The sequence below is a fragment of the Xenopus laevis genome, chromosome 9_10L (assembly GCF_017654675.1).
Source record: "Xenopus laevis strain J_2021 chromosome 9_10L, Xenopus_laevis_v10.1, whole genome shotgun sequence".
Taxonomy (NCBI): domain Eukaryota; kingdom Metazoa; phylum Chordata; class Amphibia; order Anura; family Pipidae; genus Xenopus; species Xenopus laevis.
The window spans coordinates 11,178,998-11,251,086 of NC_054387.1; the positions used below are offsets into that span (position 1 = coordinate 11,178,998).

Sequence of the window (72,089 nt, forward strand, 5' to 3'; positions counted from 1 at the left end):
AGAAAATGATTATTTTTGAATTCCAGGCTTGGAGGCAAGTTTTGGTTACATAAAAACCAGATGCACTGCCAAACAGAACCTCCTGTAGGCTGCCAGTTTACATAGGAGGCTACCAAATTACCAATTACAGCCCTTATTTGGCACCCCAAGAACTTTTTGCATGCTTGTGTTGCTCCCCAACACTTTTTATTTTTGAATGTGGCTCACGGGTAAAAAAGGTTGGGGACCCCTGGTCTAAGGGAAACAATATGGCACCTCCTTCCCATATGTATAAATACAAATATACAGAGAAGGAATGTTCTGGGCACACAATAAGATATACCCTCATAATGTACTGTCTAAGGGAAACAATATGGCACCTCTTTCCCATATGTATAGAAAAGGAATGTTCTGGGTACACAATAAGCTATACCCTCATACTGTACTGTCTAAGGGAAACAATATGGAACCTCCTTCCCATATGTATAAATACAAATATACAGAGAAGGAATGTTCTGGGCACACAAAAAGCTATACCCTCATACTGTACTGTCTAATGGAAACAATATGGCACCTCCTTCCCATATGTATAAATACAAATATACAGAGAAGGAATGTTCTGGGCACACAATAAGCTATACCCTCATACTGTACTGTCTAAGGGAAACAATATGGCACCTCCTTCCCATATGTATAAATACAAATATACAGAGAAGGAATGTTCTGGGTACACAATAAGCTATACCCTCATACTGTATTGTCTAAGGGAAACAATATGACACCTTCCTCCCATATAAATTAATACAGTACAAATACACAGAAAATAAATGTTCTGGCATATAAAAGCTGCCTTCCATATGTATAAATATACATTTATATATTTTGTACTTTTCATACACAAATAAAATCAGGAAATAATTCTTTTCATTTTGACTGATAGTTAATTCTGAAATGACAGCAATGAAATATAAATATAGACCAGTGTTTCACAAAGAGAATTGCTTTAATTCGTATTTTATTTTTACATAAAAAGAACAACAATATTTGGGCCCATAACAATATTTAAAAAAAAATGGAAAAAACCCCACCGGTCTCTGTTCAAAAATAGTTTTTCCCCAGGGGTTTTCAATCTGGGCGATTTTAACGTGTATCTTACTTTTGGGAGGGAGGTGAATATTACTTTCACTTCCCCGGATCAGGGGATTAGGATATAAGCAGCTGCCAGCTTGGATGAATCATGTGGTTGCAAACAAAGTTAGTAATCCTTTTAAAAAGGACACAATCTCGTTGCCTCCCAGTTTGGACTCTCCATAGACTCGATCCACAAACGAGATAGGAACCTGAAATGCAGAACCAAAGGGCCGTTACTAACCTTGCTATGAGCAGAGCCCTGGCTGATTACATGTACCCAACAATACAGAAAAACTTTATTTTGGTACTGTAGGAATCATAGGGTATCTCCTACATACATATATGAGATCTACTATCCAAAGTGCTCCAAAGACTGGCAATATTCTATAATGTTATACTGTTCAAATAAACAATTATTCATCCTTTCCTAGTCGATGTGTCATTAAAAGAATAAGGAGTTGTTCACCTTTGACTTTAATTTTAGTATGATGTCGAGAGCGATATTCTGATACAATTTGCAATTGGTTTTCATTTTTTTATTACTTGTGATTTATGAGTTATTTAGCTCAATGTGCTAGGGTCCACATTACCTTAGCAACTGTGCATTGATTTGAATAAGAGATTGGAATATGAATAAGAGAGGCCTGAAAATAAAGATGAGTAAGAAAAAGTAGATAATACATTTGTAGCCTGTTGTATTAATCAAGAGCAATAACAACAAATGTTTAGCTTTACTAAGGTGGGGTCAGTGACCCCCATTTGAAAGCTGGAACAATTCAGAAGATAAAAGGAAAATAATTAAAAAAACTATAAAATAAATAAATAATGAAGATCAACTGAAAAGTTGCTTAGAATTATCCATGCTATAACATACTAAACGCTTACCACCCCTTTCAAAGGACTTTCATACTAACATTTTAAAAACATTTTCTATGGGTTTTTCTAACCTGCCTGTATGTACCTGGAGTGTGGGTGGAAAGAAACTCACGCAAGGAAAACATACAGATTCCTGAGTGGATTCAAAACCAGGACCCCTTATAAAAATCCATCAAGTCAAATGGCCATTTTTCATGTTTAGTGTTACTGGTCCTTTAAAGGAGAAGTAAACGCCTTATTAAAAATAACCCCTACCCCGCATCGACCCTCCCAGCCTAGCTGCTACCCCAGGCAAATGCCCCTAACTTTCTACTTACCCCTCGCTGCAGATTCACAGCATTGGAGTTCACGGCAGCCATCTTCTTCTCTTCGGTCTTCATCGGGAACTAAGTTCCGTATCGGCGCATGCACAGTTGGAGCAGTCTTCAGGTTTTTGTCAACTGCGCCGAAAGTCACAAAAGTGCCAAAAGAAGACCAGATGAAGACCGAAGAAGAAGATGGTGCTTGTGAACTCAGATGCCGTGAATCTGCACAGAGGGGTAAGTAAAAAAAGTTAGGGGCATTTGCTGAGGGTAGCAGCTAGGCCGGGGGGGGGGGGGAGGAGGGTCTATGTAGGGTTTTTTTTTTATTAAGGGATTTACTTCTCCTTTAAGCAGTTTTCCAAATATATCCCACCTGTCTTTGGTACCAAACATTCCAGATAATAAATCCCATCACCAATGTGTATTTGCCCTGTTATATCTGAGTGACTGCACATTTCTCACACAATATGTCATTTATGAAAACCCTTATTCCATGAAGGTGTGCAGTGTTACTGAAGCAAGAACTGGCCACAGGGGAGTGATGTTTATTCACGACAGCTCCCCCAGGCTGCACAACTGCACACGGGGAGGCTCCACTTCCTGCTTTACATAAAAACATCGCTCAAGAGTAAAATGGCTGACCCAGCAGGCTTTAGAATTTAATGTGCCCTGACTGCTGCCACCTACAGGCCAGTTGTGTGTGCTGCACTGGTGCAAACAATAGGTTGCTGGGAGTAGGAATAAATCACTCTCTATACACACAGTGTAATATAGAAACATTGACTGCCTTTTCTCAGAGACGCTGTTATAGGTTTTTATTGGTTAAGTCCTGGGAGCTGTCAAGAACAATATGAGCTGTCAATCAGTAGCTTAGTACAATAGGAGAAATAAAAGCATGTTGATGGGACAAATGAGGCAGATGCAAATGTTCAGCCTCAGGGCCAATGATCAAATCACACGGTGTCTCATGTACATAGGGTGGGCAAAGCAATTATATATGTTTATTATATATGTCCCTGCCCCTTATCCGCATGTCTTCACCCATTGTTTTTTATTTGCATGCCCCCACCCAAATTTTCTCATCTGCATTCACCCACCCATGCATCAAGCATACATTTATTAATATACTAATACTATTTTCTTTGGTTCTCATCTGCAGGCCCCCCCCACAGCTTCTCATCTGTATGCCCCCCGACAGCTTCTCATCTGTATGCCCCCACCCACAGCTTCTCATCTGCATGCCCCCCACCCACAACATCTCATCTGCATGCCCCCCACCCACAACATCTCATCTGCATGCCCCCCACCCACCCACAACATCTCATCTGCATGCCCCCCACCCACCCACAACATCTCATCTGCATGCCCCCACCCACCCACAACATCTCATCTGCATGCCCCCACCCACCCACAACATCTCATCTGCATGCCCCCCCACCCACAACATCTCATCTGCATGCCCCCCCACCCACAACATCTCATCTGCATGCCCACCACCCACCCACAACATCTCATCTGCATGCCCACCACCCACCCACAACATCTCATCTGCATGCCCCCCCCACCCACAGCTTCTTATCTGTATGCCCCCCACCCACAGCTTCTCATCTGCATGCCCCCACCCACAACTTCTCATCTGCATGCCCCCCCACCCACAACATCTCATCTGCATGCCCCCCACCCACAACATCTCATCTGCATGCCCCCCACCCACAACTTCTCATGTGCATGCCCCCCACCCACAACATCTCATCTGCATGCCCCCCCACCCACAACTTCTCATCTGCATGCCCCCCACCCACATCTCATCTGCATGCCCCCCACCCACATCTCATCTGCATGACCCCCACCCACAACTTCTCATCTGCATGCTCCCACCCACATTTTAAAATTAAGTTGGAGTGCAAATATGCAGGTTTTGGCAGTTTGGATTCCCCATCTGCACGCCCCCATTCACAATTGCTGCATGCCCCCCATCCACAATTAAGGTTGCCACCTGGCCGGTATTTTACCGGCCTAGCCAGTAAAACACCTGCCAAGGCCGGTATTACAAATTTACCGGCAATGTAGCTGCCGGTAAATTTCTAATACTCCTAACAAAACCCTCGGCCAGCCCCGAAACCGCTCAAAATGTATTTTTTTTGCTGTCTTCTGGCCAATTGTGCGTTCAGGCCCCACCCCTTTACATCATGACACGCCCCTTTCTACGTCACAGCCCGCCTCCACCGCCAGCCGGTGAGCATATAATTAAAAGGTGGCAACCCTATCCAGAATTACTGCATCCTCCCATCCACAGTTACTGCATGCCCCCCCCCTCCACAAATACTGCATGCCCCCACCCATGCTCCTGTCCACAGCACATCATCTGATTGCAGATGGGGGCATGCAGTGGTGAATGGTAGATGGATTCCCCATTTATAGCACCTCATCAGCAGGTCCCCATCCACAACTACTGCATGCCTCCACCCATAGCATCTCATCTGTATGCTTCCACAAGCAGTCCACCCATGCACTCTTCCACCCACAGCCTTTTATCTGCTTCTATTCTATTCAATGCTAAGGAGCCTACATCTCCTTGGGGCAAGTTCTAGCACTATTTTAAGTACCGCTTCTCAATGTGTCACATCTCATACACACATGTTTTTTTTTTGGTAGAATAAGCTGATCTTATATAAATATATGTAGAGCATGAAGTCCATTCTGCACATATTTCAACATTTCGAATAGTTTCTGAAGCTTAATACATTAGAACCCAGATTTAACTTGCCCAGATTTAAAATTTCCCTGGAGCAGACACAGTGGTAGTGGTCCCACAAAGGCAAGTGGCATTTTTTTCCCTGAATTCTACATTTTCCCAGATGCTGTCCCCTGGGAAATGTAAAATCCTTTTCTGTCATCTACCCTACGTGATCACTTACCTTTTCTAGATTTTCAATATACTGATCTACCTACAGGGAAATGAATAGGCTTTTGTTCTGTTGGACAAACGCTGACACAGATCCAATTGTTTTGCAGATTTTAAAACCAAAACCATTTTTTTTTTGCAAAATGAAGGAAATACTATTCTAAGAAACTTTCTTAACCATTGTCAGTATAAATGTACAGTGAAACTTCAATTCGATTTTAAGTTTCCCCTCATATTACATTGTTTTTTTAATGGTCCCACCTATATATTATGTAGAATACATTTCCCTAATTTTACATTTTCCCAGATTTTACACCATTTTTTTGCTGGCGCCTTGAAAAATGTAAAATGGGCATTCTACTGTAATTCTGTCTGTCTTTATATTCTCTGCTCAAAAGGCAGAAGACAGCAGATTCAAGGGTCGAAAACAGATAACGGAAAGTGGCCAACAATGCTGTCAATAGCAATTTTTTACAAATGAGATTAAAGGAATGCTGCTTAAAAACAAGATTTTACTTTCATTTTTATAAAATAATAAATCTCCCAGCATGCCCAGTGACCCACAGGTTGATTTAGAAAGTTAGTATAGTGGAATACCAGCAGCTGAACACCTTCAATTCAGAAGATGAAGACAATGGGTCTGTTTTTCCTCCTTGCTGACTGACCTCTCCCTGCATTTGTTAGTATAACTCCTTTGCCCCAGGCAATCATGTCAGTTCCTGTATCCTGTGCTCAGATCATGTGACCTGATTTGAAACACCCCCCTGGCGTTATTTGAGATGGCAAGGACTTTGTGGGAGGGGGAAGTTCGGGTGCAAGAGGCAGTCCTTTTCATAGAGCAAAGAAACGAAAATGTTTTTTTGTACGACAGTGCATGTGATCTTGCATCTTTAATACTGAAATAATATTTATATTTAATACTTATATAACAATAAAAATACAGGCATGGGACCTGTTATCCAGACTGCTCGGGACCTGAGGTTTTCCAGATAACGGATTTTTCCATAATTTGTCTCTTCATACTTGAAGTCTGCTAGAAAATCATGTAAACATTAAATAAACCCAATAGGCTGGTTTTGCTTCCAATAAAGATTAACTAGCTCTTTTTTTATTATTACAGAGAAAAAAGGAAATCAGTTTTAAAAATTTGGATTATTTGGATAAAATGGAGACTATGGGAGATATCCGTTCTGTAATTCAGAGCTTTCTGGATAATGGGTTTCCGGAAAATGGATCCCATACCTGTATATTAAATATAATAATACTTATAATACATATAATTACATTGGAATTAAAGTATTTGTTTTACACTTTGAAATTAAATTTTTTTGTCATCTGGGTGTGTGTGGTTTTTTTTTTTTTTAAAGAAACACGTTCCATCCTGGGCATTCCACTCATGGTATAGTAAATGGAAATTATACCATTGTTTTTTCTTTATTTTCATTTGCTTCAAGGAAATATGAATAATTATAATCTTAACCTGTATCACCAGGTTTGTGACCTGACGGTATAGTGGCCACTGGAGCCAAAAGTGACAATTAATTGAAAATGACAAACATGGCAACCCCCTAAGTTTGCTCATAGCCTGTACAGAGAGATACCATAAAAACTATGGCAGCATAGGTATTCACTGTACTAAGCACAATTCAGCAGGAACAGTCCCCTAAGTTTGCTCATAGTCTGTACAGAGAGATCTCATAAAACTATGGCAGCATAGGTATTCTCTGTACTAAGCACAATTCAGCAGGAACAGCCCCTAAGTTACTCATAGCCTGTACAGAGAGATACCATACAACTATGGCAGCAAAGGTATTTCTCTGTACTAAGCACAATTCAGCAGGAACAGTCCCCTAAGTTTGTTCATAGCCTGTACAGAGAGATATCATACAACTATGGCAGCAAAGGTATTCCTCTGTTCTAAGCAAAATTCAGCAGGAACAGCCCCCTAAGTTTGCTCATAGTCTGTACAGAGAGATACCATAAAACTATGGCAGCATAGGTATTCCCCCATACGAAGTACTATGGCCTTTTGATGTGTGTAAAATGTATCTCCCTTAGCAAACAACTATCCCACTTATTTCAGCAGAGTAGAATAGCCCAAAAGGGATTGTTCTATCTTTCGTTTTTACCTCCCCAATGGTGAAATTCAGTTGCCGAGCTCGGACGATCATCTCCATCTGGAAAACATAGCCCTTCGAGACGCACCTCTCTACCAGCTTTTGCAGCACATCTTTTCTATATAACCTGTGAAATATTTAAAGCAATATTTTACAATATACCAATATTCATCTGGATATATATATATATAGAGATATATATATATATATATATATATATATATATATATAGATATAGATATATCTATATAGATATATATATATATCCATATTACAGGTGCATAATGTCACCAGTGTTTCATGAAGTCTCATGTGTTGTAAAAAACAAATTGTTCCTGCTGTAAGCAACAATATTAGATAGTTCAGCAACCTTGCCTTTATATGGTCACAGAACCCCTCAGCGACTTCTATTATCCTTATTAAAAAAGTAAATAAAATAACATTTATTTTCCCTTATCATGTCTTCTCTGTTGAGTTATAATCCTTTTATCTAAATCTGTGCTTGCAAGTCCAAAAAAGGCTAAAACCAGGCCTGGATTGGGATTCCAAATTGGGCCTCTGTGTACTAGAAATGCCAGGGCCTAACAGCCCCCACCAGGCCAATAAATAGTGGCTGTCTATGGCATCTTACAGCAGCCCCTCTGGCATTTGCCAGAATCCACAGATTGCCAGTCCAGGCCTGGTTAATACCCTGTCCTGCATGCTAGGGCTACAGAAGTAGGAATTGATAGCACAAGATAGGTGCCTAATATATAGGGACAGGGACGAAAGTGTTGGAAGGGTTACTGTCTGCTCTGCTCTCATTTCCCTACAGAAATAGGGATTGGAAGCACTAGATAGGTACCTAATATATAAGGACAGAGACAAGAGGAAAGTGTTGGAAGGGTTACTGTCAGCTCTGCTCTCATTTCCCTACAGAAATAGGGATTGGTAGCACTAGATAGGTACCTAATATATAAGGACAGAGACAAGAGGAAAGTGTTGGAAGGGGTACTGCCTGCTCTGCTCTCATTTCCCTACAGAATAGGGATTAGTAGCACTAGATAGGTGCCTAATATATAGGGACAGAGATAATGGTAAAATGTTGGTCAAGCATCTGATAAATTGTCTCTGTGTAAAAAAACAAACAAAAAAAAAAAACACACAAACCTGAAGCTTCCGGTTAAATCCGAGGCACCTGGTCTCAGCAAAACCTGAGTTATAAAGTTAGCTCCCCGGCTGTAAAGGAAGGCACACTGATTTAGACACACACAAAGATAGTTAGAGCGCAAGCCTCTATGTATAGATCATATGTATACTGTGTGGCCTTTGAATAAGTATCTGGGATCTAGGGTCTTTACTATTGTATTACCTATATCATCTTAATTCACATTCATATTCACAGTTAAACAAATATCTGATTGCTACAATCAGTAACCTTAACAATCAGATATCACTTTAAAAGGTAAAACTAAAAAAAGCAGCAGGACAAAAAGTTAAATAAATAAATACTACAAGCTGCCATTGTCTCTAGCTGTCCTGTCCAACATGGGACAAACATGAGATGTTAATAACAGAGGGGTGGATTACATTTTTGTCAAAAGTCCTTTTAAAGCCCAATTCCAGCCTTCAGCCTTTTAATGAGCAGCTCAGGTCTAGCTCCTTTGGTTCATTTTAATGTGAACATATGCATTAAGCTTCATGTACTAATAGATCTGTCCCATCACAGGAGTATCAATAGGGTAACATTATCCAGCTGTATGCGAGCAAACATACAAAAATATATGTACAGATTGCTGTTAAGCCAAAACAGTCACAACAAAGAGGTGACAGAATATGTTGGCATTATACAATGACTGTTCTGCTTTCACACTTGCGGTTTTACCCATAGTTAGCTGTAAGTTTAACTAACACTATAACTGGAACATGTCAATGGAAAAAGCTTGCTGGAGAGGGGGTGGGGCACGGATCACCAGCTTTACCTTATTAACTTTCTTTTCAAATCCCAGCCATAAACACCACCGTTTCCACTGTATCGAGTGCCAGACACTATATCATAGCTACCTTCTTTCTGTTTTCTGTGCCAAAATAGAAAAAAAGATATGTTATTTATTGGAGAATATATCTATATCCAAGGAAGTTATGATAAACGAGCAAGGACTCTAATGCAACAGTTACGATCATAATGCCCTAGAGTATACAGATTTGCAAGATGCTAGGTGTGGTAGATATATACTACCTACCTTAGTCAGGTCGAGACAGAGATTCACAATAGGAGATCCAAACAACCCCTTACAGGCTCAATAATTAGTGACTGTCTATTGCAGTGATCCCCAACCAAAGGCTCATGAGCAACATGTTTCTCACCAACCCCTTGGATGTTGCTCCCAGTGGCCTCAAAGCTGCAGCTTAATTTTGAATTCCAGGCTTGGAGGCAAGTTTTGGTTGCATAAAAACCTGGTGTACTGCCAAACAGAGTCTCCTGTCCACATATAGGGGCTACCAAATAGCACATAATTGTCATCCCAAGGAACTATTTCCATGCTTTTGTTGCTCCCCAACACTTTTTTCATTTGAATGTGGCTCACATTTAAAAGGTGGAGGACCCCTAGTCTATGGCATCATACATTTGCCAAAATATACAGGCCGACAGTAGTCCAGGCATGTACCTATTGCCATCTAGTGGAGGCAATTCATTGCATCTGTAACTAGAGACACAGTAATAGCAGACTAGACATTTATTTATGCAATGTTTTGGTGCACAATAGAGACACCTCGTGGGCATACCATATTATAGCACTGAATAGCATTTTGCATTGTTTTTTAACAGTTACAGAACTATTAAAGAACTAAATAATGTTATATTGGCACTTAAAGGGAGGTTATTTAATGGGTGCAACTGTTACTTATGTATTATTTTTCAGTAGGTCCCTAGAGGGTGTGAATGGTACAATACAAAGCTACAAGTATATATTATATTAATCTTTATAAATATGCATAGGAGTGCTGGTACTATAATACTAATACTGGTGTCTAATAAAAGCCAAGTTTGGGAGTTTTACTTTGAAAGCAGCTAGTAAGTTGCAGGTAAAACTTAGTCCCTTTGTAAAATGTATAATGAAGCAATAGAATTCTTAATGAATCAGATGAAAATTAAGCGTAGGACTGGCCAGATATGGGATGACTTTGACATAGTTGGCCAGCTTAAATATATTGCAATATATGGACAAACAATCCCTGTTTTGTTTAAAGGGTAAGGCATTTTTCAGTGGCAGTATGCACAAAATGTCTCTGTCTTAAATATATTAATAATGGGTTGAGTGCAGAGGACTCTTGTATTTGTCTATACATGTGATGTTGATCTTGCAGCCCACTTTTGCAGAAATGTAATGGTTACATATTTATATGATATTAATAGTAGGGATGATTCGGCCTTTTTCAGTAGGATTCAGCCTAATCCAAGTGCCTGGCCAAACTAAATCCGAAAAAATCGCACAACTTCTCATCAAGGAAGGCAAACATTTTTTAACTGCATTTCTAACTATTTCTCCCTCATTTCCCTAATTTACATATGCAAATTAGGGTTCGGATTCAGTCAAAGCTTTCACAAAGGATTCGAAATTCGGCCGAATCCTTCAAAAAAAATGGATTCAGTGCATACGTATTTTTTGGAAAGTGTCTGCGATACTCACATGCTCAATGGGCTCTGAGCAGCTGTTGAGAAGCTAAGCTTAGGGCTCGTCACTAATTATCCAGCAGAAATGAGGTTTATCTATAATTTGTCTGCTGCAGGGCTGATTATTAAATTCTGATGGTTTCTGTGCTGCCATGAAGTAATTATCTGTATTATATCAGCCTTATTTTGTGACATTTCTATTCTATGTGTATATTTTGAGTTTGTCCCTCAGCTTAGTAACTGATAGCTGCACAGAGCATCAAAACATCTCTGCTGCATATCACATGCAGATCAGCCATGACTGTCCACGGTTTGTATATTTTATGATGTATGTTTTAGCTCCCCCTAACAAACATAATGAACAGTTATTGCTTTACTCACCTTATAAATTCCGGTATAAATTTAGGCTACAAAACAGGAAATTATAAACAATGTCAGGACCAAAACTGAAGCAAAAGGACGAAGGCAAGTTAGAGACAAAAGAAGACACTTACATGGTGTGAGAGATCTGCATCCATGATAATAATAAAGTTTCCTGTGGCGTGCTGCATGCCGTGCACATAGGCTGTACCTTTGGGGGGAGAAGTCAATGCAGGAAGTGAAGAGGCTGTAGTTTTTTTAGGCATGAGACATACTATGTGATCACTCACATCTATAGATATAATTATGGATGCTAGAAATCTCAAGAACAAACTTACCCAAGCCTAGTTTCTGTGCTCTTGGGCGCAGCAGCTGCAATGACACAAGACACGGGGATTAGAAGACTGGTTCACAGACTGAATTGTCATTTAGCTTGAGCTGTAAATTACAAAACTGCTGTCAATACTGTATTAAAGGAGAACTAAAGCTAAACTAAGAATTAAGCTCATTACGCAATGTCAGTTCACTAATAAATCCTTAAAGGAGAACAAACCCTTTACCAAGAAAAACCCTTCCTCCACCTAATGTAGACCCCCCTCCTCCTCCCAGCCTAGCTGCCCCCCGCAGGGAAATGCCCCTAACTTTTTACTTACCCCTTGGTGCAGATTCAGGGATCGTATTTCCCCCGCAGCCATCTTATTGGTCTTCATGTCTTCTTCCAACAATTCGTCAATTTACGTCTATTTTGGCGCATGCACAGTTGTCGAAATCCGGTAAATTGCTCCAACTGCGCATGCGCCGATTCGCTGGTCTCCGTCTCAGATTACTGAAGACCCAGAAGATGGCTGCGCTGAACTGCGAATCTCCCTGAATCTGCAACAAGGGGTAAGTAAAAAGTTAGTGGCATTTCCCTGGGAGGGGGGGCAGCTCGGCTGGGGGGGAGGAGAGGTAGGATTTTTTTTGGTAAATGGTTTATTTCTCCTTTACGTATCATTTTTCCCTCACTAATGTTTCTGATCATGTTAACAATTGACATTACATCTTACGCGCTATACCAAATATATTATTATATATCAAATTAGGACTTTCTATAGGTGCCAATAGATATTAACTTCAGTATACAACAGGAGCAAAAAAAAAAAGGGGTTAAATACTTACAATTTTATCAGATCCGTAGATTTTTTGCAGTTGCTGAGCAACCTCTAATGTGCCATCCGGGCTTCCATCATCAATGACTATAATTTCATAGTTATACCCACTAGGGAAACAAAAGTGACAGCATGTTGGTTTCTCTTGATTTCAATATATAATTCTAAAAGAACAAAGGGAAATGTGCAAATATAGTATAAAAATATAAAGCATTTTGTATTATGATGCTTTCTGAACTGCTTAAAGGAGAAACAAACCCTTTACCAAAAAAAAACCCTACCCCTCACCCCATGTAGACTGTAGAAAAAAGACTAATGAATGAGGAGAGGAGGTATAATAGGAAAGTGAGCCTAAGGTTTTCTGGTGGGCCCCTGACATCCCATAACAACCTGTAGTGTGTTATTGAATGGCCAATTCTAAGTAACCTTTTAATTAGCCTTACATTTTTTTTTATAGCTTTCAGAATAATTTGCCTTTCTCTTATATCTCTTTCCTAATGGGGGTCACTAACCCATTTAAAAAAACAAATGCTCTGTAAGGCTACACATGTATTGTTACTGCTACTTTTATTAGTCATCTTTCTATTCAGGCCTCTCCTATTCATATTCCAGTCTCTTATTCAAAGCAGTGCATGGTTGCGAGGGTCATTTGGACCATAGCAACCAGATGGCTGAAACCGCAAACTGGAGAGCTGCTGAATAAAAAGCTAAATAACTCAAAAACCACAAAGAATAAAAAATTAAAACCAATTGCAAATTTTCTCAGAATATCACTCTCTACATCCTACCCTTTAAATGTTCTGTGCTGAAGGGAAGCTGTTTTATCTAGTTGCTAGGGGCCCACTTTACCCTAGCAACCAAGCAGTGGTTTCAGTGAAAGACTGGAACAAGGAATAAGGAGCCTAAATAGGCTTTTTCAGAAAGCTGAACTGCCCTATGGTGTATATACTGGTGAATGTACGAGGGAATCATTCTGTACAAATACAGACGTGTGCCCCCTTCTTTCTGAATTAATCCAAGGCAGAAGCAGTGACCAAGACAGGCAGCAAAATGTTGTCAATAACAAGCACCCTAAGAAACTGTGCGTAGAGATAATGTTAGGGAATAAAGGCCGGCTCTGATTGGCAGGACGCTACAATCACACAGCAAAGGATTGTGGGTAGTAAAAATGGCCGGCTCTGATTGGCAGGTAAATCCCCACAAGCTCCGAGCAGAGCTCACCTGTCTCTGAAGCACCGGACCAGCAGCCAAACGATGAGCGGCAAGTTCTCCCTCTCATTATACGTCGGGAGCAGTACTGAGTATTTGTCCCCTGACTTCTTCCTGGTCACCGTCTTCTCATCACGTGACCATACCATCAGACCAGCGAGAGCTCCGCCTACATGTGGCGAACTCTGTGGGGATAACGGGAAGGGAGGTGGTGAAGAATAAGTCTCGGCTTGGGAGATGATCTCTAGTGCCGTGCTGGGATTGTGCAATGGGCTTCATGGGCAATTAGTGGCTTGTACATCGGGCTGTGGGCGCTTAAGGGGCTTAGGCAATGAGCTACAGCCTCCACCTCAATTTGGGGGGAGTGTAAAATGGCTATGAGGCAATTTGGCGCGTGTACCAGGCCCTTAAGGAGAATTCTGGGGCTGAATAACGTGCAATGTTAGTACAGTAGAAATTTGTGGTCAGTAAAATGGGCTGCATGGGTAGTAAAATGAGCTTTGTGGGCTGTAAAAAATTGACTTTGTGGGCAGTACATTGGGCTGCACAGGCACTGTGAGCACAACAATGGACATTGGGGCAGTAAAATGACCTTTGTGGGCATTAAAATGGCCTGTTGGGGCACTGTGAGCAGAAAAATGGACAATGGGGCAGTATCATGGACTTTGTGGGCTGCAGGGGCACTGTGAGCTGTAAACTGGGCATTAGGAGCAGTAAAATTGACTGGGCAGTAAAATGGGCATTCGGGGCAGTAACAATGGACATTGTGGGCAGTAAAATGAACATTGTGGGCAGTAAAATGGACATTGTGGGCAGTAAAATGGACATTGTGGGCAGTAAAATGGACTTTGTGGGCAGTACAATGGGCTGTAGAGGCACTGTGATCAGTAAAATGGGCATTAGGGACAGTACAATTGACTTTGTGGGCAGTAAAATGGATTTAGTGGACAGTACATTGGCCTGCACAGGCACCATGAGCAGAAAAATGGACATTGGGGCAGTAAAATGGGCTTTGTGGGCAGTAAAATACAGTGGCATTACAATGAGCTGCGGGGGATTGTGAGCAGTAAAATGGACTTTGTGGGCAGTAAAAAATGGACTTAGTGGGCAGTACAATGAGCTGCAGGGGCACTGTGAGCAGAAAAGTGGCATTAGGAGAAGTAAAATTAATTTACTTTGTGGGCAATAAAATGGTCATTAGGGGCAGTAAAATGTGCTGCTGGGGCACTGTGAGCAGAAAAATGGGCATTAGGGGCAGTAAAATTTACTTTGTGGGCAGTAAAATGGGCATTAGGAGCAGTAAAAATGGATATTGTGGGCAGTAAAATGGACTTTGTGGGCAGTAGAATGGACTTAGTGGACAGTACATTGGGCTGCATGGGCACTGTGAGCAGAAAAATGGACATTGGGGCAGTAAAATGGACTTTGTGGGCAGTAAAATACAGTGGCAGTACAATGGGCTGCCATTGTGATTTATACGACAAAGGATTCACTGGCACACGAATGCTGCATTAAATAAATTTAAAGCAAGGGTATCACCCTGCCAGCATTACCCGTGTGCCAGTGAATCATTTGTCGTATACATTTTATAGGTGGCCGATACCTATCTCACCGTGCACCGGGGCTTCGCATTCGGAGGACCAGGGAGTGCGTCTGTATTGAAAACTGCCATTGTGATTTCCCATATGTTGCCCTATGAGTATTGAAAAAAATCTAAGTAGAAAAGGGAATATGCACTCAAGTCTTACAGTACATTTCAGCAACTAGTAACAGGAATGGAATGCTCAAACTCCCACAAAATGACATCCAATCACTGGTGCTGAACTGGGGGATCCACGCCTGCCACGGGATCATAAATGTCTCAAGTCAGTTTTCCAGCAGCACACCAAGTCAGTTGTAGTGATTGCAAAAATTGATTTATTTAGCCCAAAAACCACATATCAAACAGGCAAAGTTTCCCCTTTATCAAGCCTCATGCTTGATAAAGGGTCCAGTGGGCCCGAAACGTTGCCTGTTTGATATGTGGTTTTTGGGCTAAATAAATAAATTTTTCAATCACTACAACTGACTTGGTGTGCTGCTGGAAAACTGACTTGTTACATTTCAGCAATTGGGACATCACAAATTCTTGTTAGTTGAAGCAAGGGAAAATATACCAAACTATAGTTGAATCTTATTAAATGAATATATCTTTTTTAATATAGTACTTTAGAATCTGATTTCCTCAACACATTCTGACACATTAAGGCGCTTTAAATGAGAAGCCTTATTACAAGAACTTCCCATGGTTAATACATGAATAATTTTACTGTGTAGAATTGAAACCATTATTTAAGTTGATTGTGTGTATAACCCAAAGATCACACTTGATTGCAACCTAGGCACAAACCTACCGCTGTAGGTACAATATAACCACAAAGACTGTAATATGTAATATTTCAGATTAAAACTTTGCACACTTTTTTTTTGCTTTGATTTGCCAACATTTTCTAAGAGCAGGAATTGTGTCGAATAAATCCTGTTATCTGGTCATGCTGTTTGATTGTGATTCATCCTTGCACTATTATTGTGCCCCAAAAAGGCTTTTTACACTGATTAGCGTTAATTCAAAACTATTCTTGTGGTGATTCCTTGGGTGCTCCGCCTCTGGCACCCCTTATACATTCGATTTATAGTAGCAGTTGGAAACACTCACAAACGCAGCATAACTGCAATTAGGCTTTTTATTCCATTACCACACTATTATTGTGCCATGATGGTTGAACATTACTTAGTGGGAAGTTAACAAATACTCATAACTAAAGGAAAACTTTCTGGTTAAGAAATTTGCAACACTTTGTTAATAAAGGCTCCTTTGCTAAATGCTATTTGCTATCTTTTTAGGAAACAGAGACCTTATCTTACCATTACTAGAAGCGAAAAGGGGGCCTGCTTTACTATAGATAAAAAAACGACCTCCTAAACCTGCAATTAATTAAATTACGCTGTTACTGAGAGCAGGGTATATGTTGTATGGGTGCCTTGACCACAAGAACTGACCCTACATCATAATAGCGAGGATTCGCAGGAATGTAAATATATTGCCTGAAAATTAGCACTGATATTCTTTCTGTGCAATCATAGGCTTATTTTTTAATGCAGAATTTTCTCATTTACACTATTTATGGACACACTAAACCTCTTCTTTTCTACCAGACGCAACACAATAAGAGCAACTTGCCTGTGAAAAAGCTATTTTACGAAACGCGCGTCGGCAACTGATTCTATACAAACGGTTCATACCATTTTAATAGAAACTTTGGGGGATTTTTAAATAATTTTTCTGGAAGTGATCCTTTCTTTATTTTTGCTCAGATATCGTATCTACATTTCTTTTAATCTGTTTTCTCTCTTAAGTACTCTGGGATTTGTGGTTTTATAGGGAAGTTAGCTCTTACACCAGGTAGATAAGGTAATTTTTGAGACCACATTCCCAAAAGTGCTGACTTCTCCACCTTGTGGGGTCCTGAAGATAGAAAAAATTAAGACAGTTACCACGGGATTTCTCCACCCTCTTACAATTCCTTTTCCTACTCATCTATGAAATCTGAGCAATAACATTAATCTACTGGATGAATTGTTTAATTTGGCACTTATTCACTTTATAAATTATTAATTGTCACTTAACTCAACCCAGTACAATTTAAAACAATACACAACAGTGGGAATTAATTACCAGTGACTGAAAAATGTACAATTAATTTCTGGTTTATTTATTCATTTAGCACTCAGTCACTTAAAACTGTGCACTTAGTAATTATAAGATACAGGAGAGTATTGTCATTAGAATTAAATTATTGCACTAGCACTTTAGAACAATATATAGATTTTATATTATTAAGCATTGCCTATGGAGGCAACCTTTTGACTGGAAATATATTACAACAATTTTTTATCTTAACATGTGGTGTAATCCTCTAGTATTTGTTTGAAGTCTTATAGATCCTCCAGTTAACTCAAAACACATTTCTGATAAAGAGGGGATATCTTTTTTCTCTAAGTACTAACCATAAGAGTATCATAACTGTATTTTGTTTTTTTACAATAAAACTTTTTTTTGATAATATAGGAAAATCTTTCTATAAAACGTAATCTAACCATTGATTTTTTTTTTTCATCCAAACTATTTTTCCACAAAGTTTATACATGTAAACTGACCAAGTAATAGTGATCTACCTTTGCATTTTAAGTTTTAAAACTATACTGTGCTACAGTTACACACCTACATTACAGAACAATCTCCCATCTGGAGAACCCCAGGTCCCAAACCTTTTACATCTTAGATTTAATACCTTTATCTAATTCTTCTTTAAATATTACAGGCTGACTTTTATCCCAATGTTTCTATATACTGTTTATGTAACATTGTTATGAGCATAGGGGGCCCAGCCTAAAGGCCAGTTAGGGGGAGATTTGGGATGAGTGCTTATTTGTGCCCTGGGTACCCCTGGAACTATAGCAGGGTGACTGTTACCCCAATGTTTCTATATATCTGTAATCTTGTTATGAGCTAAGGGGGCCCAGTCTGAAGGCCAGTTAGGGGGAGATTTGGGGTGAGTGCTTATTTGTACCCTGGGTACCCCTGGAACTATAGCAGGGTGACTGTTACCCCAATGTTTCTATATATCTGTAACCTTGTTATGAACCAAGGGGGCCCAGTCTGAAGGCCAGTTAGGGGGAGATTTGGGATGAGTGCTTATTTGTGCCCTGGGTACCCCTGGAACTATATAGCAGGGTGAATGTTACCCCAATGTTTCTATATATCTGCAATGTTATGTGCTAAGGGAGCCCAGCCTGAAGGCCAGTTAGGGGGAAATTTGGGGTGAATGCTTATTTGTGCCCCTTTAAACTATAGTAGGATGACTTTTACCCTAATGATCCATCCTGTATTATGCCATGGCACGCTGCCAGGTGGATCTCTTTACTAATTTTATATTATATAGCCCTTATAGCAGAAGACAGTAGTCAAGAATTAAATTTTAATAATTTAATTTTTAATGTAATGGATAAGCCAACTTAGTCTTTAGAATTCCTTCTTCATCTATTTACACTTTACTCTGAGCAGTAGAAATAACAGGATCTCAGATAAAGAAGGGAATGATTGAGTTGATTTTCTTGTGTTTTTCATTTTCTCAGTCATTTTGGCAACTGTATTACTGGTTTCCTGTATCTTTGACTGGTATTTGTCAATTCTTTTCTGAATTTCTGCCTTTTTTGCCACAGTGGCTAATATTCTCCTTTATTTCTGTCTTCTGAAGGTCAAGGAGCTTAATCCTCGTTTCTATTTCAACCATGCGCTGATAATGAGCACATTGTCCCCAGCAAGTTATTACAACAGCGAATATAAACAGATAGATGAACCAATAGAAAAGTTTATGGGCTGTTTCTTTTTTAATAAAGTCGTCTGAATCGGAATTATATTCAAGTTTCTTGTTCTTCACTGGTTTATCTGCATTGTCAAAATAAAGATTATTTTTTCTAAACTTCAACTAATAAGGGGTCCATTCTTAGAATTTATAACATGAATGTTCTAACTGGAATATTAAGACTTTTGTAAAATAAAGCTTCTTGCAGACAAATAGAAGGTAGTTGATTACGCTTTGACGCTTATCACAACCAGTAGGCTGGTTTTGCTTCCAATAAGGATTAATTATTGGACGCAAATTATTTGAATGAAATGGAGTCAAAAGGCCTTCCCATAATTCAGAGCTTTACAGATAATGGGTTTCTGAATGACGGATCCCATACCTGTATTCATATTCTCTATTTTATCTAGCACAGTAAATCTGTGGATTCTATTATTACCTTCAAGTAGTTTTTAGAGATTTCAAGATACTCTTAGTTGAGCCAAAAACCTACGATTAGCAGTCTGAACGACAATACCCAAACCAGCAGGCTGGTAACCACCTACCTTCTTGGATATATGTTTTATATTTTTAAGATGGCTAGGCAGACCAACTGTTGCAGATAATTAATACATTCACAGAGGGGGGGTCACAGACATCTTCCAATGTTAGGTGGCCCTATAGGAGGCCTTCTTTGTAGAATTTTCCAATGGTGAAAATGACTGCTGTCTGACAAGGCTAATTTAAACATTTCTATTTTGTCAAGAACATGAAGCACATCTTCTGTTAGTTCATTCAATTCTACTTTGAGTTCTTACAGGATTAGTAAGTAATTAATTTGAAGATTTAACTGACAATTATCTATAAGCTTAATGTAGATAATATCATCTGTTTAAAATAAAAATGTGTCCTCCCTCTTTTTTTAAATGATCTATGCCTCCTGTTTCTATTAATCAGGTTAGTTTTAATTTTTGAATTTTCAACTCCAGCATTCACGGAAAAGGTTAGTTAGTTCCAATTCATCCTCTTTCTAGAACATTCTAAAAGTGCACAGGACCCGGCGTGGTCTTAAATTTCCTTGTTGCAGCTCAAGGTAAATGTTCTGCTTTACTTACGTCTTATAACATTTCTCTTTGTAAATTGTCTAATTCCAAGGCTACTTTAAAAATAGCAAACCTAGACTGCACAAATGTATGTGCATTATTTTATCCTTTATATTCACTTGTCATTCAATATCTCTCCAACAACGTTTCCCTACAAATTGATTTATATTAACATGAAAAAAGTCAAAAACATTTCAGATTTCAGGTTAAGCTGTGCTTCAGTTAATGTCCTGTACATCTTCAATACCGTTTTCTCCTCTTCCTTTAGAGTTTGCCCTTCTTCTTTCTGGTTTCTCATGATAATTATCTTCCTTGGATTTCCACTTAATCTTGACTTTTTTAAATATTGGAGAGCTCAGCCATTTTTGGATCACTGGAGAATACTTCAGTTGTTTCTCTAGATTCACAGATATCCTAGGGAGATAAAGAGGTAGAGGAGCAGCCACCATTGTCTATTTTTATGTCACTATCATCTTGTTGAAAAACGTACTCTTTTATCAAGTTTATATCAGTTTAACTTTAAATGAAGGAGTTTTCCTGACATGAATGTGAAATGAAATTTGACAACTTATCCAATTAATAGTGATGTCTGTGGGTGACATATTGACGATTTGCATAGATTTAATGCCATCTGAACAGACTGCACAGTTGTATGGCAAACATAAAAAAAGAAAAGCTAGATGGCTGGACATGGGGAATAACTATAGGATTGCTTTTGCTGAGAAATAGTAAGTCAACCTGAAATCACCCCCCTTGTTAAATTTAACTGGCCGATTTGAAGACACTACATCGTACTACAGCTTATATCTCTATCCAAGTCTAACCAGTAGATGGCAACAAGATTCTGCTAATGAGAAGACTATAGCACATCTTTCTATTCTGGTTGTGTTCATTAAAGGTTATGGTTTAAGAATATTTTTAGTAGACTCAAAGTATTGAGCCTTTATCTGGAAAACCCCAGCTCCTAATTATTCTACATTAATTGCTCATTCATTTCTACTAAAACCCTATGAAATCTACATGAAAAATGGTGCTTCCAGACAGGACTCAATTGTTTTATGACATCTTCTGGAGTACCACTTTTTAATGCCAGAATGGTGCTTATTATACATTCCTTCCCATATCCAAAATATTTAATGGGGATGTAAACACAATTGCAAAATATTGCCTCATGATGAAAATATATTTCTTAACTACAAAATTACAAATTGTCAATTTTTTTAGTTGTTTGCAAATAGAACTGGTGGTCTAGTGGGGGTTCTGATGGGGACGCCCGCCACGTCCATCCTCTTCGGCACCGTTTCAGTAATGCACATTCTTCCGGGTTCGTACTATATCCGGAAATTGACGAACGTGACATTATCGGACGAAATTCGAATATTTAAAGTTCTTTCTGTGATAAAGTCATCGTAACCCAACGTAAAGGTCTATTTACTTAGTCCCTAGGTGTGTTTTCCAAGTGATTCCTGTACCGTTTTGAATCTGCCTGTCCCTGATTTTGCTTGTTCCTTGACTATTTTTCTGGATTCCGATTTTGTACTGCGTTTGGTGTTCGACTTGGCCTTTGCCCTCGACTCCGTTTTGCCTATTGATTCTGCACTGTCCGATTGGTATTGACCTGGCCTGAGCCTTGACCACGCTTCTAGGTCTCCATTCTAGTACCACGTTCGGTTCCTTTGCCTGCCTAGAGCTCTCTCCCTGGTCCTCTCATATTAAGACCTGGCGGCACCCGAGTAGGGGAGGGCTCCTCCCAAAGCCAAAGGTGGTTGCTAAAGGCAAAAGAGTGAGCCGTGACCTGGTCCTTGGGGTTTGCTCTAGGTTTTGGACTCCGTTCGTAATAAACTACAACTGAATGCAATACATGTCTGTCCCTTTCTGTTCTTTGTCTTACAAGAAAAAATGTAGCGCACACAAGGTGATTAACAGACCTGTGAAAAAGCATACAAGGTCGACTTCTGCTACATGGTTATTAGAGACAGAACCAGTGAAAAGATGTGACAGATAACCCTTTCAGTTACATTTACACATAACTTTGAAATCTCTAGACATGTATATTGAAGATACTGTATATTGGTAAGTTGCTTTGTATTAAAACTTGCATCCCCTGTAATGTTGAAAAATAATCTGGCAGTGGAATATTAAACCAATGGAAATAAACAACCGTGTAGCAGCTGCAGTCTGTATTGATTTTAGGACTTAACATTCTGTGGAGATGAGGATTTATTAGAGGGAACAAACTAAATGGAACAGATTTCTATTTGATTAGGTGAGTGAACAATAAGCCTGGCTGTAACGGCTAATGCTGACATTACTGCATTAAACTTAATGAACACACGGGGGAGCTAGAATTAAACAAACACACACTAATAGTAAAAATCTTTTTCTTACTAGCCAATCAGATGTCTTTACTTTGAAATGGGGGACATGAAAGCCAGCCAATACAATTCAGATAATGAGATATGTTCATGGGAAGAGGGATACATCGGAATTTCTTCTCATTCTTTGAAAAGCTTTTTATGAATGTGGCCCGTCAGCATCTTTTTTAAACTGTGCCGCCTTGTCATTATTAAAGGCTTCCAAAGAATGAACTGTACTCAAAGATCTCTGTTCCTCTTTAATGGGAAAACAGAAGCCTTTTTTTTTTAATTCTTTATAATACTGATAAAACAAACCCCCTATTGGAGATAATTGCATTATTATTGAAGTTTTGCTGTTGCCATATTCCCTGCAGCAATTGCAATTAAGCTTGACTAAAGGTTTAACCAATCACAAGCCATTAGACTTAGGGATAGCAAGGGTGCTATGATTCCAATTCAAGGGGTAGCAAACTCTCAAGAAAGAATGGGCTGCCATAGACAGTCAGTATTTATTAGGCCTCTTTGTACTGTAAATGCTAGGGCCTGTTTTGAAAATCAGTGCAGCTCTGGTTTCTATTTAAAAGGGATGTTCAACTTTAAATGAACTTTTAGTATGAATAGAGAGTAGGGTTGCCACCTTTTCTGAAAAAATACTGACCTGCCTATATATTTATCTTTTTTCCCTATTAATAAATTGGGATCAGCCATCATTTTGATTAGCCAGGCTGGTAAAATACCGACTAGGTGGCAACACTAATAGAGAGTCATATTCTGAGAAAATTTGAAATTGGTTTTCATTTTTTATTAATGTGGTGTTTGAGTCTTTGTATAGCAAGAACATCAATCTTCCTGGTAACCACTTGATCATGTGAACACCAACCAATCACCTGATGGTTCTGTATGCAGAGCAAACTTCTTTGTATCATGTGTCCCAACTCCTACCCTGAAACCCCACAACACGCAATTTCCGATGGTTATAAAGTTATGTGTGAATGAAATTGCTATTAAAAGCTTTATCTCTCGGTCTCGGTTCTTTGCTTCTGAGCAGATGGCACTTTCCCTTCAAAACACGGATATTTAGTGATGGTGTCCGTCTCTTGCTCCTTCCCTCCATTCCAAGGAACAAACATCTGTATTACCATGTAATTAATTTTCCCATTCAGGTACATGGGGAGCCCAGGTGGCGATTTATGAAAACATAAAGCATTTTTATATATCACTTTATTCCACACCGTTTGGCTGCCTGCATATCTATGTACATATATTTACAGGTCTCTATACAAATAATATCATTTATGGAAAAAAATAGGCTTTTAGCTGGAGAATAATTTAGTTCACATCATGCAAAAACAACAGCATACAACATATTAAAGCTATAGGCTTATCAAAAATGTCTAGTTTTTTTGCAGCTGGGAGTAGGAAACACATCTTATGGCATTTCCCGCAACACAACGGGTTACTCATACCCACAGCATAAGAAATACTGAGTATAACAAAACACTTCCAGCTATAATAGACTGTGATCCTATTTATCAGAACAACAAATTAGCTTTAATGGAGGCAGGAAAGGAGTTACAAACCAATGCATTTCCCAAACACATAAGAAACTCAAGGTTGTGGAGTCATGCTCCGCTTTAGGGTGCTGTCGCAAGGGGGCTTTATCACCTGGTGCAAAATCTAGTCTCCAGTGGGCGATGAAGCACCCACCCCATTGCATTAGTTGGATCCCGGGTTATTGTTTAAAAATTCCTTCCAAATTGGATCACTGTTTGTAATGCAATGTAATGATACCCATTATAAGCAGTCTAGCTATTTGATCCCGATTGTAAGCATCAGTCCTGCCCTGCTTTATGGTTAAGATTCTAGCTATCTGTATAACAGAGCATTCTGTCCCAGTGGCTGCACAGATCCTATCTGATCCCCATTGTAAGCAGCAGTCCTGTCCTGCTTTATGGCAGCTGAGATTCTAGCTATCTGTATAACAGAGCATTCTGTCCCAGTGGATGCACAGATCCCATTTGCTCCCCATTGTAAGCAGCAGTCCTGTCCTGCTTTATGGCTGAGATTCTAGCTATCTGTATAACAGAGCATTCTGTCCCAGTGGCTGCACAGATCCTATCTGATCCCCATTGTAAGCAGCAGTCCTGCCCTGCTTTATGGCTGAGAGTCTAGCTATCTGTATAACAGAGCATTCTGTCCTAGTGGCTGCACAGATCCTATCTGATCCCCATTGTACATAGCAGTCCTGCCCTACTTTATGACTGAGCTATCTTTGTAACAGAACCCATACGCTGACCCAACTCTTAGGGGCAAATTCACTAAGATTCGTAGTTGCGCCAGGCGCAACTTCGCCGCGCTTCGCCGCACTTCGCCAGGCGTAGTTTCGCCAGCGCTCCGCAAATTCACTAAAATCCAAAGTTGCGCACAGGAGTAGCGTAAGGTTGCGAAGTTGCGCTAGCGTTGATTCGCTAAGTGAAGCGAAGTTACGCTAGCGAAGGTTAATTTGCATACGGCGCCAAATTCAAATTTCAATGGAGGAATACGTATCAGCACTACAAATGCCTAGAAAACCTTCAAAACATCTAATAAAAATTTTATTTTGCCCTACACATGTGCCCACTGTATAGGTAAGTTGCCAATCAACGCCAGCGTTCGTTAGTGAATTTGCGAAGTAACGAAAATGCCCAACGCTACTGAATTGACGCTAGCGTTCGGCGCTTCTGCTCTTAGTGAATTTGCCCCTTAGTTAGTACAAGATATAGTTAAAGAGAAGGAAACACGGGGGAAGTGTAGGCACAAGTCTACTCGTCACTGTGCTATGAGTGTTAGTGAGGTTCTCCATTACAATTTTAATCAAAATGAATAAGGCAAATTTAATTATGGAGCAGGTCTATGAACTGAGAAATCCCTTCTCTCTAATATACTGCAAAATTTGTGTTGAGGGAGCTAGTATTAAAGGAAAAAATGAGAAAGCATTAAAAATGGAATAGTTTTTTCTCTGGGCCCCATTTATTGGGCTAATATTCTATATTGGGTTATACTGGCCCTAATATGCTGATTTCTATGAAACAAACAAGCAAACCTTCAAGCTGGAGAAGGGGGCAAGGGATCATTACACCGGTTACACTGAAACAACTGCAGATTTGTTCCTCCTGCGTCATTTGACCGGTCGGTATGGCAACGCTAGGTCAGTCTAGTCAACAATTACAGGTTGTTCTGCATAAACTGCCTCGAAAAATAGAGCAGCAGCCGAATAGGGATGTAGAAATTATTGAAATTGCAGTTTTTCAGACCACGTTAGGGTCACTTCATTTTCTGACACTTTTTCAATCATGTCGTTCATACATTTTTCTTTAAAGTGCTGTTTACTCTCTGTGCTGTGTTGTCCTGCTGTTTTTAAATGTTACTACCTGCATTCTCAACCCATAAACTCTGGATATTTTATTTAAATGCTCTGAATGTAGAAAATGTACAGTGCACAAAAACATTTGGTTTATATAAGAAAGATAAACTGTCAGTTGGTGTGAAACCTACTTCCAGCACATGGTTGTGTTTGGTCACACACAGGCCAATTTTTGAGTTGAGAGGCTATAGAACTATTTGGCTGCATTTCAACTGATTATGGTTGATGTAGCAAATGTCATGTTACCAACTGCTCTTAGATGGTTCACAACACTTTAGGCACAAAGATGGCTGCCTGCCCAGCCAGGTTTCCTATGTTGAGGTATCAATTGAGGTATCAATTCTATGCAGTTACACCATTGTTTCATCATTCAAACTACTCAAGCACCACATGGATGGTCTCAGTGGTTGGTGACAAAGTTAAATGATCTGTTTTCTGAGTCTATATTCAGTTTTGCTACTAAGGGTTATTGTACATGGGGCATTTGTAGCTTCTTACCATTGCCAGGATGCTGGATTTTCATGAAAAACAGCAAAGCATAGGGAGAGACAAGATCAAAACATCATAGTTCTGTGCCTGTAAGGAAAAATGTACTGCTCTAGAAATATTTTATTTCTATTTTTATTATTCACAATTAAATAGCATCATCCTCCAATGTTTGCTCATAGGCATCACAGAGATACTATGGCAGCATAGGTATTCCCCTGAACTAAGCACAATTCAGCAAGAACAACCCAATAACTTTGCTCATAGCCTGTACAGAGAGATACCATAAAACTATGACATCATACATATACCCTGTACTAAGCACAATTTAGCCAAAACAGCACAAATAGAAGTTTGCTTATAGTCTGTACAGAGAGGTACCATAAAACTATAGCAGCATAGATATTTCCTTGTACTAAGCATAATTCAGCAGGAACAGTCCCCTAAGTTTGCTCATAGTCTGTACAGAGAGATACCATAATACTATGGCAGCATAGGTATTCCCCTGTACTAAGCACAATTCAACAAGAACAACCCAATAACTTTGCTCATAGCCTGTACAGATAGATACCATAAAACTATGACATCATACATATACCCTGTACTAAGCACAATTTAGCCAAAACAGCACAAATAGAAGTTTGCTTATAGTCTGTACCGAGAGGTACCATAAAACTATAGCAGCATAGTTATTTCCTTGTACTAAGCATAATTCAGCAGGAACATTCCCCTAAGTTTGCTCATAGTCTGTACAGAGAGATACCATAATACTATGGCAGCATAGGTATTCCCCTGTACTAAGCACAATTCAGCAGGAACAGTCCCCTAAGTTTGCTCATAGTCTGTACAGAGAGATTCCATAATACTATGGCAGCATAGGTATTCCCCTGTACTAAACACAATTCAGCAGGAACAGCCCCCTAACTTTACTTACTGTATAGCCTTTACAGAAAAAGAACAGTAAAACAATGGCAGGATAATATACCATGTACTAAGCTAAATTCAGCAGAAACAGACCCCTAAGTTTGCTCATGGCCTATACAGAGAGGGATTCATAAAACCAATACAATTCAACAGAAATAAACCAACAACAGTTCTATAAAAATACATATGATTTGACTTGTTTGCAGAGCTGGGAGTGTGTAGTGATACTCAGTATTAATATAGAGTGAAAAATAGATTTCTATCCAGTAATAATCACATAGCAACTCTAGGCTTTTTCTACAGTAGAAACTTTGAACCCTTGGGCTGTACCAGTCATTCATTGTCTCTGGCCTCTGAGGATGCACACTCAGACAGTATATCACTCCCCTGGGAGATGTGTCCCATCTGGGACTTGGTCTTCATGAGTAGCTGTGCCCTCCTGCAGATCAGCCGCTCCTGTTCCTGCTTCAGCTCAATGTACGAGCGCGAGAAAGTGTGAAATATTGAAGTCACCGGAAACGCCATAAGTAAGATGCCACTCAGAATACTGCTTAAAGCGACCACCTGCCCCGGAATACTCTTGGGCACCATGTCTCCATATCCCACTGTGGTCATCGTGATGACAGCCCACCAGTAGCAGGCAGGGATACTGGTAAATTCCTGGGAGTCTGCCATCTCGTTTTCTATCAAGTAGAGGAGAGGAGCAAATAGAGCAATGGCCACACAAAGAAAGAGAAGCAGAAGGCCAAATTCCCGTGTACAGCGCCTGGCTGTGAGACCCAGTGTTTGCAACCCTAAGGAATGCCTGGCGAGGCGCATCACATAGAGAATTCTTAAGGCACGGAGTATGCGTAGCACAAGGCCGACTTTGTCCAAATAGCTGTTTCCGGAGCCAGGCTTCTTTTGTCCCACTGAGGTGTTGTCAACCACCAAAGTGATGTAGTAGGGCAAAATGGCCACAATGTCTATAAGGTTCAGGGGCCTCCTAAGAAATGCAAATTTGCTGGGAGCCTGGATAAAGCGCAGTAAGAATTCCAGGGAAAACCAACCCACGCAGACCGACTCCACAATGAAAATGTTGTAGCACATTGTGGAGCATACTCCCTAGGAGAACAGAGAAAAATTTGAGAAATATTGCATTAGCACCAATGATAGGGCTTTATATAATGAAATATTAAAGACTTAAATTATTCCAATTAAATACAAATAATGACTTACTCTCACTTTGTTATGCCCCACTTTTTTTGGAAACAACTCTAAGCATAAAGTGCCAGCTATTCCAATGCCATTGTTGGCCCAAAGAAAACCTGGATAAGTGTCATCCCGTGCACAGCAGATACATTAAACAGAACCAAGGTTTTCTGAATGATTTATGTAAGATTAGAGGATAAGTTCCCAAACTGGGATTGCAGTGGGCCCAACCTGAGCACAATTGAAGAAGATTTTTTGCCCTAGATATCTTGGTACTGTAGGCAGATGACTGATAAAACAATGTTGAACCCTTGTTATAAGCTATGGGGGTCCCTGGCTAAAAACCAAAAGATTAGAGGTGTTTTGGGGCCACTGCTTTTCAGTATGTGCAAACCTTTCTATTATAATACAGAACATGAGGCCAAACCAATAAAAGCACTAAAATGATTATGAAAACTTGCAATCAGCCACTTATTGTATTTAGCACAAAAGACCTGTAACACTTCAATAATAGCAGAGGCGTAACTAGGGGTTCAACATGAGTTGGGCCTGGTCTCTCCCTAAAAAATTAATTAGAAACACTACACATTCCCATCCCCGAACTAACTTACAGAGTCTAAACTTTCTTTGCCCTACGCAGTCCAAATCTCAAATTTAAGGGGCATTACGAAAATCCCCAGTGCTACTCAAAAGTCCACAAGTGTGGTATCAAGTGTTGCTACACTGCCAGAGGAACAGTATGTGCAACGTGAGCCTAAATGATCCAATAGGTTTAATTGATTGTGTTCAAAATCCCAAGTAGCCTATCACTTGCTTTACTTCTACAGGCCCAAAGTCCACCAGAGACTAGGAAAAAATACTGGGGAATTGCAGTTCAAATGGAGAATGAATAAAGCAAAAACAAACCTTTTCCTCCTCCTCACGCAGGTCTGGCATGGTGCTAATGGACAGATTCACAGCGGTGATGGTGACAAATAACACAGACAGACATGCAAAGATCTTCCCAGGGAGCCCGGACTGAGGCTTTTCCACCATATCGCTTAAGTGACGCATGCAACTGTCCCATTTGCTTTCATCTTCAGGTTCAGACGCATTTTCACTCTCAATCAGCTCCTCCTCCTGTAGATTCAACTCAGCAAACTCTTCCATCTTCTGAACGTATCTCCTTTTGCAGCACCATTCCAGGTTATCCTCCTCTATACCCCAATAAAGAAGCTCCTCTTGGAAGGAGAGAACGCACATCTCACGCAACAGCCGCAGCTTTCCAACCTGCAGGAAGGTCAGAATAATTCTGAAGGCTCCAGGGTTCCGGTCGAAGAAAAACTCGTTGCACGTCACGTCGTAATCATCACAAATGCTTAAGATCTCATCAAAGTTACTGCAGAGTTTTAGCTGTCCAAGGCGTGTTAAAGGAAATTCCTCCAGGGTGGTCCAAGGCAGGAGGTACCTGATGCCTCCAACATTTATGATGGCATGGTGTTTGCGGTCATCTGGGTGAGCGCTCTTAAAGAGGTTCTCGGTTGGCTGGATGAGCTTGGCCCTTTTGTAGAAGATACCCTTGAGGCTTTCAGACTCTCCAAAGAAATTGTGGTTGAATGAGGTATCGGAAGCACAACTTAAAGCACTGTAGTCATAATCAGAGTTATCTCCTCCTAGGAGAGTCATCTTGATGCTCAGTGACTCACATTTCTTGAGTCAATTACACTGCAAACAGAGAGAGAGAAAATTGGATCAGAAATAGCACTTATTTGATTACATACAGATTTTGTGAGAAATAGCATTGTCCTTTAGAAGGCATGAATACAAACTACACTTTATGGCGATTTTACCTCTCAGAGGGGGGAGCTCTATACTGAATACAGAAACATTGGCACCAGAATTGTTTCTTTGAGTCAGCTGCTTTGGGGTAAATAGTGCATTGATTGAACTGCTGTAGGATTAGCCTGGGGGTGTGTATCCTGGGAAATATAAAGGTTAGTGCTTAATATAAATAACAAATTCCTAACATGGGTTGCTACTTCGTACTGGGAACAGAAAGTAAATCAATTCCTATAATGTAAATACTTTAATAAGCACAGAGCAGCAAATCATGCCATTGACTTGTGGAGGATCATAGAAGGGATAACAATAAAGTATAAAAAAAGGCTAAAGTGAATACTTTTTTGGCTCTGCTACAAAGGGCCCATAATCCTGCAACCTATCACTCCAGATTTTGTAGCAGGAATATCATCACCCTCCAGTGTCAGAACCATTGCATCACACATGGATTATCATCCGTCAGAGAAGCACCTAAACTTGTCCTTTGCATTCATGGAACCATGAGTCTAAATGCCACCAACTTCAACCAACTGGAAGTTCTTTGTATCTCATTGAAAGCAAGACCAATACCACTGCCCTCTAACTAGTATCATTCACTGAAAGATCCACTTGCTTAGCCAGGTTTCCTTGAGTTGGCCATCCACACAGGGCCAGATTCAGTTGATTCAGTCGTTGACCCATGGGGATCCAAAGGACTTTTCACACCTGCCTAGATAGCTTTCTAATTTCATCCAGGTATTAGTAAGGCAGGAAATCCCAAGGACCCAATAAATAGTCCAATAAGCCGCTGACTCAACTGGGGGGGGGGGCTCGGTTGTCAGCTTTTATCGGCATGTGCATGGCTAACCATGAACTCCCTTCGTCCTTAACCATAGAAATGTTCTGAATTCTGAATCATAGAAATGTTCTAACTTTTTATTCTTCAGATACTATGTCACTATGTAATTGGTGATTAATTTGAAGGCACATTTGTAGTGCCTTAGAGCAGTGGGAATAAGCAGTGACAGAGCCATAGAAAGGGATAGCAATGGGAAAGAGCAGATGAGACAGTAAGTAGCAAATACAGAAGTCAGGTATGGAGGAAAGGGAATGAACTTATAAAAATATGTTTTGATTTGTGAGAGTTTGAAGGCTGAACCAGTAGGGGCGAGAAGATGGCATAGAAGGGGAGAAGTCTTACGGGACGTCATTACTGGAACACGACAGAGAGCATCTCAGATCAGAGAGTGAATGTAGAATGGAGCAGAGCTCTAGAAGGCTTTGTAGGCAATTGACAGTTCAAGCAATTTGGGAACCAAAAATAACATCTTAGATGAGGTTCTTACAGTCATATAATGAGGTTATAGGGATTACTGGAAAGATTTTACTGATCACAGACTCTAAAATAGGGATGTGGACTTTCAGATGTCGCTGGACTCTAGATGGATGCTAGTTGCAACTTATTTGGAATGCTGCAGGCTGGACACATCTGCTCCAAAATATTAATGTTTATAGACATTCCTGAGTACTAAGCACTGTGGCAATATCAGTGGGAGACTGTCACCAGCTTTTGTCGGACCTATCTTTCGTACAATTGCTGTCAGGGCAGAACGTCGTCTGATCTGTTCTTTTACTACTTTATTTGATCTGAATGGTTAGTGGCAGGTCGGGAGATGGCACCAAACCATTGTTCGTCCGATATGACGGTAAATCTGCACGTCTATGGCCAGCTTAAGTTTGCTCATACAGAGAGATCCCATAAAACTATAGCAGCATGGTTATTCATCTGTACTAAGCACAAATCTCGTATGGGAAAACATCAATGGAAAGGACAGAAGGATTCTATTTTATTTAGCCCCTTGCTGTGAAGAGATGCAGCCTTTGGCAGTCAGTGTATGCTGGGAATTGTAGTTCAGCTACAGCAGAATATCGGGGAATCCTGCTGCCTTTTTTTAGGCTGGGGAACAAGTTATTTTTAGTGGCTAAGATAGCAGGCAATTAGTAGCCATCAAACTGCCTGCTGTCAGGGTGAGAATCTCTATCACCAGTTGGCTCTGTAATGGCAGGGAAACATAATGGTCTCCGTTACTGCAGCAGATCTGTCACTCTGTCGTCTCTTTGCTTTTTGAACTTTCTTTTTTTTCTTTTTTATTCTAACTTTTTCCCCATACCGGGGCTCGCTGAATCCTAGCCTCAAGCAGCTGTGTCCCAAGTTGCTGTGCACTGTGCAACAGGTTGCTCTCCCTCTGGGGCTGATAATTGCTATTCCTTCAAGTCGTGTCCCTAAAGTTACTGCTCATTAGGGTGCATGCTGGGAATTCCATATATGTATATTTTAAGAGTTAAAGGAGAAGGAAAGCCGTTAACCACTTGCGGGTGCCAGATTTTAAGCACTCCCAAGTGAATGTATTTACTTACCTGAAACCCCAGGCCACTGCTCCTATCAGCAGAAAACTGCACCGGCCTGGGGTTCTTCCACTGAGCACCACGGAGCGATCCTCTCCCATCTTCATCTTTCTTCGTGTGGCTGCGCATGTGCAGTAGAACAAAACGCCTAACTTTAACTAAAAAGTTGGCTATATCGTTCAACTGCGCAAGCGTCTGCTCTGGGAAATTTGAAGACAGAAGAAGCTGGAAGAGGATCGCTCCGTGGTGCTCACTGGAAGAACCCTGGGCCAGTGCAGTTTTCTACTGATAAGAGCACTGGCCCGGGGTTTCAGGTAAGTAAATACATTCACTAGGGGGTGCCTAACATTTGGGACCCCCAAGTGGTAAACAACTTTCCTTCTCCTTTAAATTATTGTCTCCTGTTTGTGTTACTGTGCTTGAGCAAGCTTGCCAGCGCAGTTTTATTGCTTCCCTATTCTTGGAAACCGTATACTAAAAGAGATAATTGGGCTCATATAGGAAAAGTCAGAATTTAGCCTATTTAACCTCTAAGCTGCTGGCTTGTGTAAAATGTAACCCTGGAAACCAGGACATTCTGTGACTTGAGTGTCAGTGGTGTAGATCCTGAGCTGCTGGCAGTTAAATGATGTAGGGGAAAATGTAATAAAATACACAAAGAGAACACATTTGCAGATAAAAATGTGCATGTCACAATGTAATATTCCTCATCAGGCTTTTATTGAATTGCGAATCTTAATTGTGCATTGCGAACCTTTAACACCTGCTTGAAGGTGGCGTAAACGTTTGGAGCAAATGTAACAACTTTTTTTATTAAGGTGCCGCAAGTGATTGTAGAAGTCGGCTATTTCGTTCTACTCCGCATGCGTCTGCCCCAGGAAATTTGAAGAAAGAAGAAGGAAGACGTTTGATCCGTGGTGCTCACTAGAAGAACCCCGGGCCGGTGCAGTTTTCTCCTGATAGGAGCACTGGCCCGGGTGTGAGGTAAGTATATACAATCACTTAGGGGTGCCTAACTTTTATAAATATGCCTTTCCTTCTCCTTTAAGAAGTTTATTACATACACTGCACATATGATTTTTGTGTGAGCGATCAATATTACATTCCCCCATAAATGTCATACACAAATTGCCTATTTACCTCCTGCTTAACTCCTGGGTGCACTTGCCTCTGTCCCCGAGGAGAGCCCTGTATTTATTTAACACTTTCCTTGACCCTATAATTTTTGCACCTTTTAGGTGCTCAATGTTGAGTGAGATGAATCAGAAGGATCTGTAGGCCCTGTAGGTGTGTACTCATGTCCTACCTGTGTGGCACCCCCTTTAGTTGCAGGATGCCCAGATGCATCACTAAAAGTTGAGAACCGTTGCAGCTCTTATCAATGGCAAGTGCAATTACGGTATGCTGGAATTCAGTTTTTTCATGCTTTATTGCTCCCCGTCCCCAATTTGAACGTGGCTCACGGGTAAAAAAGGTTGAGGACCCCTGCCCTAGAGTGTGTCCTTCACTGAATTTAAATCCTGCATGTTCTAGGCACGGACTATGTTCTAAGTAAAACATACAAACAGCGTTACAATATTGGACTTATCCCTGTCATATTATGGACTATTTTCATGCTTTTTTTCATTTGTTCTGTTCCATCCAGCAGCAAACATGCCACCTTGCAATATATAAACAAGTTTATCTGAGCATCAACGCAGCCAGAGAGCCTTTTATGCCGGACAATCTGATTTCCTTTGGCATGACAATGGGAGCCATTATCACTGGGAATAATAGAAGCCTATGCAGATTTGACAGATGATAAGCATGGAAATAATAAAGCCTTTCAGAATGAATACTTCTCACATAAATAGCACAACAGAAGTTGTTTGCACTTTCATTTACATTGGACTCAATCCATGCCAGTCTGGTAGAGTGAGCCGCTATCCCCTCATCTCTTCCTTCCACTTTGTACTTGCCTTCATGGAAATATTATCATGTTAATACAGAAAATTATTTTCTTGTTTGTTTTTCCCTATGCTTGGTTACTTAGGTTTGCTCATAGCCTGTACAGAGTGATACAGTAAAACTATGGCAGCATATGTATTCCCCTGTACTAAGCACAATTCAGCAGGAACAGCCCCTAAGTTTGCTCATAGTCTGTACAGAGAGATCCCATAAAACTATGGCAGCATAGGTATTCCTCTGTACTAAGCACAATTCAGCAGGAACAGTCCCCTAAGTTTGCTCATAGTCTGTACAGAGAGTTAACATAAAACTATGGTAGCATAGGTATTCCTCTGTACTAAACACAATTCAGCAGGAACAGTCCCTAAGTTTGCTCATAGTCTGTACAGAAAGATCCCATAAAACTATGGCAGCATAGGTATTCCCCTGTACTAAGCACAATTTATCAGGAACAGACCCATAGTGTCCCTTCTTATTGTACTGCACTAGATACATTGGAACGGGGATCATAACTTAACTTTATGGATCTGACCATGTTCTTTTATGCTCCCAGTTGCTGACACTGAACTGATGGAACAATCAGAAGGAAACCCTGTTCCATGTTGTGCTTTATCAGATCACGGCGTCGTTAAAAACTTGAGATGTTTCCCATAAAGTGTCATCACGCCGCTCCTGCGCCAGCCGTAACAGTGTAATTCTGTTGAGCGGCTTTACCTTGCCGCCTATTTACGACTCCTCGAGTAGATCGTTGAAATATTCCAAACTGTTCCGCAAGAATAAAGATGAACTAGGGAGATAAAAGAAACGTGCTTCCAAGTGCCGCTTGCCAGATTAATGGCTGCCTTTAAAAGTTCTGCACTCAAAGTTAAAGGGCAAGTCACTCACTTAACCGTTTCTGGATTGTGTTAGAGGTAACGGCAGAAACCAGGCCTCTTTGCTAATGGTGGGTGTTGAGCTAGGTGCAACTTTTGGCGTCTTTTAACTAATGGTGGTAATTCCAGGCAATAGAGAACAAAATGTGTTCCCAAAGAATCACATGCTAATGCAGTTTTAACATCGGAAGTGACACCTTCTCCACAACAAGAAATTTAGTAAAAAGCGAACATTTGTGCAGATTGACATATCTGATGCAATTGTGGAGAACACGCCTGAATCGTTGGAATAAATGCAGCATTGTGGTTGAAAAGCATGGTGATTTATGTTTGAAATTGCACTTGGCTCACTGTGCATGCAATGTCCCTTTACATTTTTGCATCACACACAAGTTGTGGTGGACTTGACTTTGTGTGCACCCACAATTACCTTAGGATTCTGGGGAAATTGTGATTTGCATTTGACAGTTGCTCTTTGGACTTTAACAAATCCCAGTATGCTGCCTACTTATGCTATTGCATATACTGTATTGCCTTAGGGATAGAAAAGGCTAAATTGTCCCGTACCTGTAAGATACAGGTAGCTCATTTTGGCAGCCTATGATGTTGCAAAACATATATCCACACTATCAATGTGATAGTTCCACCGCACATTTGATATATCCACACTAAACAGATAATTACTGAGCCCTTGTCCAATCAAAATGAACCTTGTGCATTATCATTATTGGGGTTTTGGGACAACCATCCTTGCCCACCTATTCCTCCTTCAAACCACTCACATGCCAACTGCTGCAGCCATCCCTCCAGATTTACTCTAAGAAGAATACGTGCCCTGGATCCTTGTGGAATATAAAATTACACATTTAAAGATCCCTGAAATCACCATATTCTGTTCTGAAGGAGCACATGATAAAAATGCTAAAAGGGTTTTGAAATTTGAAGAAGCATTAGAAATCTCCGGAGAGGTTAATGTCAGCAAATTATATATTACGGGGAAGAAATTCAAGGCAATTTGCCAGCTGCATTCAGCAGGTGTCTAAAAAAAAGTAAAATCTGAAATTTGTTTTAGATCATCATGGCTTTAAGGGAAATCTCTCTTTATTGTCTGTGGTGCCTTATTGTAACCTGATTTGCAAGTGTTTTATATTCATCATGATAAGCCAGTATGAATAGGCAGGTAAATAAATGTACAGAGAGAACAGCGGGAAGCAGAAATGGGAAACAATAGCTGGAATTTAAACAGCAAATTTCAGTTAAAATTTTAGTGAGATTTAGAAATTCCATTTGCACCCAACAGTGTTACTTTCTGCACCCAGCACTAATATGATACAAGGTGCAGAGCTCAGCCATAGGCCCAGAAAGAAGTTCCCTGTGCATGGGGGTGATGTTGTTCCCCTTAGAGGTCTAGCATTTACTTGCTGTGGCTTTTTTATGCCTTGCACCCGTAGGAAACGAGTCAACAGAGCCGATTCTTCCCTATGTGGCCTACACACTCGGCACTGTGTTGCATTTAACCATATATATAGTAAAAGGGGCTTTAGGGGGTTACTATCCCTTTAATGAGACTCAATTATCCCTGAGAAAAGGTTGGAAATCTGAGCAAAATGTGCATTGATTAACATAATGAGTTTCCATGATTCTTATCGGCTCCAGACTAATTGCAATAATTTAGCTCCTCTGCCGTCAGGACCAGTTTCTAGGTAATTTTAATCACATCGGGTTTATTGAGCCTTATGAACAATCACTTGTTGCAGAAATGATTATGAGTTAATTACACGAAACCAGTGATCTCCAACCAGTGGCTCATGAGCAACATGTTGCTCACAATGTCCTTTTATTTTGCTCCCAGTGGCCTCAAAGCAGGTGGTTATGTTTGGATTTCTTACTGGGAGGCAAGTTTTGGAGTCATAAAGACCTTTAATATCGCCAAACAGACCCACCTGTAGCCTGTCAGTCCTCATAGGGGCTACCAAATAACCAATTACAGCCGTTATTGGACACCCAAATAGAAACTTTTTTGATGCTTGTGTTGCTCCCCAACTTTTTTTTAAATTAAATGTGTCTCACGGGTAAAAAAGGTTGGGGACCCCTGCACTAAACTGTGGCGAGAGATTTGTACCATAGGTGCCATAAGGTCTGACTCTGACCTGAAGGAGTCTATGGTAGGAGAATGCAGATAAGTGAGACCCAGCTGCTGTTTGTATAGATGAACTTTGAATCTAGAAAATCTCTTCCCCTCTCCAGCTTTTTAGCTTTGTTCTAAACATGACTTTTGTTTATGTAGGATACAAAGTTGTAATAAAAGCAATTGGGTTCCCAGACCTCTCCTCGCATTGGGGGTGCTTATACAGAATGCCAAATTACACTGTCCTACAATTGTCAGGTCATGGCTGTTTTTAAAGGAGCGATAGCTTAGATTTTTGTTTTTTGTTCTTTCCTCCTCTAAATAAGTATCCCTGTAATTGCCTGGTACATATTAACATTCATTCCAAAGTGTAAAAATCACCACTATTTATCATGGTTTTTTTTAACCACAATGCAGCATTTCTTCCCCGAATTGCAGCATAATTGCACCTGCTGCACAAGGTTTTCTGCCACAGTAGTGCATTTGTATACAAATGCACCTACGAAAGTAAGAGGGCACTTATAGTGCCTTAAGTTGCATGCAAATTGGGAAGGAAGGTGTTAGAATATATGATCACAAATAGGCACAAGCTGGTGCAAATAAATTGTGCAATGAATTTTAACAAGGGCAGTTTGGTGACCATTTAAGTACATAGCACTTTGCCTGCCAATTATAAATTAAACCTTCTAAGTTTATTTTTTTAGCTGAAGTTTCCCATAAAGGACAAGGACCCATTTACATTTCCTTCATCCACTTCACACTCCTCTGTTTGCCAATGTCCCGCTAGACATTAACCAACCCTGCTGAGCTGCTATTGTTAACAGGTAGACGTAAATGGGACAGTATGCAGTGATGCCATCTTGGATCCAGGTACATTTTGGCTCTGCCTGCCCCACCCTTTGCCAAAACCCCAGCCAAACCCCAGACGCACCAAGATGCACCAGATGATTTTGAATCTGGGTTGGCATCTCTGCACCCAGCTTCACTGCTTTTACAGATTTCGGATGAAGTTTCTATACTTTTCAATGTCACAGAAAGTTATAATTCGTTGACAAATGGTTATGGGCCTATTAATGTGGGTGACCTAGTGAGGTGGAATTATAATGGTGACTCAATATGTTGTCATAAGAAGGCAAGATATTGCACACTGGAAAAATAAAAATATAAAAATCGTTATCATAAGAAAGAACAATGCTATCAACCGCTTTTCTACATTTTCCCTTGATGAAGACCATATGGTTGAATCGAGTTGGGCTTTTTTTATGATGTGATTACGTACTAAAGATTTTTGTATTTTATTTTTCCAGTGTGCAATCCCTTGGCTCCATTTCTTCAATTGATTGGGGTTGTTTGTGGGCTGTTTCCAGTGGATTGGCACCTTATCTATTCTTTAGGCATTTCCTTTGCAGGTTACTCAATATGTTGACATGTCAAAAGTTGGCATGCCATAGTGTTTTGGCGGGTTGGGGGGGGCTCCTATACGGCTTTCCTTGTCATTACGCAAAAAGGAAATGTCAGGTGTTTTTGTTTTATTTAATAAAATATCAAAAATAAGCCGAAAAGCTTAAGAAACAGCGCTTTTCAGGGGACTCTCGTGGATGCCAGTATCGGGTACTTGTTTCCAAGTATTATGGCAGTGGTTTAATTAGGAGATACAGCCCCACAGCAAAATCATGAAACTGCCCTACTAGACATTTAATAACTCCTGGTCCCCCCCCCAGCAGCCACAGGGTCTGCTTCCTCTCTAATTACACCCCTGGCAGGACAAAACTCCAAAAAATCTACCCAGGTACCATTTCCCCAATCCTGGGAAATCATTTGTCTGGCACTTTGCTAATCATTTCACTTGTAGTCTGCTGCATTCGTAATTTAAACTATAAACACAGCTGAAGGAACTGCTACGAACTCTCGCTTTAACATATTCTCTGCCATCCAAATGCAAAATTTGTATTAAAGATTCTTTGGCACACCTAAATGGGTTTGTGCTGTTAATAACCACTTACTACCTCCGTTCAGAGGCAACTGAATGAAAGTTAATTTTAGAGCGGGTTCATAATGGAGAGTTTTGCATTAGAAATGGGAGAATTTCTCATTTATTTAGCCACGATTTAAATAAAAATCTCATTTTCCCACTGGAAATAAAAAAATGACTTTTATTTAAGTCCAATGCTTTAATTACAGAATAGATCTGCATTCAGCCGTCAGTTATGCAAATGTTCCTATTTCCATTTTCCCAATTACCTTAAAATAACACACGGCACCTGGGCTTAGTTTAGTCAAATCTTGTAAACGGCAAGTGGAAGATAAGTCTCCAATAAGCAAATGGACACAGGTAGATAAAGCTGCCCCTATCCTGCACCATTTTCAACATGTGTGCACATTGTGACATCCCTTATTTCATAAACCGGGAAACTGCAGCATGTCAAGTCTCTGGTGGAAAGAATTCAACCCAAACACTTGTACATGACCCGCATCTGAAGGGTAGGTCAAGTGAAGGAACCGCAGAATCAAGAGGGTCCCAGTCAAAATTCTAATTAAAAATTGAATTCCCAGACAAGTAAAAGGGTGAGGAGTTAAAGGTCTGGTCCTTGTATTTAATGGGGTCTCTAGGAGCAAGCCTGGTGGTCTTACAGGATCAGAGGGAGTTAAATACACTCAGAAATAGAATATCGTCAGCATGTCATATTACTTAGCAACCATCTAGGATACCAAGTGGAGCTGCTGAAGTTCCACAGCAAATAAACACATGTTGCAGATAAGAACCAGTCCTGCTGATGCTGAGGTTTAACCCACACAGGGCTTCCACAATAGCACCAAAAGTAAAGATTATGGTGCAAAACAAACATGCCCTTAGCCACTTTAGAACATCATCACTTTCATCACTGCTGCAACATATATTTTCTCTGTGATAATCAACAGTAATGTAGCTTTAAAATAATGTATGATGAAGTGTTGAGAAGGCAAAGAACATTTTCCTAAACCAAGTTGATCACAAAATGACTTTGGCATTTAAAAAGCAGTATAATAGGAATATTGTACAGCAAGAAACAATTCACATCCTTTTAAATATGGGATAGTACCTTAAATCAGTCAGGATCATGTATAAATTGGATACTTTGAGTTCCTTTCTAGAACTGAAAGCAACATGTGTTATGGAGAGATCTTGGAAAGTGATGGGTTAAAGGGATTTTAGTGGGGAACACTCACTTACTTGTTGTGGTCTGGGGTCTTATCCTTCTTGCTTGTCTATCTCCATCCCTTTTGGAGATGGTTGGATACATTGCCATGTCTCTGCAGACAGGTGGTTGGTGGGAATGCAACCTCAGTAGTGCTGGAACCGGCTCAGTGTGCTGGATAGGAAGGGAGGAGTAAGCTCTGATTGCAGGGGAGGGTAGAGATCTCTCTTTCTGTGACTGTTCCAAGCAACGGAGGGGACTTTTAGTGCAAAGAGGTGATGGATCTTCCAGGCAGTGGTGTGAAGCAGAGGTGCCCGGAGTGTCAGCTGGAATGGTTATTACCCTACAGAGCACAACTCTATCCAGAGAGCAGGACACCTTTCCTCTGAAAGTTCTCTATACAGAGTCATCTGGCAGTTTGTATCTGTTGCCTTCCCCACCCACTACATTTACTATCAGGGCTGGTAGAAATACAACAGGACAGCACCACAGCCTCTGCAGCACCTCCTGGGAGACTGGAACAGTAACCGTTTTCCTGTACTGTAATACTGCTGGGTTTCTCTTAGTGGTTAACTTTACTTTTACACTCTATGCCTTTCATACCCCCTTTATCTCCCCATTCTTTATTACTCTTGTTCTCCTGCTACTTCATATAACTTCTCTTCTCACCTCATTCTGCCATTATTTTTCCTATTTAACTGCACTTTCTTAACATTTTTTTCTATCCCTCTGTTTTTTGCTCAGCTCTTTTATTTTCAGTTTTTATTTCTTTCTCTGTATCTTTTGCTATCATCTTCTGTCTTCTTTTATAGTTCTGGTTTCTGGTGAGAGGAGGGGTGTTGTTTAAATATGTACATTATTAGCACCACTACTAAAGGCACAACCTCTCCCTGTTATCCCACAGCCACATTCCCTTCCCAGAGACTATTATCCCACTGTTACTATAGGCACCATCTCTCCCTACTATACCTGCTATCCCACAGTCACACTCCCTTCCCAGAGACTATTATCCACTGTTACTATAGGCACCATCTCTCCCCACTATACCTGCTATCCCACAGTCACACTCCCTTCCCAGAGACTATTATCCACTGTTACTATAGACACCATCTCTCCCTACTATACCTGCTATCCCACAGTCACACTCCCTTCCCAGAGACTATTATCCACTGTTTCTATAGACACCATCTCTCCCTACTATACCTGCTATCCCACAGTCACACTCCCTTCCCAGAGACTATTATCCACTGTTACTATAGACACCATCTCTCCCTACTATACCTGCTATCCCACAGTCACACTCCCTTCCCAGAGACTATTATCCCACTGTTACTATAGGCACCATCTCTCCCTACTATACCTGCTATCCCACAGTCACACTCCCTTCCCAGAGACTATTATCCACTGTTACTATAGGCACCATCTTTCCCTACTATACCTGCTATCCCACAGTCACACTCCCTTCCCAGCGACTATTATCCCACTGTTACTACAGGCACAATCTCTCCCTACTATACCTGCTATCCCACAGTCACACTCCCTTCCCAGAGACTATTATCCACTGTTACTATAGACACCATCTCTCCCTACTATACCTGCTATCCCACAGTCACAGTCCCTTCCCAGAGACTATTATCCCACTGTTACTATAGGCACCATCTCTCCCTACTATACCTGCTATCCCACAGTCACACTCCCTTCCCAGAGACTATTATCCCACTGTTACTACAGGCACAATCTCTCCCTACTATACCTGCTATCCCACAGTCACACTCCCTTCCCAGAGACTATTATCCCACTGCTACTATAGGCACCATCGTTCCCTACTATACCTAAATTGTATGTTCCCTCACTGTTCCTGCCAGAGTGACAGCTTATTGATTGAATATTGATGAATGGCTGTGCTGCTGCTGCACATGGAAGATCTGCCTAAAATCTTTGTTTAGTGAAGAAAAAATACCACTAACAAATCCCAATTGTATCTGCTTTTTAACTAAGCAGCTTAATTTATGCTCAGTTCCAAAAGAGTCTGGATTCCCTGTATGGTTTTCATCAACTGACAGCTATAGTATTCTATGTGACTATAACTTTTTTTTTCTCCCATTTATCGTACATTTATTTATGCATCTACATAGCTCTTTTGAAATTAGCAAATAAACAATATTTCCCATTGTATTTGTGCTTTGTTCCAACTAGGGAAATTGTTGTGTGTTATTCTAACAGCATTGTGCGGAAGTGACTCCTGTCCTCCTGTTGAACAAGAGGTGTCACTGCTACATCATAAAGTCCATAGAAAACTCTTTCTTCTCCACTGATTAAATCAACTGTTGGATTTAAAGTTGTACAACGGAGTGACAATATTTTTTAAGGAATGTACATGAAACACGAAAGATAAATAAAGACAATAAAAACATTAAATATGTTTCTTGCCCAGTAAAACAAAGTTTCATCTCTGAGGTCCTTAATTCAAAAAATCATTAGCTGGAAGAACTGGTGAGTCGACTTGATGCCGTTGTATAAATAGAATGATATAGTTGCTGCCAGTAATATCCCGACTCTTTCCAGTAGAGGGCATGTTATTTGATGACTTAGAGACGTATAACGTTATATGTGCAAAATGCTATTTGATCCTTAAAAAAGGAAATTGGATTGCTGTTTATACATAAGAGTTGCTGCTTCCATATAGAAAAACGTAATTTGTAGTGCCCAACTAAAAATTACTACTATCATCAGCCTACTCATCTAGGAAAGTTCCCACTAGATGTTGGAACATTGTTGCTGGGATTTACTTCGCCATGAGAACGTTAATGGGGTTAGACACTGATGTTGGGGATCAGGCCTGGCTCACAGTTGGGGTTCCAATTCATCCCACAGGGGTTCAGTTGCGTTGAGCTCAGGGGTCTGTGAAGTCAGGGTTTTCCCATCTCAGCAAAACCATTCTGGATAGACCTGACTTTTTTGCACAGGAGCATTATTGTGCTTAATTAAGAAAGAGCATTCCCCCAAATGAAGCCACTGGAAGCATGAAATTGTCAATAATGTCATTGTACCTTCTAATTTTAAGATTTCCTTTCAGTGGTACATGTACCAAGTGGACAAACCATGGAAATAGCTCCAGACCATTATCCAGAAAACATTACTTTACCTGCCTCAATGCATAACAATGAAAGTAATGTTTTCTGGATAATGGTCTGATGGAGTGTGAGTTTGGAAGTTGCCAGTAGAACTCTACCTGCCTCAATGCATAACAATGAGAGTTCTACTGGCAACTTCCAAACTCACACCCAATCAGACACTTATCCCTCCAAAGTGCACATCTCCACTGCTCTAGAGTCTAAAGGTGTTGCCTTTACACCACATTGATGTGCATATGTCAGTTTAGCAGTTTTATTATATAACTTGTGAATAAAGTTCCTGTTTTACAAAATGAATTGAGCCAGGACATGTGCAATTGCTCCTTATGTGTGTGTACAACTTTTAAATATTATCTCTCTTTGAATTAAATGGCACCCTTTAGTTGGCACGACTTTCTACCTTTGCAATTGGAGAGAGGAAATATACTGTACATTACACTTTTGGCTCTAGGTTTATCTCAAATTCCCATAAATCAACTATGGAAAAACAAACCTTGAGCATTGGTTACCTCTCCTGGGCTGTCCTGTCTCTAAGAACTTGGGTATCTGATGAGCTGCAGACCCATATGACATGTACAGAACCTAAACACATTCAAATCACAACCTGACATGTGGAGTGGAACACGTGCGGGAGTCGGTGTTTCATCACTAACAGTATATTTCATAAAGAAATGTTTATTTTAACAGCACAGATGTAGTGAGATGAAGCATATGTAGGCCCCTAGTTATGTCAGATGGGATTTTTAGGGTTACGGGGTGACGCATGTGTAGATTTATCACCTACAACAGGGAAATTGTTCTTTCGCTCTGCCGGTGCTAGGATACATTTGTCAGTGCTTCAATCCTCAATGAAGGGTTACCGCAATCCCATATTGATCCGTGAAATAGCAGTTAGTGGAGAGCACTCATAGAAGCAGATACTGCTAAAACATTTTATTATTGACAAGGACCATGCCCGAAACATGTCCTGTGATTTGTAGTCAATAATAAAATGTTTTAGCAGTATCTGCTTCTATGAGAGCTCTCCTCTAACTCCTCTAATTTCATAGATTTATCACCTACACCAATATTTTTCTTGTTAGATTATCCTCTACTCAACAGCTGACTGATTCAGTGATTTAGAGAAGAAAAAGTATATATTTCATTGTAAAGCCTTTTACATTTATTGGCGATTCCCTAAAGTCAACATTGAAACAGTGTAAAGAAATACCATGGGGCCTATTTACTAACATTCAAATTTCTATTTCTTTCATGAATTGTATTTTTTTATCTATTTGTTGTTTTTTTTTCAATTCTTTAAACTCTAAAAATTTCAGATTATTTAAGTATAAAAACCACAAAATAAACTCTAATAGAAGACTTTGGCAAGTTAAAGCAGTCGAGGTCCTATAGAAGTCAATGGGACCTGCGCTGATCCTATTGGATTTTTTTCGCAAGTAATTGTCCAAAGGTTTTTGTATTCTGTAGTGCCTATCTATTTACCCAGTTTTTATTCTGATGGAAAAAACTTCAAATAACTCGAATTGTTTGAGTTTTCGGGAAAAACCCTCTGAAAAAACATGAAGGCTATTAACATCTTCAAATGGTTCATGGGACCTCTGCCATTGACTCCTACGTGACCTTGACAGGTTTTAGATGGTGTATTTCCAGATTCAAGCTATTTTCAGGGTTGGGGTATGATAAATCTACAAAAAATTGAGGTTTGACCAAAAAAACGAAAAAACTAGATTTTTCATGGAAAACACAACTCAACCTTGAGTGCACATCATGAGTGAATTGCAGCAGGAAAATTTTTTCACCTTTAAATTAACCTTTAGTATAATGTTGAGAGTGATATTCTGAGGCTATTTGCAATAGGTTTTAATTTTTTATTATTTGTGGTTTTTGAGTTATTTAGCTTTTTATTCAACAGCTCTCCAGTTTGCAATTTCAGCAGTCTGGTTGCTTGAGTCCAAATTACCCTAGCAACCATGCATTGATCTGAATAAGAGAATGGAATATGAATAGGAGAGACCTTAATAGAAAGATGAGTAATAAAAAGTATCAAAAACAATAAATGAGTTAGAAGAATTCAAAAACTTTCAAAAAACCAAAAACAAATGACAGTTGAAAAGTTGCTTAGCGTTAGCCATTCTATAACATACTAAAAGTTGAACTACCCCTTTAAGGCAGAGTGAGCTCACAGATAAAACATTATGAGGAAACCACTACATATAAAATATTTTAAAATATTTACAACAGTTAAAATAAAAATGTATTCTCCCATTATTTTCAGGTTTATTTTTTATTAAAGTCCGAATGCTAAAAACTCGAAAAAAATCGGGGGTTTTTTACTATAAAATCTGAAGTTTTTTGTGGGAAAAAAAGAAATTTTTTTGAGATTTATTATACCCTGAGGCTGCAAAAAGTCCAATCTGAAAATACTCCATCTTCAACCTGTCAATAGCAGAGGTCCTATTTGCAATTTGAAGATATTATGGTCTGCGCTGGGTTTTGTACGATAATCCAAACATTTGAGGCTTTACCGTCAATTTCACAAAAAATTCAGATTTTTTGCGTGACAATCCAAAACTATCGATGTTTTTGTTGATCTGATTATTTGGTGTTTTTTTTTTATTGATAAAAAGAGTAAATCGTGGATTCTAGTTTGGTTGAACTTTTTTTATTTAAAAAATTAGAACAATTTGGATTTTGATAAATAACCCCCTTAATGTACAATACTACTCCAACAAAAATGGTTTAATTTCCAGCATGGATTTCTAACCGCTCTGTTTATCCCTCCCTTCTTTTATAAAGAACTTTCTCTCACCAGAGATTCAGTGACATTTGTTCACCACTTCAGGCAATAGGGAAATCCATTATTTCAGTCGCTGAAAGTGTTTCCACTTTCTGCTAATTCCGTCACTATTTCACCCTCATCTGCGGCTGTTTAACGTTCCCTTCAGTTTCAGTATAAAAGTATATGACATTCTAACAATAAGCAAAAAACTGCCAAAATGTGTCATATGGATTATAAATAGGGCCCTTGATGTCAGAAAGTCTGTGAAACAATAATAAAGACTTTCTTGAAACATTTTTGACAGTTTAAGAAGATATTCATTTTTTTAACTTACATTGACATTTGGGGGCAGGTTTATCAAAATTTGTGATAATATAAACCTCTGGGGAAAAACAAAAACCTATGCGACTTTTTTCTCGAATGCTTACTTATTTAAGAAACAAAAACGTGCCAGAATTTTCCTGCCCATGTTTTTTTGCAGAAGCGAGAATCACTTTATTCCATTCATTTATAATAATACGAAAATACTCAAATGTTTGAATGAATTGGGAAAATAAATACAGTTGTTTGAGACAATAACTATTGACTTCTATTAAACCTTGCCAGCTTTTAATTTTAATCAACTTTCCAATAACACATGTTCTACGATGAATAACCCTGGGAAAAGTGTGCAAGGCATTGTGGGATTAGGAGATTTGGCTGGAGGAAAGCTGCCTCCAACTATATTGCTTCAGTGTTAAACATAGGGGCAAATTCACTATGGGGCGAATTATCGCCAGTGACCACTTTGCCACACTGCGCGCCACTTTGCCAGGATCAAATTCACTAAAATCCGAAGTTGCGTCCTGGTCGCCGAACTTTGGCGACTTCTCGATAACGTTAATTCTGCTGGGCGAGCATTTCATAGCATATTTTCGCTAGAGTTCATTTCTGCCTACAGGAACTTCGCTACCACTCTTACGCTTAGGTCCATTTGAATATGGCGGCTACATTAGTCGTGTGGATGTCTTCATTAGAGATTTTGGTGTAAATGCTTGAAGTGGCCACTTATTACAAATGTCCAAGGAACCTGAATAAAGACAAAAGAGATTCTCTAATACCCTAAACATGAGCCCACCCTAAAACGAATGCTCCATGCCCCTCAAATGTTTAGGGAAAATGTTAACACAAAAATGTTTAATAGTTAGGACTTTTGCAGGCAATCCCGCTTAAAAAAAAAGACAAGTCGCCAGCGTTTTTTTACAAAATGAATTTCCGTGCAGACAGGATATGATGTCACTCATATAAGATTGAGGAAGATGCAGCTTCATTTTAACAGTTCGGCTGGTCTAAGGTGGCGAAGGAAACTCTGGAAAGAGTTAACGTTCAGTAAAATCCACAGTAACGGAGTAGCGGAGTAACGGCCAATCGACACAGGAAAAAGTCGCCTGCCAATAGCGATAGCGCCAGTCTCTTCGGATGTGATTTCTGGCAAATTGACACTAGCGTCGGTCACTTCAACCTTTAGTGAATCTGCCCCATAGTCAGGACCAGCAGTACAGTAAATAGCCAGAGTCAGACATACAGTACATAGCAATTACATTTGCAAATACAATTCTTATAGGTATTTATTGCAAAGGTGTTGAGAGTTGATAAATTGTATAAATATGTTTATACAGTATATATACATTTTTTTTAAATAGCGTTTTTGTTGTGTTTTTTTGATTTTATTTTAAATCCCACTTAATTAGGAAAATAAGCTTCAGAACAGGACCTGTTCAAATTCTTAATCTGATGTTGTCACCGAACCAATTCTCACACATCCAGCCAAGATTTATTATAGGGCCAGAATGGTGCCTGACTAGTCTGTGATCAATCAATGCAATGTTGCAACGTGACCAACTGGCAACTCGAGTCATGGCTGATCCACCAAATTATATGTTTTAATTGAGCCAGGAAATTCTCAAACATGAAAAAAGTCTCTTGCTGATTTTGAAGCATGGATGCAAGCCTAATCTGTTTGCTATATGTCCTGCTTGTGGCATAGCTGATTGTAAAATAAACCCAATGTGTGTGTAATGCTTATCTTACATTTATATGGTATGTGCCCAGAACATTCCTTCTCTGTATATTTGTATTTATACATATGGAAGGAGGTGCCATATTGTTTCCCTTAGACAGTACAGTATGAGGGTATAGCTTATTGTTTGCCCAGAACATTCCTTCTCTGTATATTTGTATTTATACATATGGGAAGGAGGTGCCATATTGTTTCCCTTAGACAGTACAGTATGAGGGTATAGCTCATTGTGTGCCCAGAAAATTCCCTCTCTGTATATTTGTATTTTTACATATGGGAAGGAGGTGCCATATTGTTTCCCTTAGACAGTACACTATTAGGGTATAGCTTATTGTGTGCCCTGAACATTCCCTATCTTCCCAATAAAGAGTAAGATTGTTTTATGCATATAAAGACAAGGAGAGACCCACATTTCGCTTAGTTACCCCACCTTTTTCTAAATCAGAGCAAGGCTTATTCTGGGCAATGGAACAGCAGCCAAGCACTGGTCAGTGAAAACAGTGCACATAAGTCTATGCCGTGGGAGAAGGCGATGAACATAGGAATTCATAACATACATATATATATATATTTGAATCATTTATTATGTATGAAGTTTACAAAAGATATTGCACATCATATTGCAGTTTATTTCCATGCATGCTGCTCTGAGTTGGGTTCACACCAGCTGCTATGGCTTAATGGCACACGGAGAGTCATCAAGCGGAAACGAGCAAGCCGCAATCTGGGAACATTGCCATTTGCTTTTTTATTTTTAACTGTATCTTTGTGGCAGGGGAAAAAATAGAGATATCAAACTCTGGCTAAACATCGGATTCATATTCTCATCTGTGATTTCTGTTAATGCTGGAAAGTGCCGCTTTTAGTCGAAGGGAAAACACAGGAAAGATTGATTTAAATGCCATCAGCAATTTGGGCCCACGCGATGTCTCTCTGTAAATGGCTGCCGGACGAGCTCAAACATCAGCCTCTCCGAGGGAGCTGAGCTGCAAGAAGGATATAATTGAGAAAAGGCACTTTAATATAAAAAAATCTGTTTGCTCTTTTGAGAATTGGATTTCAGTGCAGAATTCTGCTGGAGTAGCACTATTAACTGATGTGTTTTGAAAAAAACATGTTTTCCCATGACAGTATCCCTTTAAGGAACCAACCATAGCAGATCAAGTGATCACTGCTCTTACATGTGACCTCAAAAAATTATTGTGGAAAAACCTTAACTCAGTTACCCCCCCCCCCACAATATACTAAATATATAAAGGTGGCCACTAGCTGTTGATTGGTTGATTTTTTGGGCAGAATTGATTTGGGTCTCAGTTTTCCACTGCCATTGCATTACACGCAAAGCAATTTTTGGGGCTTTCTAGACAAAGGGGTCCACACACCACATGGATGAATTTGTAGTTTGGAAGAGTTGGGTATGGAAGCACAGTAGAGTAAGATGGGGAGAGTAGGGTCAGAAGGAGACAGTAGAGCAAAATGGAGACAATAAGGCAAGATGATGCAAGTAAGTTTATATGGTTAGAATACGGTTAGGAGGAGACAGTTGGGCAATATGGTTAGAGTAGAGTCAGAAGGATAGAGTAAAGCAAGATGGTGACAGTAGGACACGATAAGAGTTGATAGAGACAATAGGGCAAGATGACATAAGTCAAAAGAGAGAGTAGAGCAAGATGTTTACACCAGGACAAGAAGGTGGCAGTAGGACAAGATGGTAGAATAGAGTTAGAAGAAGTATGATGAATTCATTAGGGCAAGATGGTTACATTATGGCAAAAAGGGTGAGATGATAGAGTAGGTTAATATGGGGTGAGTAGGCTTAGAAGTGAATTGTAGAGCAAGGCAGTAGGTTAGATGGAGAAAGTACGACAGTAAGGTAAGTGTAGGGTCAGAAGAAGGCAGCAGAGCAAACTGGTGGGACTAAGGCAAGATGGTTAGACTGTAGGTTAACATGGTGGCACAAGATTGTAACACCAATGGGTTATAATGTGACCGTGCAGGTGTAGGAGAAGTTCAGCATCTAATAACCACTGACAGCTGAAGGTTGTCAGGAGGTACTGGGAGTGTTGTTAAATTTAAACTTGATGGACTATTGTGTTGTTCTATCTACATAAGCTCAACTGGCTTTTTTAGTGGAGCAGCTAGAGCTCCATCTCCATGGACCTTCTATAATAATAGGACAAGTGACTCTGGTACATTATATTAAATTATAGACACTGGGAGACTAGGGGGCAAATTCAATAAAGGACGAATTTTCGCCAGTGAATGCTCCGCCACACTTAGCGACATTTCGCCAGGCTTACATTCGCTACCACTACGCTAATTCACTAAAACGCGAAGTTGTGTCTCAGCACCCCAATTCTGGCGAAGTTTCAGTAGCGTTAATTCATCAGTGCAAGCAGTTCTTAGCGATCTTTTGCTAGAGTTCGATTCTGCCTATCGAAACTTTGTTATACGCTTATGCTTAGGTCAATTTGAATAGGGCAGGTACATATAGGTAGTATAGACATCTTTATTGGAGATGTTAGTTAAAATGCTTAAAGTGGCCACTTATTATTACACATGTCCAAGGAAGCAAAATAAAGAATAAAGAGATCCTCTAATGCCCTAGAAATGAGCCCACCCTAAAACAAATGTGACATGCCCCTCAAATTGGTTAAAAAAATTTATAACACGTCCTGTAAAATTCGCACTTAAGTGACTGTGATGTAACAACTGTTTGCCTGAGCGAAAATTTGCCTGGTGATAGGGAATAAAACTGTGCTAGCGATGGTCTCTTTTGCAAGCGAATTGTCTATACCTGTTAGTAAGTTGGCGATGTCCCTAAGGATGAGATTTCTGTCTTATTTTTCGCTAGCAATGGACACTTCGCCCTTTAGTAAATCTGCCCCTATAATGGGCCAACACTACTATAATGTAAATGATTTTCCTACATGCTTTTCCCCAAAACTGAGCTGTTGTTTGAGTGTTCCTAAGTGAAGATACAAAAAATGTAAATGTAGGTACATTTTGCTTCCCACAGTGTCAGCCACCTTTAGGGGTATATTCATCAAAGAGTGAAGTTAATAGTGAAGTTCTGCCACTAGAGTGAAATTCCGCCACTTTCCATTCATTTCTATGGGATTTTTAAAGGCGTATTTATCAAAGGGTGAACTTTTACTTTCACCCATTGATAAATACTGTATGCCTTTCAAAACCCCATAGAAATGAATTGTGAGCTGTGGAATTTCACTCTAGTGGCGGAACTTCACTCTTTGATAAATTTACCCCTAAGTGTAAAGTAAAAATGTGCCGACCCAAAGGCCAGATGGGTAGGCAGTTTCCGCACAGGGAGTTTTTACATTTAACTTATTTTTTTTTTAATTTAAATGGCACAGTGTGTTTAATATTCACTGCTGGAAATGCTAAATGCCCTCATCCATTGCAAACAAACCTGACACCGGGGCAGGTCTCTAAAACCCTGATATCTACACCGCTATCTTGTGATTAGTATTGGCAAGGTTAAATCAGTCAAGGCCGGTTCTCATTTTGGATCATTAGGCACTTATTTCCTCCCTCATTACATTATCCGTTATCCGCCCATCTTTAAAGATTTGTCACTCACGGCCACGGGAACAAATGTTCGGAATTGACTGTAAATGACAACTGGAGGCTGTTGGAGGGCGGAAGTGTTAGTGTTTTTGTGTGTGTGTATCCTAACTACTCAACCATGAAAGTCCCAATGTTTTCTGACACCGTGACATGAGAATTTCAAGCACCACTGGGCAAAACATGCAGTTCCTGTGCCGGCAATCACGCCGCAAAATGTGCCGCTCTGAGTTATTACTCTGCTAGGTACAAGGATAGGTACAGCACTGTGGGGAAATAACGCACTGAGAGTGAATAATTCACCATACACTTACATCTCTTTAAGTCCATAAATAAAAGTAAATCATTTTCTGTTTTTTTTGTTTTTTTTAATGATGAGATCATTGAATGTACAGCAAGAGCCAATGTTTCTCTCTGTGTCATGTTTTATTTCTCTGTTATAGCTATTCTGCCCATGGAAAATTCTGTGATGTTGCACCATGTTGTTTCCAGGCATGATGGATGAATAGGTATCAGCCGCATAAAGGCAAAGTTAACAGTTAACAGCTGTGCCACACCAGGAAACCCGTTGTAAGATGCAATCCTGCCCTGCTTTATGGCTGAGATTCTAGCTATCTGTAGAACAGAGCATTCTGTCCCAGTGGCTGCACAGATCCTATCTGATCCCCATTGTAAGCAGCAGTCCTGCCCTGCTTTATGGCTGAGATTCTAGCTATCTGTATAACAGAACATTCTGTCCCAGTGGCTGCACAGATCCTATTTGATCCCCATTGTAAGCAGCAGTCCTGTCCTGCTTCATGGCAGCTGAGATTCTAGCTATCTGTATAACAGAGTATTCTGTCCCAGTGGCTGCACAGATCCTATCTGATCCCCATTGTAAGCAGCAGTCCTGCTCTGCTTTATGGCTGAGATTCTAGCTATCTGTATAACAGAGCATTCTGTCCCAGTGGCTGCATAGATCCTATCTGATCCCCATTGTAAGCAGCAGTCCTGCCCTGCTTTATGGCAGCTGAAATTCTAGCTATCTGTATAACAGAACATTCTGACCCAGTGGCTGCACAGATCCTATTTGATCCCCATTGTAAGCAGCAGTCCTGCCCTGCTTTATGGCTGAGATTCTAGCTATCTGTATAACAGAGCATTCTGTCCCAGTGGCTGCATAGATCCTATTTGATCCCCATTGTAAGCAGCAGTCCTGCCCTGCTCTATGGCAGCTGAGATTCTAGCTATCTGTATAACAGAGCATTCTATCCCAGTGGCATAAATTCCATGTGAAAGTGCATTGCATCCTTTAGAGCCACATATTTGAGCTGTTAAAATAGAAAGAAACAAAAAACCACAGCTGTTACATTTTTAAATTAGGAGATAGACAAGTAAATGGGGTTGTTATAAAGTGAAATATGCCTTTGTTACAACCAGGATTTCTTTCTAAATTTGCCCTTAGCCTCTCCCCTCACATTTCAGTTTTACGATAGCCTGAATACGTTTGAGATGTGATTAAATCACCTCCTGAAGAGTCTGAGGATCCTTCGTAAAACAAAAGAATCAATTCCGTCGTTTGCAATAATTTCCACTCATTTAAAGAGAAGCCTCTTGATCTGAAAGGCCAACCTGTAGGCGAGATTATCATATTATAGGTCACCGGTGGCCTTTGTTTGCATTAAATTAAATGCAGATTAGCAAAATGACATGTCCTTTAATGGATTCCAGAATTTCTGCTGCAGAAAAGCAACAATCGATAACAATTGCACAGATCAAAGGCAGTAAAGACATCATTGAGAAAGCAGAATGGGCTGTATTTCTGCAGGAAATTTACTCCTTGTGAAGGTCACTTACCCTTTTCTGTACTCCGTTATACAGTTTATCTTCTATTTATAGTTGTACAGTACATTAATAGGGCATAATGAATCTTATTATGTTCTAATTATGTTCTTTTTGTTCTATTTATACATATGGACAGGTGGTGCCATACTGATTCCCTTTGATAGTAAAGGTATGGGATCTGTTACCTGAATTTCTGAAAGGCTGCCTTCCATTGACTCCATTTTATCCAAATAATCCAATTTTTAAAATGGATTTCCTTTTTCTCTGTAATAATAAAACAGTAGCTTGTATTTGTTCCCAACTAAGATATAATTAATCCTTATTGGAAGCAAAACCAGCCTCTTGGGTTTATTTAGTGTTTAAGTGATTTTCTTGTAGACGTAAGGTATGAAAATCAAAAATACAGAAACCCGTTATCCAAAAACCCAGGTCCCAAGCATTCTGGATAACAGGTCCCATACCTCTACGATGTGTGAGTGTAGGTCAACTGAGTGCAGAGAAAAGTTTTTGCTGATTGGAATGAGGTTTGTTTTGTTTGTTTTTTTGCCCTCTATTTCTGTATCTCTATTTCTATTCCACACCCTCATTGCTTGTAGACTTCACACTGAATTATTAGGCATCGCCAGTGCTGTCGGAAGAGAAGGAACAGCCTCATTCTGTTGGAGATTTCCTTCACACTTCGATATCACCTCATGGAGCTGAATTCTTACTTACAGGTTACATAAACCGTTATCTGTAATGTTGGCTCTAGTTGTCCTACTTCACGGTTATCAAAATCACTGCTGTAAAGATGAATGCAAAAGAGTAAATACAAGTATGGGATCCATTATTTGGAAACACGTTATCCAGAAAGCTCAGAATTACGGAAAGGCCATCTACCATAGACTCCACTTTATCCAAATAATCCAAATCTTTAAAGATGATTTCTTTTTCTTTGTAATAATAAAACAGTAGATTTTACTTGATCCCATCTAAGATAAAATTAATCCTTATTGGAGGCAAAACCAACCTAATGGGTTTATTTAATGTTTTCTTGATTTTCTAGTACATGTATAGCATCTGTTATCCAGAAACCTGTATCCAGAAAGCCCTGAATTAAGAGAAGGCCATTTCCCATAGACTTATAATCAAATAATACACATTTTTAAAAATAGTGTTTTTTCTCTGTAATAATAAAACAGTAGCTTGTATTTGATCCCAACTAAGATATAATTACACTTGAGGGCAAGGACAGACGGGAAGATTCAGGGAGATTAGTCGCCAGGCGACTTTTTTCGGGCGACTAATCTTCCTGAATGGCTTTCCCATGTCTCGCGCCCGCTAAAATGAAAAGTCGCCGGCGATTATTCACATGCGACACTGCGTTTTTCTAAGTCGCTCGAAATTGCCTCGTGAGGCAGCGCCGCAAGTGAATAGGCAGTGGCGACTTTTCATTTTAGCGGGCGTGAGACATGAGAAAGCCATTCAGGGAGATTAGTCGCCCGAAAAAAGCGGCAATTAGTCGCTAAATCTCCCTGAATCTTCCCGTCTGTCCTTGCCCTTAGACTCTAAACATCTAGTGTATTTTGGAATTATAGTTTTGCATCACAGTACTGCGGATGCTTTGTGGCCTTCTTCATACAACGTGTATTGATGAATCTTTTGGTCTTTACGGTGTGACCCAATAAGGAAGGTGAGCCCACTTAATAAAAGTTAAGGGAAGCGCTGGGAAAATTGCCTAGGATTATGGTATAATTCATTCTTATTGAAGGCAAAACCAGCCAATTGGGTTTATTTAATACCAGCCTATTGGGTTTATTTAATGTTTACATGATTTTCTAGTAGACTTAAGGTATGAAGATCCAAATTAGGAAAGATGAGTTATTTGAAAAATGCCAGGTCCCCAGCATTCTGAATAACAGGTCCCATACCTATATTTCTCAGGTTACTCTGGATCATTTGATTTAGGATGAATGAGGCACTTTTTATACTGCATAGTGCATTTGCTCTTGAAGAGAAGCCCTGTTTGGCTAATTTTCTTGCTTTTCAGTGAAGTAGGTGGGTCCTTTTTTAGCATTAGAAAACTGAGAAGATAACTGAGCCAACTGCAGAGAAATTGTTTTTGCAGTGTTTTTTTATTACATTGAATTTGAATTAGAATGGCCAATCAATTGACTAACCTGGGACCCAACACAGAGCCACTGCTTATTATTCGGCACCTGAGAACCCACAACCCAACCTGCGGGACCTTTCAGTTAGTCGCTGTAGATCAGTAGATGCTTAGAAATTACCCAAGTGCCCAGGCAAATTGCTGTGTATATCAGGTGCTCAAAACCGGACTTCTTTGCAGTTATTTCATGAGTTTGCTACAAGGTGCAAGAATCTAACACCAGACTGTGAACACCCCAGGCATGAGCAGAACACTTGCATGATATATAAGAGAAGTCAACAGTAAAACTGAATATGTAAGCCTAGCATATTTTCCGTAGTGATATACACAGAATTATTTAGGTGCTGCATGATCAGTGGGTGCCTTCATTGTGATTACTTTGCACACCCAAAACCTGAGCCTCAATCCATGGGGGCCCACATTCTCCGTAGTACAGTCAGTTTGGCATCTCCTGTCTACAGTACATGCCAGCACAAGGCTGCTAATTACTTGACTAAGTTCTAATTAGGGATCACAAGTTTGTGTATTTCTCCTTTAAAAAAGTAATCCAAACCTCACCTTATTTGCCCTTATTTCTGACTTTCCTTTTCCGTCATATTCTGCACTGATCTGAAGCCAAGAATACATCAAACAAACTCCTGATGGCTTTTCAAAATTTATAACCGCGTCTTCAGTTTTGCCGTTCATCTCCTTTGTTATTCTGGACATAATAATTTCGATAATTAAGTGATGAATAAAGAAGGGTGACAAACGAATGTTATTTCATTTTCCAGCGTGCTTTATTGGGCGAAATATTGAAGCCGAGAGCGAGGAGAGAGAGAATCCATCCAGCAAATTGTAATTATTGGGAGGCACGAGGAACATGATAGTGCTTGTCGCCGGCGGCAGGAGGACACTGTATTATGGACTAAAAGCAAAATAATATAATTCACTGGCTTTTCTGAGCCGATTCATAACAAATCTGGCAGCTGGAAGCAGAGATGAGCAACCGCTAGTGTTTCATTCCAGTAGAACATTGGCTTTGGGAATGGAAAATGCAGATTTCAGCTGAATTTCCACTGAACGCCTCTGTATTTATATATAACAACTAAAAGATATGAATATGTATTCTGTATACTGTATATATCACTCTAATACCTCATGGGTTCTGACTTCACTGATACAATGCATCTAAGCTGGGGACGAAGAAGAATTTAATTATGCCAGGTTTGGATTAAAATGTCACTATTCATTACTATTATCTTTTAGGATGTATCTTTCTCCTTTCCATCTTTAACTCTGTTCCCCTAATCCCTGCCCTGTTTCACAGCAAAACCAATTCATCCATACACCTTACAAAGTACAAGGTGAAGACCAACTGCTGACTGCTCTTCAGATGGCCGTACATTTAAAGATCCACTCGTTCGGCAAGGTTTCCTCACCTTGAGGGCCAAATGATAGGATCACAACAACGGGAATGCAGTTTGTCGTTGAGAGGACCACATTAAAGGAACAGTAACACCACAAATTAAAGTGTTTTAAAGGAATGACAATACAATTTTGCCCTGCAGTTGTGTATTTGCTTCAGAAAGACTACTATAGTTTATATAAACAAGCTGCTGTGTAGCCATGGGGGCAGCCATTCAAGCACAGGATACACAGTAGATAACAGATAAGTACTACTATAGTTTATATAAACAAGCTGCTGTGTAGCCATGGGGGCAGCCATTCAAGCACTGGATACTCATTAGATAGATACATCTGAAGAATCTCATTAGTACAGAGCTTATATGAAATTTCCTGTGTAACCTGAGCCTTTTCTCCTTTGAATGGCTTCCCCCTATGGCTACACAGCAGCTTGATCACATAAACTATAGTATAGCTTCTGAAGCAAACACACCAGTTGTACCACTGCAGTTCAATCAGTACATTATATTTTCATTACTTTCATACACTTTAATTTTTTTTGGTGTTACTGTTCCTTTACGGACCCAATGCAATTCTAGCCCTGATAGTATTTCTTAATTTGCCTCATCAGTATATGGCCAGATATCAGACAGGCCCATTGGAGGAAACCATACTCAGGCCAATAACCTGACCAAATTGGCACCTTTTATCGGCTTGGTACATCGGGCCGTGTTTATATATAGACTATATAAGCAGACGAGGGCCCGTGCATATGGAGGCAGCTTTTGGGGGGCAGTACTTAAGTGCCAATATATATGAATTTTTTTTCAAAATATAATTTTAAAAATCCCCTACAGTAGTGCAAGGCTCAGTTCAAGTGCTATAAGGGACATGTTGACAGAAGTGACATCATTGAACATGTTAGAGAGGGGCACTATACTACCCTATGCACCAGACCTAAATACATCCCTGCCAGTGTACGACCACCTTTAGAATGCCATGTCTTTACAATCCTCTATAGCAGTGATCCCCAACCAGTAACTCGTGAGCAACATGTTGCTCTTTGACCCTTTGGATTTTGCTCCCAGTGGCCTCCAAGCAGGAGCTTCTTTTTGAATTCCTGGCTTAAAGTTAGTTGCATAAAAAACATGTATACTGTCAAACAGAGCCTACTGTTGGCTGCAGGTCCACATAGGTGCTACCAATACCCAATAACAGCTCTTATTTGGAATCCCCGGGAGTGTTGCTCTCCACCATTATTTTATACTTCAGTGTGGCTCATGGGTAAAAAAGTTTGGGGACCCCTGCTCTATAGCGTACTATACAGTTAACTTCCCCTTTATTGTAATGGCACACAGGATAACGCTGGGATTTTGCAGGCAACTTTAGTGTAACTTTATGGGGAGGGGTGATCATTTTGGCACTACACTTTTGGCATGGTGCGTGTGCCATAATCTCTCAGCTGTTGCGGGCAGCTTGCTGTTGTCTTAGACATCAGCATCATCATAATAATTACTTTTTAAAGAGAGCTGCCCCATTACACTTAGCAAGGAAGTATTTCACAGGGGCTGTGCATTTAAAAAGTGCAGATTCTCAGAGCAAATCTGTAAGAAAGTTAACTTATGCCAAGGTGACTTTGAGTGTGTGCCTGCAGAGAAAACATTTGGAGCCCGATGCAGTTGGCAGACTCATAGACTTTGGTGGCATATTCCCGTCCTTGCAATATCACTGCGTAATATACTGATATATGGGCAATCTTTTGTGCATCAGTCTTCCCCATAACCGTCTGTCTTTCTGCTCCTGATGAGTGAGCTCAGCTTTTCTCCCAGGCACAAAGAACACAAAGATCCCACGTTGCGGAATCAATTTCTCAAGTCCCTACCTAGTGCCATCCAACTCGATCATTAGCCAAAGTGAATGGGGTGTAGTTTAAGGAAAGAGTATAAAGTCATCTCTTTTTAGACCTCACACTGATCCAACCATGCAGAAATAATGCCGTACAGTGAAAAAAAGATGTTTCTGCAAAAGGAGAACAAGCTATACATGTGCTATTAGGCTAAAGTCAATGGCTCACATGGCAGTTTGTCACCCACAGGCAGTCATCCCTGAAAATACCTAAGGAATTGGGTCTTTTGGCAGATTTAAGCAATAGGGATGTTTTACATAAAGGGATTTGAATAGGCAACCATACAAAGGTATATTTAGGTGTTTTGTCACACGTAGAGGAATATGTTCTATGTATCATTGCTGTTAGGGAATGACTTTCCTTCTGGCTCAGTCCCAACAGAGAATATAGGCTTAATCAGTGGTCCTTACCAACATCATTAATTGTTGGAAGCAACATAAAAGTACAAGGTTGGTATTCTAACCCACCCAATGTTAGTAACTAAATCATCAGGGTGCCAGATTGTCAAACAGGGATAAACAGGATTTGAGATGTGTGGGTGGACAAATATTTGACCCTAACCCACTAGCTCCTGATCTGCACCCGACCCTTACCCAGCCGGCACCTCCATTTATGGACATGCCCATGTCTGGCGCCCATGTCTAGCTCCGCACCATGTCTGGCTCCCATGTCTAGCTCCGCACCAATCTCTGCAATGCAGTTGTGCTTAAAAAAAATCTACAGCCCAAGGGGTAAATTTATCAAAGTGTGAAGTTCCGCCACTAGAGTGAAATTCCGCAGCTCTCAATTCATTTCTATGGGATTTTGAAAGGCGTATTTATCAATGGGTGAAAGTGAAAGTTCACCCTTTGATAAATACGCCTATAAGAATCCCATAGAAATGAATGGAGAGTGGCGGAATTTCACTCTAGTGGCGGAACTTCACTATTAACTTCACTCTTTGATAAATATACCCCCATGTCTCTTTCACGCTGACACCAAAAAAGTACAAGCTCAACTGCATCAGTTTTTACACAATGGGGCAAATTCACTAAAGGGCGAATTTTCACCAGAGACTGATTCGTCACACTTCACACTACTCCGGCAGTTACCACTACGCTAATTTACTAAAATAGAAGAATTTTAGGAGAATTTTGCTAGCGTTATTTCGGCAGTGTGAGAATTTCATAGCGATGTTGCGCTAGCGTACATTTATGCTTAGCGAAACTTCGTTAGTACTCTTACGCTTAGCTCAATTTGAGTAGAGCGGGTACATTAAAGTCGTATGGACGTCTTTATTAGTGATGTCGGTGCAAATGCTTGAAGTGTCCACTTTTTATTACAAATGTCCAAGGATGTAAAATAAAGACAGAACAGATCCTCTATTGTCCTACACTTGAGCCCACCCTAAAAATGTGCCATGCCCCTCAAATGTGTGGGAAAAAAAATGTTAACACACAAATCCAATAGTTTGGACTTTTGAAGGCAATACTGCTTTAAAAAATTAAAAGTGTTTATTCTGTATAATTTAAGTATGCAGAATATGATGTCACTGACATATGATTGAGGAAGATGTAAGTAAATGACCCCTTAAATCTCCCAATGGGCCATTTTTCGTGTGACATTGCTGATTTCAGAACCAAAAAGAAACAGAAGTGAAATGGGTGGAGGTTTGGTGGATTGAGGATATATTGGCGCAACACAGGGCATGTCCATGGTGCATTTAAGTGTCAAATTCAGCTCTTTTATTATATAAAGAACAGTTGAGTTAGGAGCATGGGCTTGAGGGGTGCATGCAGCATTGGGTTTACCTGGAAGAACAAAAGCACCTCTAAAACCAAGGATATTGTATTTTAAAACATTGCACTGATTGGCCAAAATTAACTGCCCGATGCAAGCAGAAATAAATAACTTTCCCAGAAGCCCAAGGCTGTTTTACCTAACATTGCCTTTCAGGCACAAAAGGAACATTCATATTTTGCTGCCATTCTGGAGAATCTTAAGTGTGTTATCCCTACCTGATCTCAGGAGCATTTTAAATCTCACTAAAGTGGGCACACAAATAGCAGCAAGCAATGTTATTTCCAGTTTGCTGCTTTAAAGCATACTTACTCAGTAGTGTTCCTAGCCCATAATAAATAAAGTGCAATTACTACTCCTAATTAGCGCCATGCAGAACCCTCTTTATAGCAAGAGCCCTCCATCAGGTCATGTGACATTGCATAAACACGATTCACATATTTTCTAATTAATTAATTAGGCTTTTATGAAGCTCTTTTTGTCAGGCTTTCACCTTGAGAGGATTTCTGAACCCAATGAACTGCATTAACTGTGTGGGCAGAGATTCACACGGCAGCATTAATAACATGAAAATGACTTTAACTATTGAGTGGCGTTAGATATCTGATAGTTAGAATCTCAGCCATAAAGCAGGGCAGGACTGCTGCTCACAATTGGGATCAGATATGATCTGTGCAGCCACTGGGACAGAATGTTCTGTTATATAGATAGCTAGAATCTCAGCTGCCATAAAGCAGGACAGGACTGCTGCTTACAATGGGGATCAGATAGGATCTGCGCAGCCCCTGGGGCAGAATGCTCTGTTATACAGATAGCTAGAATCTCAGCTAAAGCAGGGCAGGACTGCTGCTTACACTGGGGATCAGATAGGATCTCAGCTGCCATAAAGCAGGACAGGACTGCTGCTTACAATGGGGATCAGATAGAATCTGTGCAGCCACTGGGACAGAATGTTCTGTTATACAGATAGCTAGAATCTCAGCTGCCATAAAGCAGAACAGGACTGCTGCTTACAATGGGGATAAGATAGGATCTGTGCACATAGCTAGAATAAAAGCAAGGCAGGACTGCTTGTTTGTGAGTAAGACAAGTGGAATGTGATTAGAATTTTTTTTTTTAAATACTGTATAAGTTAACCATGGTACAAAAGGACAATGTTGCATTGATACAGCATGTTGTCACTTCGCTACTGATGTAAATGACCCCATACGCGACATTCATTTCTTCATCTTTCACGGCAAACAGATATAGAAATGACACCCATCCCGGCTGCCTTACCCATCATTCCCTATAATGACCCCCAATCACAGCAGACAGGAGTGCGGTGGAAAAGTCAGCCTTTTAAGTGATTATTTCACTTCGCAATCAATCAGCAAAGATTTTTTGCAGACGAGCGCGGACAGAGAGCCACTTATCTCCATCTTCTTCCCTTTCAGCGTTGCCTTTTATCATACGACTATTGAGGAGTACAACAGGACCTGGATTCTGCAGTCTCCCGATAACAGCCGAGGAATTGTCTCTGCACCCAGTCTTATTTAATGCACTGTAAATCAAATGCTCTCCAGACACAGCCTGCTAATACTACATATTCGTCACAGTTTAACCTGAGCAAAACAGTGTTCCTACAACAAAGCCGCCTTCACTTCACTGTCACTTTTATTTGACAGTCTGATAGTTGGTGCCTTTTTTTCCTTCATTATCTCAAACACCTTTAGATTTATTAGAGAAAGTGAGAGATTTATCTGACCTTGCAAGTCTTATTCAATACCAATCTATAACATTATTTTAAAAGAAAAGAAATGAGAAGGGTTTTGTCTTCTTTTACATATACAGTATGTGTGTATTACAGTACAGTATGAGAGTATTATGTGCACAAGACATGCTTTCTTTCTATAATTGTATATGGTTTGAAGCTGCCATATTGTTTCTCTTAGACAGTACAGTATGAGGGTATAGCTTATTGTGTGCCCAGAACATTCCTTCTCTGTATATTTGTATTTATACATATGGGAAGGAGGTGCCATATTGTTTCCCTTAGACAGTACAGTATGAGGGTATAGCTTATTGTGTGCCCAGAACATTCCTTCTCTGTATATTTGTATTTATACATATGGGAAGGAGGTGCCATATTGTTTCTCTTAGACAGTACAGTATGATGGTATAGCTTATTGTGTGCCCAGAACATTCCTTCTCTGTATATTTGTATTTATACATATGGGAAGGAGGTGCCATATTGTTTCTCTTAGACAATACAGTATGAGGGTATAGCTTATTGTGTGCCCAGAACATTCCTTCTCTGTATATTTGTATTTATACATATGGGAAGGAGGTGCCATATTGTTTCCATTAGACAGTACAGTATGAGGGTATAGCTTATTGTGTGCCCAGAACATTCCTTCTCTGTATATTTGTATTTATACATATGGGAAGGAGGTGCCATATTGTTTCCATTAGACAGTACAGTATGAGGGTATAGCTTATTGTGTGCCCAGAACATTCCTTCTCTGTATATTTGTATTTATACATGTGGGTGGGAAGTATTAAGAATAAAAAACCTTCAGACAGCCACTGATTATTATAGTTCCCTGCAACTTTATGCGCACAAGTTGAACAAGAGTTATAGTGTTCTCTATCTCCATTGTCTCATCTGTGAGTTTAGATAGAAGCAGGGAAGTAAATAAATGATTTAGGTAAGGCGGCAGAGGGAAAAGCCGTGGCTCTAATATCTTTCTATTTTAACTTTTCTCAGTTTGTAATCACCAGGCGTCTTCTCCTTTCTACTTCAAATACCAATTTGTGGCTCTTCAGAGATGAAAGCTACAAATTGCCAGTTTTTAGACGACGTGTACTCCCCACTTTGTTCTTATTAGGCAGCCTTGAGTCAGAAGTTAACTTTTTCATCCTTATTCCTTACCTTGGGTTTTACTGGGACATGAAAAATATAGATGAAGCTAAGAATTGACTGCAACAATGTGAGTTTCGTAGCTTTCTCTTTTATTTCTTCTGTGGATTTTTGTGCATCTAAAAGCACCACCACAGGTAGTGACACTTATATTTTGGGGTTTGCTTCCTTTTTTGGTAATTTCGATAAACCTTAGATAAGCCACAATTGATGTGCAACTACAGCGAAATATTTGCCCAAAATATAATTTTTTCCTTGTGACAACACCAGTGCATCAATCCATGACCATTAGCTTGTCTTCTGTTCTGGACCTATGTTGCCTGCTCCTGTTTTCCTACTAAGATGGAAATTAAGGACATATATTTTTATTCAGTGAGGGCCTAATTAATGCAGAGTGGTAGCGCTGAGATGTTACAGGTGAGCCAGTGTCATTTTTAGATCTTAATTGCCATCACAACTCCAGAGAAGACTGGAAATAATAAATAATTTGATACAATAATATTGGTATGGAAACTTGTTTAAAATCTCATTGCAAAAGAAATATCACATTAGTCAGTTAAAAGGTTTTGTGAGGATTCTGGAAATATTTAGATTGAAATAGTGTCTAGCAATGGGGATACTAGTGTCTGTGAAGGGACGGTGGCTGTGACATTGCAGGTATAGTAGGGAGATATGGTGCCTTTAGTAACAGTGGATAATAGTCTCTGGGAAGGGAGTGTGACTGTGGGATAGCAGGTATAGTAGGGAGAGATGGTGTCTATAGTAACAGTGGATAATAGTCTCTGGGAAGGGAGTGTGACTGTGGGATAGCAGGTATAGTAGGGAGAGATGGTGTCTATAGTAACAGTGGATAATAGTCTCTGGGAAGGGAGTGTGACTGTGGGATAGCAGGTATAGTAGGGAGAGATGGTGTCTATAGTAACAGTGGGATAATAGTCTCTGGGAAGGGAGTGTGACTGTGGAATAGCAGGTATAGTAGGGAGAGGTGGTGCCTATAGTAACAGTGGATAATAGTCTCTGGGAAGGGACTGTGACTGTGGGATAGCAGGTATAGTAGGGAGAGATGGTGCCTATAGTAACAGTGGGATAATAGTCTCTGGGAAGGGGCTGTGGCTGTGGGATAGCAGGTATAGTAGGGAGATATGGTGCCTATAGTAACAGTGGATAATAATCTCTTGGAAGGGAGTGTGACTGTGGGAGATCAGGTATAGTAGGGAGAGATGGTGCCTATAGTAACAGTGGATAATAGTCTCTGGGAAGGGAATGTGACTGTGGGATAGCAGGTATAGTAGGGAGAGATGGCGCCTATAGTAACTGGATAATAGTCTCTGGGAAGGGAATGTGACTGTGGGATAGCAGGTATAGTAGGGAGAGATGGTGCCTATAGTAACATTGGATAATAGTCTCTGGGAAGGGAGTGTGACTGTGGGATAGCAGGTATAGTAGGGAGAGATGGTGCCTATAGTAACAGTGGATAATAGTCTCTGGGAAGGGAGTGTGACTGTGGAATAGCAGGTATAGTAGGGAGAGATGGTGCTTATAGTAGCAGTGGGATAATAGTCTCTGGGAAGGGAGTGAAGCTGTGGGATAGCAGGTATAGTAGGGAGAAATGGTGCCTATAGTAACAATGGGATAATAGTTTCTGGGAAGGGACTGTGGCTGTGGGATAGCAGGTATAGTAGGGAGAGATAGTGTCTATAGTAGCAATAAGGATAGTGGTTTCCAGGGCACAGTAATATTTCATATTTTTGTTGGCAAAATGATGTATATTCAATTTATGTACAACTAGCAACAACCGGGAAAAACAGAGAATATTTACACTATATTTAAAATAACTAATAGGGTCCTACAGAAACTGGGTTTTGGCCCTACTACACATGCCTTTGTGGGCAGTATGGCCAGAAGGGCTTTGTCCTCTCAACCAATGAATGACTTTGTTGTAGACAATCCACCAGTCTAAGCTTATGTTCATATTTTTTCCTGCCATATGGCGTATAATGATAGAAAACATTTTTGACCCAAGGAATAAATATGTGACATACAGCTTCTCGACGTGTTTAGATTCAGAATATCTTATATAAAGCTTAGCTAAAGAAATGCCTATAAAATGGTAATTTTTTAACAATGCAACAGTGAGTAGTGCTTATAGATGGCTGCAGCATTCCTTATAAATCACATTAATTGTATTCACGTCCCTTTATGTCTCAGTTTTTATGGGCCGAGTTACAGGATGAAAATTCACTGGAACTATAAAGATGACATCTTGTCATTGTGCAAAGCAAACAGACCACGTGTGAGGAAGCCCTGCAGAGAATTCCATATCTGGGATCTGAATCCAGCAACAATAGGAACAAGACAATGATATTCAGGGTGAACTTGGAAACGAAGTAACGTTAGATACAAACCCTGGTGTGAATTGAATTTGTAATCTGTAATTTTAACCTCTATCTGTTCTGTACTGAGACAATTTGCAATTGGTTTTCATTTTTTATCATTTGTGGTCTTTGAGTTATTTAGCTTTTTATTCAGCAGCTCTTCAGTTTGCAGTTTCAGCAATCTGGTTGCTAGGGTTCAGATTATGGATCAGAAAGAGGAGTAACAGAAAGTAATAGAAAGTAGCACTAACAATAAGGGGGTTATTTATTAAAGTACGAATGTAAAAAACTCAATGGAAAAAAAAATAGATTTTTTCTTACTATAATATCGGAATTTTGAATGGACAAAAAAACCTTGAGTTTTTCAAGATTTATTATACCCCAAGGATGCAAAAAGTCTGAATCTTAAAATACTCCATCTTCAACCTGTCGAGGTCCTGTAGAAGCCAAAGGCAGAGTTCCTATTTGCAATTTGAAGATATTGTGGTCTGCGCTGGGTTGTGTACAATAATCCAGATATTTTGCGTTTTTCCGCCAATTCCTCCAGTATACCCGCGGGTCGGTCGGGTTTGAGCCAACCTCTCACCCCCCTGTGCGGGTGGAGGGTGGGTTGAACTCTTCCTCCTGCTCTACAGCCACCTTCACTTCCGGCTCTATAGCCGTGCGCCTGCTCGCCCCATCCCTTTCATGACGTCATCGACGGGGCGGCGCAGGTGGAGGGAGGGTGGTTTAGGGTCAGGTGCGGGTCAGGAAAACCCGACCTGCACATCACTAATCAGGACATCATACCAGCCTGCCAGTGGAGCAAATACATTTTAGGGCCCCAAACATATCCAGAGGTTGTCTTGTTCTACCAATAGATATCGAAATTATTTGGGCATTGTGGGGCCCCCTAAACCTCTTGGACCCCCCTGCAATTGCAGGGTCTGCTTCCTCTATAGCAGTGATCCCCAGCCAGTAGCTCGTGAGCAACACTTTGCTCACTAATCCCTTGGATGTTGCTCTCACTGGTCTAAAAGCAGGTGCTTATTTTTGAATTCCAGGCTTGGAAGAATGTTTTGGATACCAAGTAGAGTCTCCTGTAGGCTGCCAGACCACATAGGGGCTACCAAATGGCCAATCACAGCCCTTTTTGGCACCACAAGGAACTTTTTCATGTTTGTGTTGCTCCCCAACTCTTTTACATTTGAATGTGGCTCATGGGTAAAAAAAAGCGTTGGTGAACCCCTGCTCTATAGTTACAACCCCTGCAGCCTGCTATTGGTCAGAAAGTCAAGTTGTGATACTCCTGCAGTGGCCTTAGATATGGGAGTAGAGCCATGGTTCTGGATATGTAGGCCTGATGGCCCATTGATTCCTGCTTGGTATAATGGTGGTATATTGTGCCAGTCTGTTCCATTTTACTCTACGCCAGGTATGTCCAAAGTGTGGCCCGGGGGCCAATTACGGCCCTTTTTCAAATTTACATCGGCCCTCAGCTTCCATCATTAAATTAATAATAATGAGGCCCACCAGCACAGTGTGATCAGGAATCCCATAGCAGTAATATTAAGGCACATTCGTGAAATGATCTGCCACTTGTTCTATACTGCTGCCTGTGTGCTGAAGGTGTTAGTAATAGACACGTACTGGCACGTAGAGACGCGCTGTTTTTTGCATACCTCTTTAGGGCTGAAGGTGTCAATAGACCGTACTGACGTGCCAGTAAACTAAGACGTATGGCGTCACTACAATTCCAATACGTGTCTATTGCTAATAGCGTCCAGCACAAAGTATAGACCAACTGGCAGATCATTTCACTAATGTGCCCAAATATTACTGCTACGGTTACTCGATTCCTGTAATTTAATGTTAATGGTTCAAAGAATGTCGGGCTGAATGATCGGTCCCCATACATTTTCACCTCACCAAATCTGGCCCTCGTTGCAAAAAGTTTGGGCACCCCTGCTCTACGCTAGAGTCCCCTACCATGTTTAAAAGGGCATGCCTTGGCCTTTTTTAATATGGGCAGTTTGTTGGTGCAGTTTGTATGTTCTCCCAGTGTCTACATGGCTTATGTATCTCTGTCAAGCACTGTGGACAATTTTGGTGGCATATAAATAAGGCACTTTAATTCATAAGACTTCCCTTTTAAATCAAATGACAGGAACCTGCACGTTATCACTCTGTATGCCTAATTAAGACTGGAGATATTATACGCCTGATGGCTCGGTTAGCATTGGAGGTTAATCGTTCTTCCTCAGGCTATAAATGCAGATGAGTGTCGTAATTACAAGGCTATGGGATGTGATCCTTAAAGGAACAACAGGCGCAGAAGGAGATTTCACGTGAGGTGTAAAGTTCAGCGCTAAGCATTTATTCCCCTTCAGAGAATTTATAGAGAGAATTAAACGTGAGAGCCTTACTGATTCCACCTTGCACAAGGCATCTAACAACTACTACTGCCAGTAGAGACCTACTACTATTAGAGGGTTTTACTAAAATCCAAATTGTATTTCTCATTATTAAAGGTTAAACAGCTTCAACCAAACTCCATGCCCGGATTTTGCCTTATTTACTATATGAATAGTAAATTAAATAAAAGACAGTACAGTATGAGGGTATAGCTTATTGTGTGCCCAGAACATTCCTTCTCTGTATATTTGTATTTATACATATGGGAAGGAGGTGCATATTGTTTCCCTTAGACAGTACAGTATGAGGGTATAGCTTATTGTGTGCCCAGAACATTCCTTCTCTGTATATTTGTATTTATACATATGGGAAGGAGGTGCCATATTGTTTCTCTTAGACAGTACAGTATGATGGTATAGCTTATTGTGGTGCCCAGAACATTCTTCTCTGTATATTTGTATTTATACATATGGGAAGGAGGTGCCATATTGTTTCTCTTAGACAATACAGTATGATGGTATAGCTTATTGTGTGCCCAGAACATTCCTTCTCTGTATATTTGTATTTATACATATGGGAAGGAGGTGCATATTGTTTCCATTAGACAGTACAGTATGAGGGTATAGCTTATTGTGTGCCCAGAACATTCCTTCTCTGTATATTTTGTATTTATACATATGGGAAGGAGGTGCCATATTGTTTCCATTAGACAGTACAGTATGAGGGTATAGCTTATTGTGTGCCCAGAACATTCCTTCTCTGTATATTTGTATTTATACATGTGGGTGGGAAGTATTAAGAATAAAAAACCTTCAGACAGCCACTGATTATTATAGTTCCCTGCAACTTTATGCGCACAAGTTGAACAAGAGTTATAGTGTTCTCTATCTCCATTGTCTCATCTGTGAGTTTAGATAGAAGCAGGGAAGTAAATAAATGATTTAGGTAAGGCGGCAGAGGGAAAAGCCGTGGCTCTAATATCTTTCTATTTTAACTTTTCTCAGTTTGTAATCACCAGGCGTCTTCTCCTTTCTACTTCAAATACCAATTTGTGGCTCTTCAGAGATGAAAGCTACAAATTGCCAGTTTTTAGACGACGTGTACTCCCCACTTTGTTCTTATTAGGCAGCCTTGAGTCAGAAGTTTAACTTTTTCATCCTTATTCCTTACCTTGGGTTTTACTGGGACATGAAAAATAATAGATGAAGCTAAGAATTGACTGCAACAATGTGAGTTTCGTAGCTTTCTCTTTTTATTTCTTCTGTGGATTTTTGGTGCATCTAAAAGCACCACCACAGGTAGTGACACTTATATTTTGGGGTTTGCTTCCTTTTTTTGGTAATTTCGATAACCCTTAGATAAGCCACAATTGATGTGCAACTACAAGCGAAAATATTTGCCCAAAATATAATTTTTTCCTTGTGACAACACCAGTGCATCAATCCATGACCATTAGCTTGTCTTCTGTTCTGGACCTATGTTGCCTGCTCCTGTTTTCCTACTAAGAATGGAAATTAAGGACATATATTTTTATTCAGTGAGGGCCTAATTAATGCAGAGTGGTAGCGCTGAGATGTTACAGGTGAGCCATGTCATTTTTAGATCTTAGTTGCCATCACAAACTCCAGAGAAGAGCTGGAAATAATAATAATTTGATACAATAATATTGGTATGGAAACTTGTTTAAAATCTCATTGCAAAAGAAATATCACATTAGGCCAGAAGGGCTTTGTCCTCTCACCAATGAATGACTTTGTTGTAGACAATCCACCAGTTCTAAGCTTATGTTCATATTTTTCCTGCCATATGGCGTATAATGATAGAAAACATTTTTGACCCAAGGAATAAATATGTGACATACAGCTTCTCGACGTGTTTAGATTTCAGAATATTCTATATAAAGCTTAGCTAAAGAAATGCCTATAAAATGGTAATTTTTAACAATGCAACAGTGAGTAGTGCTTATAGATGGCTGCCAGCATTCCTTATAAATCAACATTAATTGTATTCACGTCCTTTATGTCTCAGTTTTTATGGGCCGAGTTACAGGATGAAAATTCACTGGAACTATAAAGATGACATCTTGTCATTGTGCAAAGCAAACAGACCACGTGTGAGGAAGCCCTGCAGAGAATTCCATATCTGGGATCTGAATCCAGCAACAATAGGAACAAGACAATGATATTCAGGGTGACTTGGAAAACGAAGTAACGTTAGATACAAACCCTGGTGTGAATTGAATTTGTAATCTGTAATTTTAACCTCTATCTGTTCTGTACTGAGACAATTTGCAATTGGTTTTCAATTTTTTATCATTTGTGGTCTTGAGTTATTTAGCTTTTTATTCAGCAGCTCTTCAGTTTGCAGTTTCGGCAATCTGGTTGCAGGGTTCAGATTATGGATCAGAAAGAGGAGTAACAGAAAGTAATAGAAAGTAGCACTAACAATAAGGGGGTTATTTATTAAAGTACGAATGTAAAAAACTCAATGGAAAAAAAATAGATTTTTTCTTACTATAATATCGCGGAATTTTGAATGGACAAAAAAACCTTGAGTTTTTCAAGTTTATTATACCCCAAGGATGCAAAAAGTCTGAATCTTAGAAATACTCCATCTTCAACCTGTCGAGGTCCTGTAGAAGCCAAAGGCAGAGTTTCCTATTTGCAATTTGAAGATATTGTTGGTCTGCGCTGGGTTGTGTACAATAATCCAGATATTTTCGCGTTTTTCCGCCAATTCCTCCAGTATACCCGCGGGTCGGTCGGGTTTGAGCCAACCTCTCACCCCCCTGTGCGGGTGGAGGGTGGGTTGAACTCTTCCTCCTGCTCTACAGCCACCTTCACTTCCGGCTCTATAGCCGTGGCGCCTGCTCGCCCCATCCCTTTTCATGACGTCATCGACGGGGCGGCGCAGGTGGAGGGAGGGTGGTTTAGGGTCAGGTGCGGGTCAGGAAAACCCGAC

General features: G+C 40.1%; 2 protein-coding genes across 3 annotated transcripts; both read right to left on the reverse strand.

The window, feature by feature from the left end:
- Window positions 1–963: 963 nt before the first annotated feature.
- dpm1.L (dolichyl-phosphate mannosyltransferase polypeptide 1, catalytic subunit L homeolog) lies at window positions 964–13,960 on the reverse strand. Its single transcript, XM_018234931.2, has 9 exons — window positions 13,695–13,960; window positions 12,484–12,583; window positions 11,664–11,697; window positions 11,460–11,536; window positions 11,347–11,372; window positions 9,272–9,367; window positions 8,460–8,528; window positions 7,323–7,437; window positions 964–1,319 (listed from the first exon to the last, which is right to left on the reverse strand). The coding sequence occupies exons 1-9, from the start codon at window positions 13,829–13,831 to the stop codon at window positions 1,215–1,217; spliced, it is 759 nt and encodes a 252-aa protein (XP_018090420.1). The 5' UTR covers window positions 13,832–13,960; the 3' UTR covers window positions 964–1,214.
- Window positions 13,961–27,263: 13,303 nt separating this feature from the next.
- Window positions 27,264–41,820, reverse strand: LOC108700895 (potassium voltage-gated channel subfamily G member 1). Of its 2 annotated transcripts, none has more exons than XM_041576992.1 (3): window positions 40,892–41,820; window positions 29,437–30,234; window positions 27,264–28,443 (listed from the first exon to the last, which is right to left on the reverse strand). In XM_041576992.1, the coding sequence occupies exons 2-3, from the start codon at window positions 30,193–30,195 to the stop codon at window positions 27,673–27,675; spliced, it is 1,530 nt and encodes a 509-aa protein (XP_041432926.1). In that variant the 5' UTR covers window positions 30,196–30,234; window positions 40,892–41,820; the 3' UTR covers window positions 27,264–27,672. The 2 variants fall into 2 exon arrangements, with proteins under 2 accessions (XP_041432926.1, XP_041432927.1); XM_041576993.1 differs by having other exon boundaries at window positions 40,888–41,820.
- Between the last annotated feature and the right edge of the window lie 30,269 nt (window positions 41,821–72,089).

Excerpts from the sequence above, each read along its gene's own strand:
- LOC108700895 (XM_041576992.1), bottom strand. The coding sequence starts at position 30,195 with ATGACTCTCCTAGGAGGAGATAACTCTGATTATGACTACAGTGCTTTA. Across the intron at positions 28,444-29,436 it reads TGCGTGAGGAGGAGGAAAAG|GGAGTATGCTCCACAATGTG; the intron begins GTTTGTTTTTGC and ends CTGTTCTCCTAG.
- dpm1.L (XM_018234931.2), bottom strand. The coding sequence starts at position 13,831 with ATGGTATGGTCACGTGATGAGAAGACGGTGACCAGGAAGAAGTCAGGG. Across the intron at positions 12,584-13,694 it reads GTCCGGTGCTTCAGAGACAG|TGGGTATAACTATGAAATTA; the intron begins GTGAGCTCTGCT and ends TTGTTTCCCTAG. Across the intron at positions 11,373-11,459 it reads ATGCAGATCTCTCACACCAT|CCTAAATTTATACCGGAATT; the intron begins GTAAGTGTCTTC and ends CCTGTTTTGTAG.